The sequence below is a fragment of the Trachurus trachurus genome (genome assembly GCF_905171665.1).
Source record: "Trachurus trachurus genome assembly, chromosome: 11".
Taxonomy (NCBI): domain Eukaryota; kingdom Metazoa; phylum Chordata; class Actinopteri; order Carangiformes; family Carangidae; genus Trachurus; species Trachurus trachurus.
The window spans coordinates 25,267,166-25,339,254 of NC_139904.1; the positions used below are offsets into that span (position 1 = coordinate 25,267,166).

The 72,089-nt window shown below is 41.4% G+C and overlaps 3 protein-coding genes across 4 annotated transcripts; 2 read left to right on the top strand and 1 right to left on the bottom strand.

Annotated features, from left to right (window-relative positions):
• Positions 1-13,156: 13,156 nt before the first annotated feature.
• On the top strand, positions 13,157-32,495 carry rims3 (regulating synaptic membrane exocytosis 3; the record flags this gene model as incomplete). Its single annotated transcript, XM_083981854.1, has 6 exons — positions 13,157-13,421; positions 30,565-30,706; positions 30,793-30,905; positions 31,461-31,562; positions 31,681-31,820; positions 32,283-32,495. 6 exons carry the CDS (start codon positions 13,157-13,159, stop codon positions 32,493-32,495), a joined length of 975 nt encoding a protein of 324 aa, XP_083837980.1.
• A 7,714-nt stretch (positions 32,496-40,209) lies between these two features.
• On the bottom strand, positions 40,210-59,277 carry smap2 (small ArfGAP2). Of its 2 annotated transcripts, none has more exons than XM_083981685.1 (9): positions 58,863-59,277; positions 47,851-47,984; positions 46,323-46,487; positions 46,184-46,243; positions 45,963-46,020; positions 44,475-44,629; positions 44,144-44,324; positions 42,506-42,951; positions 40,210-41,885 (listed from the first exon to the last, which is right to left on the bottom strand). In XM_083981685.1, the coding sequence occupies exons 1-9, from the start codon at positions 58,966-58,968 to the stop codon at positions 41,760-41,762; spliced, it is 1,431 nt and encodes a 476-aa protein (XP_083837811.1). In that variant the 5' UTR covers positions 58,969-59,277; the 3' UTR covers positions 40,210-41,759. The 2 variants fall into 2 exon arrangements, with proteins under 2 accessions (XP_083837811.1, XP_083837812.1); XM_083981686.1 differs by having other exon boundaries at positions 42,506-42,948; positions 58,863-59,276.
• A 744-nt stretch (positions 59,278-60,021) lies between these two features.
• Positions 60,022-65,294, top strand: trappc3 (trafficking protein particle complex subunit 3). Its single transcript, XM_083982740.1, has 5 exons — positions 60,022-60,179; positions 61,223-61,320; positions 62,423-62,522; positions 64,123-64,305; positions 64,448-65,294. Exons 1-5 carry the CDS (start codon positions 60,138-60,140, stop codon positions 64,565-64,567), a joined length of 543 nt encoding a protein of 180 aa, XP_083838866.1. The 5' UTR covers positions 60,022-60,137; the 3' UTR covers positions 64,568-65,294.
• The last annotated feature ends 6,795 nt before the right edge of the window (positions 65,295-72,089 follow it).

Genomic DNA, 72,089 nt, shown 5'->3' on the forward strand with positions numbered 1-72,089 from the left:
CCAGAGCCTTGGCATCTTCAGGCTCTTGTCATTTCTCTGAATCTCACTGAGAGACTCTTAAAGCTGTTTGATATTTCTGACATGTGTAATTGTTAGTGTCAAGCAGTGTCTGAAATAGAGTTACTACATTAACTGGCACTTAAGGAGTGGGCTCTCTATGGCTCTTTTTAAAGGAGAAATAGAGTAATTATCCATGTGCTCAACTCTTGAAATCCCTGCCTGACTCACACTTGATCCTTTGAATAATCCATTGAGACAGTAAAACCTGCAATAGAGACTCAACACTGTGCCTCAAAAGGCCGTGTCTCTAATTCTCCATGTTACACATAACTCCAGTATTTAAATGTAGAAGTCATTTTCCACATCCACTGCGTATTATGAATATAGAAAAGACGGAGAATAAAAATTGTCATCCCATTTTACGTTCTCCAACAGCTCACACAGTTCAGTCACATCTCTTGCATTTGTGTCACAGTTTGGCTCCGTGTTCGTATGGGTGTGGCTGCCGAGCAGCTTTGTGTCGTGAGGCACCTGAGTTCAGAGGGCAAACAGGTCCTTGCTCTTTTGAAATATTCACCAGGTTGAAATATTTGTGCGTGTGTCTGCGAGTTCGATGCGTTTGAGTCTGAGTGGTAGAGAGAGATGCGTCAGATGGTATCAGATAAGCTGGCTACTCCAAAGGCCAGCCTGACTGCTGGTATGAACTGTATCATCTCCCATCAAAGAGCCTCAGTTCACATGCGTACACACACACACGCACGCAAATTGATAGCTGGAAAGGGCAACAGCAAAGTCCAAGTGCAGCACACACACAGAGAGACATACTCACATATGCACTGACACATCTGACGACACTTCAGATCTAAAGATGGTCCTGATCGCCTTTGAAATAAAAATGAAGCGAAAGCAACCAAGCCACAGAGCAGGCACTTATCACAGTGATGAGCAGCCTTCAGCGTGTGTGTGTGTGCGTCTGGCTGCATCTCTATGAATGTGTGTTGTTGTTGCACCTTACGTGGCTGTGTGCACTTGTGGACAAGCATCTGTTATGCACTATTCACTGCTCAACTGGTATGCATCATCACAGAGAGAGGCTGTGAGTGGTTGTAAGTGAAGAGCTGCTTTGTATTGCGCTGCACGTCCCACTTCAAACTGGACTTGCTAATGAGTCACTACAGTCTTTTGTAAGATTATTTTCCACACTCATGCTCAGACTGAATTGTATCCAGACGATAAGTTTTGACCTATATTTCTGAAGTTTGTATTTTTCATTACAAATCATTAGGTGATCATCCAGTTAGATGACAGTATATTTTGTCCAAGCCATATTAGTGTCTGCTACACCAGTCCTCAGAAAATCGATTCTACTCAACACCTGATATGTGTTTGAGAGTGGTGCAGCACAGAGCAAAGGTGACCTCCATTATATGCATGTGGGTCACCTAATACCTTCCAGGGAGACATGTCTGCTATGCTTCCTGATAAAAGAAACGTTGAATTATAAAAAAGAACGTGTCTCGAGTTCTTCAAAAGCTTTTCATTAGTTCACTGAAAATGTTTGATTTATCCACTATTTATGCAATCTACAAAATAACACTCCAACTTCAAAAAATTATTGTGCTGCTAACTATGCTTTTACTCTGATCTAGTACAGTTTTTGTAAAGCATATCATTGGTCATTGTTTGCTGCCTGACAGAATGGCCTTAAATTTGACCATGAAACAGGATGAAAATAAGTCATTCGTTCCAAGAAAATGACACATGATAAGATAAGACAAGATAATTTCCTAGAAGGGAAAATGGCTTTGAGCCCTCATGCTTTAAAATCCATTGTTGACACAAATTGTTATATACACAGTGCATACATATGTATCATATAGTTACACATACATGTTGACTGTCTTATGAAACAGCATTTAACAGTTAAATGGACATTATAAAAAGAAAACATGAAGTCACAAAACCATGAAATCAAATTTACAGAACATAAAACTATGCAAGTCCTGAGTGAGGGTTGAGTAATTTCAAAGAAGTTTAGGAGGGAAGAAAGCTTGAAAAGGTTTTGCATTTGCTGGCTTTGTAGTGTGTCTCCCTGAAGGGAGTGATTCATGTTCAAAGTGTAGAATGTGTGATGGGTCTTTTAGGATTTTGTGTGCATGGCTTATAACCATAACCTATAAAAGGACTTGATACACATTTGTATAATGTATCATCAAACATTCACATCATGGAGGTTAAAACCATCCATAAACGGCACAATCAACTTGCATCTACTGGCACTGAAATTCTGTAAAGGAGAAGACGCATGATAAAAATTGGAAGACCTGACACTATTGTTACATCAAAATATCAGTGGTAATTGTAGTCACTTAGTCTCGTTCATATTTATCACAGTAGACTGTTATAATTGCAACAACATATTCTGAGGAAATCGGGCTTAGTCATTACTTAATTTAGACAACATAATAGCATATTATGACTCGCATTATAATATAATATTATAATATGCATTGGCAAACCGTTCAGACTGATGAATGTCGTATTTTACCAGTAGACCACTTATCAGGCCGACAGATCTTCCAAACACTCCAGCAAGCAAACAGAAAAATGAGGTCACTTATGAAAGACTATGATAGAAGTCCTAAAAACATAAGTGGGCATGCGGATAAATATATAGCTCTTATCTTATCCTCCCACAGGATTTGACCATATTCCAATGCACACAACCCTTCTAGAGGTTTGGAAGTAAATAAGACAAAAAGGCGTGCTTTGTTTGACCCTGGCCAAGTCCTTACAGGCCTGACGTAGCCTCCATTTCCCTTAGCGCAACACTGTCCGTGCTGTCTAAGCTGGGACTATGTGATCCGGACATGGTAAGTAGGATGAGATCCCGAGCGCTACTCCGCCTCGGGCCGGCTACCAGCATCCCAGGTGGGATGGAGAGATGGGAGGGGGAGGCTGAGGGGTAGTGAGAGAGATGTCACTGACCACATTAGTCACCAGAGAAAGCAGGCCATGAGTCAGGAAAGCTTCCAGTCTCATCTATCACGCCCCTCTTAACCCACTTTCCCTCTAGCCAAGCCACTCCGCTTTTTTATTTTTCTATTTTCTGCTAGCTCTATAGACCCCTGCTGCTGACAGAGTAACTTCGCCAATCTTCTTTTGGTGATGATGAAAAGGAGAAGGGGCTGCAAAAAGACTGGTTCAGATCTGTACAGTCTGGTTAGATATGAGAGCGAGATGACGTTTAGGGTCACCCTTAAAATGGGAATGGGCTCAAACAACATTGCATTTGAAGAAAATAACTAAAATGATTAAACAGTTTAGTTTGTGTCACTGCAGGGACAAAAAGGAGACAACATAGTGACAGTGGCATTGTTTCATTTTCACACCAGATTTCCCATGGTGGGGTGTAGAAAAACCCTGTGAGCTGCAGAGACTGCTGAGGGGTGATAAGTGATGATAAGGGAGAGGTTTCACTTCTGGAAAAGGCAGCTGGCTCAAATCCTGGGCAAAGGTATTTGATTCACTGCTGAGAAGAAAAAATTGTGATGCTAGCTCAGCTGTGGGGGGATTAGCGTGGAATATAAGGGAAGCTGGGGATGAGTGAATGAACATTTGAAATGATACTCCAGTCCACAGGGTAGTGATTTGAGCTGTGACTACTCAATAAACTATTTTCATGTATTTGTTCCTGCTATTAACAGCTAAGCCCTCACAAAGGCAGTTGTATATTATAGACAGCAGGTCTATTTTGAACACAGTACGCATGCAGTTCGCATCAATTCACATGGATTAGATCGCCCCAAGTCAAACCCACAGAGTAACCAGTAAATTTCAAAATATTACTCCACTCCACTGTTTGACCATGATCACTTTGTCAACATTAGTTACACCCACCAACCAGCACAGGCCACAAGTCATCAGTCAGTCAGAGGTAACAGGACGTCATGGATGAAGAAAAAATAATTGGTGAGGTGGAAAACCACAACATTTTATGATACTGTAGCACACCTGTTCTTCAAGGACACCAACAGAAAGGAGAAAATCATGAAGTAATGTTAAAGTTAACAGCATATCAACCTCAGAAAGGTGAAGTAATCTGTTGTTTATGTGTTAATCGCACTCTTGTTAGCTTGTAGTTCTTCGCACCAGCGGGTGAAGGTGTGTGCCCTTAGGTTGGAGCTAAACCACAACACAGACTGAGTGGAGTGGAGCAGGGATTGAGCATGTGGACAATGGGGGTTACTCAACTCAACTTTATCCTATAGCAAATGTTGCCACATGCCTAGATCTCAACCACTAGTTTGGGAAGTACCACATTTTCATAGCTGCTACAAACGACTTACCCCATAAGAAAATAATAGAACATATTTATCCTGAAATGGTAATTGTTAGCATGATGACTAGCATTAGCATCTTAAAGGGACAACAAGGAGTTTCTATTTGGTTATAAAAAAGTCTCACGTTAATGTGGATGAATCTACGCCCACACTTGTTAATGGGCCCATATTCGATAAATATATCGTTTTGTCTCTATCGTTATTTTGTTATTATTAGTGGTGGCGGAAATGCTGGTCAAGCCGACCAGCTTTCTTTACTTTTGGTTTTGTGGCGAGTCATGAGAATAACGCAGCCGAATCGCTGTTTATGGTCGAAACTCCGACGGTATGTGATCGTCTTCGAACCTCTGACTTTAATTATTGATGAATGAAATGAAAACATGAGTCCGTCTTGCGCCGGTCAAACAATTTCACGGTGTGCGCGGAGGCTCATAAATGTAGTGTGAAAACGCTTCGCTTTTCCAAAACTCCTCGTTGTCCCTTTAACATTTTTATGTGTGTAAAAAAACAATCTTATATTTTGCTCAGATTCCAAATATTACAACAATAATAATATTATAACAGTCAGCACATGAATATTGGGGGAATATTTTTGTAAGAATCAAAGATGCATTTATTTTCATAGTGCACTTGCTAACATGTTTAAGTACCATAACATATTTCAATTGAGAAAAAGGTGGGCTTGGTTTCATTAAAAAACATACAAACAAAAAAAGTATTATTGGAACACTATTGTAATACCAACATTTAACAGAGATATCATGCCATAGTAGAAGCCATGTTCAGTGTTTTGCATTAAAAGACAGTAAACTGAACATAGTTGTTTGCAACGAATGAACATGAATGTGATGTAGGCAGAACAGAAAGAGCTGTTTTCCAACGGTCACACAAAACACAGTAGAAGTGTTTGAACACCTGAGAATTTACAGCATGCTACTGAGTCTTAAAACATACAGTATACCGGTACTCACAATAATATTGGGGACTGGATGAATAAGCTGTATAATTAGTTGCTTTTGTTGGGTTGTTTTGGTGACAAATGGCCTATAACAGGAATACAGATACTTCTCTGTCAGGCTGTTCAACAGCTGTTGTTATGATGAGTAGACATGATGCATATTTATTTACTGAAAAATCACTGGTCACTTGTGTGTGCATGCTTTTTAATTGAGCATTTCAGTGTCATGTCATATTGCATTTAGACAAGCTCAGACAGAATAATTTGAGCCTTTTAATTGTAGCTCTGAAAGAGAAAATCTAAACCTTTGTTTCCCCAACATGGCTCATTCAACGTGATGCATGCAGTTTGTGTGAAAACATGGTGTGACGGATCGGATTTATGTCTGCTGTCACAAGGTGATGTAGAGGGAGTGACTCAATGACTCACCTCATTAAAGATTTTATTGGATAAAAATGGGATTGGGCCAATGGGAGAGGCAAAGCGAAAGCTCCTTATAAACTCCGTTTTCTGTTCATTTCACGCCTGTTAGGGTTTGACTCAGATGTGTGTGTGTGTGTTTTGTCCACGCATAATATTGCTCTGCAAAGTGTGAAATAGGAAATTTGTGAATATTTAATGGTGCTGTGACCGTATCTGGTCAGTTTGTTTCTGATACGCTGAACTCTCCCTCTCAGCCAGTCTGATATCTAATCACAGTCTAATCTAATCTGTGTCAGAGCCGAGTGTTTTACACAAGATCTGGATGTAAATTCAAGTCCATCAGCCAAGACATCACTGTCAAGGCTCTCTGTCATTCAATACTCTGGCTCCTTCTCTTGTCACACTCTGGCACGTACATTCAGCACAGCATATGTGTGTTTGCACTGTGCTGTGTTTCTCTGTGTGTGATTTTGTGTGTGATCCATTTGGCTCTCAGTCATCCCACAGCCTGGCACTCTTACTGTGTGTGTGTGTGTGTGTGTGAGAGAGACGGCAAAAAAAACCATCCTTCTGTTTTCTCGCCTTAAGAGACCCCTTATGATCAGAGATGCATGAGCCACAGACACACACATACACACACACAACAGCAGGCCAACCACAATGGCAGCAGGCGTCGGGAAGACACATACAGTATCATAACCTGGGAAGTTTCCATGGTAGCACCAGCAGGAAGTGCATTACAGCTCCTGCTTGACCTTGCTCACTGCCGGTGTGTATAAAACCGACAAATAAAATGTGTCATTACATTGCAGCTTAATTTTTTTTTCAATCATACTTATTTTGCATGTACTGTATTCTGTCATTTAGATTTTGACATTTTCAATAACAGACTTGGCTTGTTCGGAAAAAAACAAGTCCTTAACTTATTTAAAATGTGCTGTCATGTCTGAGGCAGGATGACCTTTATCAATTATAAATGCACAACATTCAGGTAAGCACACATGTCAATTCAACAGATATCATTCAGTGAGACAAAAATGTTTATTATAAGTGTTGTGATAACAAACAACTAGTGGCAACCGAGAGAAAAAATCTAAACCTCCGTTTTTTGTTTTGTTTTTTAATCTATTTTCTCGTTTCGGTTAATTTAGCTGTGATTCAGCTCGTTTCACCCTTCACTGTCCCACATGGGACATTTGGCTTCCATCAGACAAAAACATTGGCAAACACACATCAAAACAGACTCATCCAAGAACAAACAGAATGTGATCAATTAAAGGCAATAGTAAACACTAGATATATCCAGTCAGTGGCCCTGAGAGATCCATGAACTGTATTTTGAACTATTGAGGCATCATCCTATCACCACAGTGGTTCCAGTCAAACCCGTTTCCTTTCACACCATATCATCCTCTCCCTCTCTCCGTCTCGCTCTCTTTCTCACTCGCAACGGCAAAAAATAACTTAAAAAAGAAAATAGTGATGAACCTGCTGGGATACACTTGTTATTCAATGCTTTTAACTTCAAAGGCCACGGTTGTGCATTGAACCACAAATCCCAACCAGGTTCCTCACTTTTTGGTGTCCCCTGGAAACACTTGTGTTATGTGAATTTGTAAAGCATGTGTTGTCAAATTGATGATGATGATGATACTGAATTAACAGCACATTTGTGTATTTGCATGTTTGCTCAAGTTGCAGTGTGTTGAGCACTCAGAGCCACTGCAGTAAAAATGTATTTAAAAAAAAAGTTACAACAAAGAATGAAAACAAGTTAGAACTGAGAGTAACCCTGATTTGACTGTTTATGGAAATTTGTTCAGATTTTTTTTTTTTTTTTTACTACAGTATGACTCACGTTGGCTTCATGTTGTTTGTTTCCTGACAAGACACTAACACTTACAGTATCTCTTTACCATCTACTTTGCAGCTAAATTGTAGGTTAATTAAGAGAGCAGCAGTGGCAGTGCGGCCTGCATACCAGAGAGCAAGCTTAAAGAGACCATTAATGGACCGCTCAGCCATATCTAATTACAAGGTTGTGGCATTTGTGTTTATGGGAGAAACTGAAAGAGGAGATCATGTTTTCACTCCGGTGCTATTCTGCATCAGGTTACAAATAAATTACACTGACTGCAGAGGATCGAGCTCTGCTGCCTGAAACACACTGAAGTTCATGCTTTTTGGTCCTGCTGTGTGCCAAGTGTTTTCTGCTAGAGAGTTTTGAATCAAAGCACACTCAAACCACTCAGGGTATTTGTCAGTGCCTTTTTAGCTTTCCCAGTTTTATCCGTGAAATATTAATATCAAACTATGTCCGTCTCTGCAGCCCCACTGAACGTTACATTTTTGCTCAACCTCAGATCTGGATTTTTCTTGCTCTGAAACACTCAAACAAATTAAGAGGCCAGATCTTACATGGCGGGGGTCGGCAGTGGGAATGGGATGCTGTCAAGGTGCAGAGGAGGAGCTGGTGGTCACCAGGCTGCGTAGGGGGTGGGGTTTCAGTGGGGGTAGTTTGCTGACGGGAGGAGAAATAAATGAGCTCTGAGATGAGAAGTTAGAGAGCACAGAGACATATGGCAGGGGAGCTGTCTGGCACAGAGATGAAGATAGATGAGCTGCAGGTCTTCCTTCAGGTCCAGTAAAGGACTGTGTCGGGACAGGTGCACGGTGGCATCCTCAACAATGACACTACAATTTTTAGAGATTGAAAGACTTGTAAATACAGTTATGAGTTTATAGATTGTTTAAATCCAAACACTATTCATGTCAAGTACATAGAAATGCAGTTACTGTAAGAAAAAGTAAGTGTGCTCTTTGGAATAATCTTCATGAGTTTGTCCTGGCTTGCACATGGTCTGATTTTTTATTTTTTATTTTCCTTGGATGCATTTCAACAGCGAATGTCAGGGCACAAGGGATTCACTTCAACACTTTAAAAAATAAATACATTTGTAAATATCAAAGTAAAAACAATGCCAAGATCATACAGAATCAAATCATATCAAAACAGTGCAAGTTAAATAAAATAACCATATGAAAGAAATAGAAAAAAAGAAGAAGAAAATGAAATAAAAGTAAAACAAACAGATCTTTTTTATTTTTCTTAGCAAAATTACCATTATAAAAATGCAATGTATTTAAACTGGGAGCAAAGCCAGCTAAAGGTGTTAAGATGTTGAGTCATCAGTCAAAAAAACCTGAAAATGATGATTCAGTTGTCACTGAGGGGGAAATTCGTTCTACCAAGGTATCTGTCCAGCTCATGATGCTCAGTAGAGTCTGGGTGATGCAGCAGGAAAACAACTCTACACATCAAAGTAAGCGTAACGCAGATTGACCTCAGAGAGCTGCTCACCCCAGACATCCTGAATACGTCTGAGCTGAAGCAGCTCTGTGAGAAGACTGGCCCAAAACTCCTCCTTTAACATTGTGCAGGTCTGATCAGCAGCTACTGCAAAAGCTCGTTTGAGATTATTTCTGCCAGAGGAGGCTTGACGAATTATTAAATCCAAGACTTCATTCACTTTTTCCACCAGCACTTTGAATATTTACTGGATATATTCAGTAAAGACACAAAAATGATCATGTTTGTGTGAAAACCAGCTTCTTCCAAAGAAGTCATAGAGTTTTTTCTTGCCAATGTGCATAAAACCTCAAATGTTTGTTACCCTTTAACCTTATGTATTGACAAGGCAGGATCATTCCCCATGTCAAATATAATATTACTTGATTTATAAGCTATGGAGTACACCACATGAGATGAGAAACTCTTGAAAAACTGAGAAATGTTCTCTTCAAAGGGAAATGCAAGAACTGCAGTAACCTAAAATTGTAATTTCAATCTTTTTCTTCACAGAGTCTTGTTCTTAAGAACAATTAGGCTACTTTATGATTAAAATATTATATCAAAACATGTAACATACTAAAACCAACGTCCTCATATAGCCTACCTTAACAGGAAAATGGATCATCTCTCAACTTCTCTGAACTTAACCAAAAATGTGTTTTTTTGTTTGGTGAAATACAGTATATTCTGAGTTGGACGAGATGATAACACTTTCATGTGTGCAATAATTTAAAAAATCTTTCTGGCAGCTCTACAAAAATTGGCCCATGTGTTTTTATAGTAGGCTCTAGCCTATGGAAACTGTACTGTGTAAAAAAAACAGCTCTGGGTTTTATAGGAGGGGTTATGTGTGGGACAATTTCTTAAGGTCCTCTCCCATCACAGTGAGGTTACTAGGCAACCAGCTGAGACTTCTGAAGGGGCTGGTAGGCGGATTTTGTTAGTTATGGACAGAGCCAGCTTAGTTATTCCCCCCTGCTCCCAGTCTTTATCCTATGTGACGCTCAGCTAACTGTCTCTGTTTAGTTTGGCTCTATGGCTTCATAGCACTTCATCTTGAACTGTTCCTTTAACTGGATGAATCTCTTTATGTCAAACTCGCAACTAAGCAAAAAAAAACTTCAGCTTGGCAGATATGAAACCAGAACACTTATCAATGTCACTTGACAGTGTAGCTCTCCTCCGGGTGAAACACATATATAGAGTAGACTGCACTTCATTTCCTCCACACCCACAGTTGAGTTCACACACAAACGCACACACACAGGATCTCATCATTAAGAGGAGAAGAGAAATGGATGCATGTCTCAGTTGTTGACACTATCAGTGTCATATTCTTTTCCTCCTCTTGCTTCCACTCCGTTATTTCTCACAGATCGGGCCCCAGCTTCCTGCAGTATTTTTCTCTGTGTCCATTCATTATGAAGCATCCCCTCCACCCACGTCTCTCCCCCCGTCCTCTTTCTTCCCTCACTCGTTCCTCTCTACGTCCTCATTGCTCACTTGTTCTCCTCTGTCTTCGTGCCTCTCTGTTCATCTCCCTTCTCTCACAGCCCTCTCTATCCCTCCCCTATCCTCATTTTCTCTTGCTCTGCTTGCTGTGCGTTCAAAGTACAGAGCCCCCCCCCAGAGACCCAGAGAGGACTGCACATAGGCTGGAATAGAAATCAGAGGGAGAGCAGGGAAGAGAGGAAAGGGGAACAAGAGAAGGGAAGAAAACCAGGGCATATACACTCACCTGAATTTTAAGGCCCTACCTCCCCCATCTCATTTTTCTTTTGCGCTCAGTCCCCTTTACCAGTCATAACAAATATCCCTACAGCAGCAAAGCATGCAATCATCCACTTCCTACTCCTTCCAATTATGAGAGTTTGGTTTCATTACAAAATTACAAAATAAAAAACATTTTGCTACATCAGTTTATAGCTCTTTAATAACAGCTATTGTGGTAAGACTAAATGCATTGCTTCAAGAAGTGCCGGTCAGCAGTTTTCAGTTTTGCAAGCATAAAGGCTTCATGATTGTGTAAGTGTGACAAAACAGGGCGATGATGCTGATTTACTGAGACATCAGAAGCATGGGGCATTTACATTAGAGTCTTAACTTCTAAACATGTGAATTCACTGTACTTGATGTTTTATTTATGCTTCCCAGCTACGGCAGTAAGTGTTTTAGTAGCATAAGGAATTTGTACATCATTCCCTGTGATCTCTGGTGGAGTGCATATGTAAAATGTATGTATTTCAGTGGGATGCTGCTGGCTGGTTGGTCATTTGGTTTGCACTTTGATCCAGACTATAATGTATTTTTGGTGGACTACTAAAACAATTTATAGTGATTCATGGTCCCCAGATGTTGAATCCTACAAATTTGGTCTTTCCCTGATCATTAGTCATCAGTTTGCCCCAAATTTTGGCTAATGACCAAATACTTGTGTAATGCCTCCATAGCCTTAGCCGTATCCATACTAATGTCAATTAGTAGTTACTTACATGGTTACTTGCTAAGGTCAGGATGCTGGCAAACATGATTGTGAGCGTGGCTAGCATTAGCATGTAGCTGAACCCCCACTATAAAATCTCTCAGGTTGGAGAAGCTTCGTCCAGTTGAAATTATCATGCATATGCTGTTTTCAGGGTGATGAAACTTGTTTACCACCTGAGCTGAACTTGGCGTCAAGAAAATATATGAAGTAGATTCTGAGACATCAAAATACTGCATTGCTGTACTTAATGCGTAAAAGAAAAAAAGCAAGTAGAAAAAACAACAAAAAAAAGGATAGCAGGGGCCGTAATGATAAACCAAGAGGGAAAGCAGGTGGAAAGGGAAGCTGTATGGAAGAGGAGCAGTGGATAAAGGGAATATTAAAAAGGAGCATGGAAGCATGATGTTGGACACAGTGCCTCTACATATTTCATGTGCCCTTGGGCTGTCGGTTTAGCCTCAGTATAATCATTCTGATGTTAAGAGTGAGAGAAGTAAAGGTGAGAAGGAAAGGAGTGAAGGGGAGAAGACCGAGTGAAAGAGAGAGATGCTGAATAATTATAGGCAATCTTTTTACTGAAGACATCCTCACATTATTGACAGTGGGAAAAGCTCTGTGTAAACACTTAGAATTAAAAATTGCCAAACTCTGTTTAGCAGCTTCAGTTTCAGGCTGCCGGTTTTGTTCATGCCGGCTCTCTGTCATGCTGTCATGGCTCACTGGGACTCCCTGAATAGAACAGTTGTTGTTGTTGTTTTTAGTTTTTAGCAACACCTGTGCGTTTCCCTCTATGATAATTCAAAATGCTCGCTACGAGAGGCCTATAGTGAGCGTGTCAACCTCTGCAAGCGAAGGCTGCTGCTCCAGCCATTAGTTGGGCATTACAAAGTTTATCAAAGTTCAGCAAGTGTACGCGCGCACTCGGGTATCCTCCGAGGATACGGCCAGCCAGTGGTGATTTGAGCTGCAGAGTTTATCATCTGTCGCTGTTTAAGGTCAGACACAAAATAAGATTCTGAAAAAAAAAGAACACACGAGACAAATACCAGCTGACAGGGTCACCCCTCAACAGCAGGCCAGCCCTGACATTTGTATGTGTTTGTGTATGTGTATGTGTTTGTGTGTGCGAATGGAGATATTTCTTAACTCGCTCGAACACTCTGCTGCCATCTGCACCGTCCTCGCCGGCTGACCTTTGGGTTCTTTGTTTTCTCACTTCGCGGAACCATTGGAGATCAGAGCGACTTTTCGGGGCTTTTCACTTTTTATTTGGCTTCCGTAGGGGAGAAAGTCATTTCTGCTGCCGCTGCAATAAGTGGAGAATTTAATTGAAAACTTAACTGTGAACGTTGAAATTTAAACTGTGTGTCCTTCAGCCCCGGAGAGCTCCTGCAGCTGTAAGACACGCTGTTATACTGAATTTCATCAGACACACTGCACATCAAGGCGTCCTTTTCATTTGAGCTGCTCTACTCCACTTCCGCCCTCACCTTATCGTCTTTTCTTGTCCTCTCTCGTCCTTTTTTCCTCAGCCCCCGGTCCAACTGTCCGGCCCTCCCCTCCCAGCCATTCGGCGCCTCCAGTCCAGCGGGACCATGATGCTCAGCAGCTCTGTGGAGGTACCCAGCCCGGGCGGGCTGAGCGGCCTCAGCGGGCTGAGTGCGGCTGCCCGGAACGTGGTGCGCTCCTCCAGCATCTCGGGGGCCATGTACAGCCTGGAGAAGAGTCCCGGCAGCGGGGGCCCGGACACTGGATCTTTGGCTGGCAACAAGAAACGGCGCTCCAGTCTGGGTGCCAAGATGGTGGCCATTGTGGGATTGTCGCAGTGGAGCAAGAGCACACAACAGCTCAACCAGCAAGGTCAGTTTGGCACAGTTGTGCTGGGTGTAAACTCTGAAACAGACTTTTCCCCACTCTTCTATATTTCTTGATTTCATTTCTGCCTTTTCATTACTTCTGTATGCAAATGTTCTTACATCCGATTCTCTTTATCCCAAGATATTTGTCCTTTTTCTCCCTTTTCCCCATTGTCACAAATTCAGCTAGGTCAATAAGACTTCAAACTCTCTTTGTTCCTTCTCCTTCTCTTTCTCCCCCTCTCTCGTTCTCCTCAGCTTCCACAGAGTCGCTCTCCCATGTCCTCGTTCTCTTTTTCTTCTGTCTTCTCTCTCCTTGGCCTCACTTTGCTTTTGTCTCCTTAAGCCTTGTTTCTGAAGTTTGTGGATATCAATCATCTCTTTGGAACTGGGTTTAGATTTCAAGCTGCAAATCATATTTTATTTCCAAATGTAGACTGAATCTTTAACGGGTCAGATATTTTCCAGTAGTCACCTTTATCCTCCCACCTTGGTTTAACATTAGAAAATGTTCCACATACCTTTTTTCTTTTTTTGAATTATTAAATGCTTTCCCATTGCAGTTGAATTGTTAGTCAGATTAATACTGATCTGACACAACAGTGATTGCTTTAGTCATTGCACAATAACATTAGCATAATCCAGTCCAAAGGGTTTTTGGTAGTGCACTGCCTCAGTTTTAATACCTATAATATCTTATTCAACAACCTCTCAGTGGCTTTACCTTTTGTGGCATTATCATTGTAATGAGTCCTTTTTAAAAGGTTGCAACACCGTTGTGAGCGTCATTGTGTGCTGAACTCTGAAGTGGGTTTTCTGCAGTAGCAGCTAGTGTGCTCATTGGCTGTATGGCAATGATAGTGGCATTATGTTCTAATAAGTCTCCTGTAGGGCATAATTACAGATACTGTGCAGCAGCAACAGAAGTCTTTCCCACTTCGCCCCTCAACGGCAAACACAAACCCACTCACTCCTAGCGGGAAATAGGAAAAACATGTCACACACTGAGGCTTGGTAAAGGCCAGGGGGCAGGGCCAGGAGGGGCAGGGGAAGCCGCTCATTTCAATGCAGTGAATATTTTCTCCATTCTTTTGTCTGCCGATAACAAACATGTTGTTCATCCCTCTACATCCGTCTGAGCACATTCTGTTTCTCCTTCCAGAACACTGAACTGTAACCTTTACAGAACAGTGTGTCCATGACTGCACGTGTATTTCTGCTTCCCTGCGCATGTTGTGTGTCTTAATTCTGTAAAAACGTTGAGCTGTATTGCTAAAGGTCTATTGCAAGGCTTTCTTCTTCATGTGTAGTGAGCTGGATACCATTTAAAATTTGTCAACACTGGTACCGTCAGTCTACCTTTCTGTACCGATACCAGAATTATACTTTTCTGTTTATTAAGTATTAGTCGTATGCAAACATTATTTTATTTGAAAACTGGTTATTATTATTATTGGTTTTAACTATGTACGTTTTATTTTTGTTTTGGTTATTTTAGGTGTTAATGTCTTGATTTAAAACTATTAAGATAATTAAGAACAAAAAGGACAGGTAACTACAGCATAAAATGACACTACCGAAGAGTCAAAGGTGACACAGTCAAGTGTAAGGGCCACTATCAAACAAACCATCACAATTCGTTTCGTTTCGTTTTGTTTATTTCGGTCAATACATGTCATTAAAAGAGAAGTAACAAACCAGAGAGAAAAAAGTAAATAAAAAAAATAACATCGATCAGAGTAAACAATAAGTAAACAGAAAAAGAAAATTCATCTTAAACCATCACAATTAAAGGGATAGTTCAACATTTTGGCAAATCGGCCCATTGCCATAATACCTATAGTCATAGCAGTAGGTTCGTTACCTTTATTTGTCGGTGCAAGCTATTTTTAGAACTGCCGAGCCGAGCGGCGAGCTGCTCAGAGCTACGCTACTGAGGCTAATGGGATTTCTTGGTTTCCCTCATTAAACTCATCAAATACACAATCCAACAACTCCAAAACGCTCTGGTGGACAAATTGTGACCTGCACATTCACCACGCTATGAGATAATAACGGAACGTTACAGGACAGAGTTGTTTTAGAGGTTTACCTCTAAAATGGCTCCGTCTCGTAACGTTCTGCTAAAAATAGCTTGCACCAATTAAACGTAACAAACCTACTGCTATGATGACTGTAGTGATTATGGCAATGGGCCAATTTGCCAAAATGTTGAACAATCCCTTTAACATGAAACTGTGACTGAAACTACATGCATAATGTTATGTTATGTCTATACTGAAGGACAGTTCAGGAAGTGTTAGGCCAGTTAGCTTAAGATGGATGTTAACAATGAGATTGCAATCTTAAAAAAATGTATGACAAAAAAAATCATCCAAACTATAAATGATTGGTTGAGTTTACACTGACTTACACGTAGGTAAGGTCATATTTTGATATTCGTTGTTGAATTAACAAATTAAAAGTATTTGGTGGTATCTCATCACAATCTACAGCACAAGGACTTTGTCTGAATAAAACTGTTCAGAAATATAAAAGTCATGATTTTAATAAGAAAAATGTTTCAACAAAGAATACCAAGGATTTCACAAAGCACTGGACTCCAACAATAGCCCAGCGAGGGAAAGAGTCCTTGTTCTAGGGAATTCAGCATGTTCATCTTCCGAATACATCCCATCCTCATCTTTTCTGGCCTCAAGACAACACACAAAGCAACTCTGTCCTCATCTCACCGAGATGAATCTTCAATATAATTTCAATCCCATTGGTTCTTTATCCGACTGTGACAGTATGAAGCAGATGTAACACGAGCAGACAGGCTTGTTCTAGTCTCTCACCCTCACATCTGTGAATTGAGGTCATCAAAGATAAGTGAGAGGGAACATTTGGGAGGACCATTGATGAAAACATCAGAAAAAAATCTAAATTGATAATGAAAGTGTGAGTTTACTCCAAACATGCTCCCATGCTCTAACATGGTCACCATATTGCTAATAGAGAGGTCGATACACACTACTTCACATGCACATAGTCACCTAAATTATCTAGTATCATTACCTGTTTTTGGCATCACACACATACACACACACACACACACACACACACACACACATATGCATATGCACACAAAGAGCTCAGCACGCTCAGGCACAGCTGACACTTGTCTGACACAGGCTGAGCTGTCGATATTTTCACCACAGGGGCTTTCATGTCTCTGTGTATGTGGTGATGAGGAGAGCACAATGGAGGAGAAAGTGTGGATGAGGAGGCTAGGAGGGGCTGAGGATGTGGAGAAGAGGAAGGGGAGACGAGGGGTGTGTCTAAATTTAGATGTTCAGCTGCCAGAGGAACACGTCGCGCCTGGAACAAAATCACAGTATCATGCACTGCTTCCTCTTCTTCCATCCGCACCGCATCTCTCCTTACGATAGCAGCACCGTCCTCAGCTCCACCTGCCCCATCATTTCCTCTTGCACAACAGGTAATGTGACACAGAACTAAGATACACTGCCCATCCAAATAAAAAAGTCACAACTAATATTTTGTTGAACCGCCTTTAGCTTTGAATATGGCACGCATACGCTGTGGCATCGTTTCAATAAGCTTCTGCAATGTCACATTTATTTCCATCCATAGTTGCATACATTTTTCAAAGATTCTCAATGTGGTTAAGGTCTGGACTCTGTGGTCACATTGGACCACATTTCTTCCTTGAAGATGATGGTTCCCCACTTTCCTTCCAGTTTTAAATAATGCGTTGGACAGTTCTTGACCCAATTTTAGCAGTCTCAGAAATCTCCTTAGATGTTTAATTTGTTTGATGCATGCCAATAATTGGACCCTTCTGAAACAGATTAACATCTTCTCCACGACCACAGGATGTGTCTTCTGACATAGTTGTTTAAGAAATGAGACTGTGTCAGTTAGGGTTAAATATGTTGTTGCCCGCTGAAACATAATCATCCATGCAGTAATTACCCAATGGGAGGCTCTTACCTATTAGTTTAGTTAAATCCAAGTGGTGACTTTTCTTTTGGATGGGCAGTGTATAACAGCTCGGCAGCAACCACGATCCTGCACTCATCAGCAAAACGTGACGGTGACCAATCCAACATTTACTATTCTACTCCATATAGTTAATGCATTCAGGTAATTATGATATACAGTAGTGAGACACTGCTGCTATTTCTTTAGAAATTAAAATGCGAGGGCAGTGGTAGTCGCACCTGACTGAAAATCTTTCTAGAAGTACATTTTACAGTGTTTTTTTAACAAAGTATGGACACAGCACATATTTAAAGGAGCTGTTTGTGGCCAGCATTGGCTTTAGCAGCTCTATGCTGACCAGTCCAGAAGAAACATGATGAGTTCAGCATCAATCCTCAGTCTCTTACTTGCCAACAATTGTCTCCAGCAGTGGACAGCAATGCTAATGTTAACGTCTCCAACGCTAACATACTAATCGGCTTACCCTGATTTTTTAAACTTTTTAAAAAATTTGAAATAAAAAAGAATGACTAATAAAATAAGGACTAGTGAAGAACTGTGGGTGAATGAATGAATGAATGTATGTTTTATTCATTTTTGAAAGAAAAAAAATCAATACATATTGATCAACATTCCAGCATTTGATCTGATCTTATTTTTCAAATGTCAAGTTTGTGTGATTTATGTAATTTCTCCACGTAAAACTCATCCAGTATCAAAATGATAATATCACCATATCATTGGGAATTGGCCTTAACAGCTTCACTAAGTTAAGCTCAGATAAGCTCAGAGAAAAAATAATGTTGTTTACTCAGTGACCCAGTGAGACCAAAGTGGGCTACACTAATCCTTTTTCTCTACCTCATAATTTACACCAGCTAGAGGTGAGAAGTGGATTGCATATAATTAGGTAGGTGAGTCAGGCTGACAGACTGACTGACAGACGGGTACACAACACACACAGACGAACAGACAAGTGACACGCAAACATTCCTCCCTGCTTGGTCAGGTTCGATTAGGCTCCTCTGCAGGCTCCTTCCTGGCGTTCATTAATGGCCCAATCTGGCCAGCTGTCAGTGCTCCATGTTCCCAGTGACAAATGCATTGATTGGCTGACGGAGTGGGCCAGCCCAGGTGCTGACCCCCTGCTCCACTTGGTTGGTCACCTAATAGCCAACAAGCCATTGGTTGAATTGGTCCTCAGAGAAGAGGGGACGTATGGAGGAAGGGATGTAGGATTTTAAATGGGAAGTAGGACAAAGAATTGGAAACAAATGAACAAAACCAATGCAAACTGATCATCTGATTGTCTTTTGATTGACTTTACAACGTTTTAAAGGCTTCAGTATTCCACCGTCTAGTAAATAAAATTACAAGTGGTTAGTTTTTTCTGATTAATAAAACACACATGAAAGGACAAAAGAAAATGAAGGGGGGATATAGATTGATTGGGACACAAAGATGTAAAAAAAAAAAAAAAAAAAGGAGAGATAAAGTGAAGGGAGACAGGAGAAGGATATGTCAGCGTGTCACCATTAAAGTGCTATTAGGAGGTAATGTGTTTATGGTGTTGTTATTGTGTCAGAGTTTCTGCAGGGTATGTTCCAGCCAGTGCTCCATTTTGTGAATTGGATCTAGTCAGTTTCTTTCTACGTAGTTCACAATCAGCTGAATGGGTCCTGGTAAGATCTTATGCAAGCAACGTAATGTTTTTTGTAGACGTGGCCGAGCAAGAATTGGTTGTGATTTTTATAATGACATCATTTCCAAACCAAAAACAACCAGTGATCAGTGTTTCCTGGAAAGTAGGTGTGTTAAAGTTCTTTTAAAGCCTTTCTCATTCAACGGTCTTAGTGGGCTTGCCTCTTTGGGAACTTTGATTACTGTTCAGTGATCTTGCCAACTGCAGTCGTCATCATTAGCAGTACAACGGCACAATCTGCTCACAACTTCAGTATGATCAATTCCACAGGGTTCATGTTTTCATACATAAATCAAATTATCACTCACTCCATCTTTTTTGTACCCTGTTGAGTAAATGCTAAACTTTGGAGCACATGGTCCAGGTGGTACGTCCTCATCTCACCGACACTGATGTTTCATGTGGTGGATTCTTGGTGCACCCCTGTCTTCCATCAGTCTTTCACCACAGGTGGTCGAACAAACACTTGAGACCCCTCCTACATGACAACAATCTACTGATGGCAGTTCTTGGTACTGTCTAAAACGGAAACATCATTATAAGGCGGTGGTGTTGGTGCCACACCCATCTAACTTGTGTCTCTCAGACAGACAAACTTGAAACAAACTATAACTGTCTATAATTGGTTTGAGGGCAGAACGTGAAGAGAATAGAGAGGATGTGTCAACTGAGTGATGGATTCTTTGTCTGAAATAGGACAAGGACATTTTGAAAGACGGTAACCTTGTCAACATTATCATGCAGCAGCTGAGACCCCAGACAGTTTTAAGTGTTAATGGGTGCCATTTAATTGTGCCTTCTGGTGTTTCCAAACAGAGGTTTGTAACTTTAAGAGGTCAGTGCTCTGCTCTTCACATTTATTTAACATGAACAATTCATTTTACAGCTCCAATCCACTTTTTCCAGCATTCCTCTGTGCCACAAAACACTCCAACATCTCTAGGCCAGATGAATAGTCACCTGACCAACCTCTGTGCTTACCTGCCAAAGATAACCGAGTGAATTTAGGCATTCATGGCTTTGCACAATAGAGATGTGTAACACCAATTAAGATGCAGACAGCAGAGAGGACAAGTTTATGTTTTAGGTGGTAGCTACGTGCTACGCAACAGTGATGTATAAGGTGTTGGTCCATATTTAGATCCCACTAGATCTTTGATTCAGGCTATTTACATGCACTCCTAGATATAATGCATGTTTTTCTTCCATAATGCATCTCGATTTTTCCATTCATAGCCCTGACTCCCACTGTCATTGTCTCATTATTCGTGGTTTTGTAACAGGCGCGTGTTGGGGATGGCATTTTGGTTCTGTCTGTGTGCTATTTATTACCTGCTATTATTAGTACCAGTGAGGAGAACACATGCGCACACACATACACACAAACACAAACGGTTTCCCAGGTTTAATGGGTGAGTCACTCTTCTGCTGAACACGGTCTTAGCTCCTGAGCAGGTTTATCCATGACTGTGAAAACAGAGCTAGTAGAGCAGCCCCCAGTACACTGTCAGTCTGCATGGAGGGACGTGGCATGTACAGAAACAAGCGCCACTGATGAGATGCAGTGCACCAGGAGACTTAGATTAAAGGAAACCAGGCATGGATGTGTGTCTGTTTTTTGTGTGTTCTTGGTGAGCGTCCCAGTCTAAGGATTCAGCTCCAAGCCACCTCCTCCAGCTTATATACACAGTATATCCGTGTGTGGCTGTGTGTGTGCGCGTGCATGTTTAGTGTGTTTGGCTATAGTGCACATTCACACTCAATCACCTCACTCTTTTCTGCTCCATTTAGCTCTCTCAGCCCACTCAACACCCATCCTCTTCTTTTCTCAACCTTGCTTTTCAGTTTCTTTAAATATTCTCTATTTAAATCTTTTTTTCTCTCTGCGTGTTTATTTCTGTGATGCTGGAGCTACTGTTGGAAGTACACCAGAGACACAGAAAAGAAACAGAGACAGAGCAGCAAGAATGTGTGTCTGACACAGGAAGAGAATGCGCTTCAGTTTGCTTAATAAATTGATTCCAACTTTGTTCTGAGACCAAGAGCAGCCACATTTCTGTGTTGCACATTTGTACACAAATTACTCGGAGCTGGCTGACAACAACTCTCACTCTAACCTAGGGAGGGAATCTTCGTGAAGGAGCTTTTGCCATTGTCAGTAATGTTAAACCAATTTTCCGCTCCTCTGTTTTATTTTGTCTTTCAATAAATGAACCCAGGTGTTTCTGTTTTCATTCTCCTTGCCTATATAAATCTATTAAAAAACTGTGACTCTGTGGCACCAACTACAGTAAGCTTTGTTTGTCTTTGTAGAGTTTTCATAATTGGCATTAATCTCCCTGTTCTCTCATCATTGTCAATGGAGGACAGTGGGTGTAGCCCATAGACTGTAAAAAGAATGGACGTAGCACCCGTGACGTCACCCATTGGTTTGGGGGAGTCTGTTTTGTGCTCCTACTATGGGCATTTGAACTGCGCCATCTTGGATTTTAGTGGGAGTCTACTTTCCATATTTGGAGAGGTGCGGCGGTTTGCCGGCCGAGAACCCGCCCACTGAACTCGAAGCAACCAATCAACGGTCGGTAACTTTCTGTGAACCTGTCACTACGTAACCACGCCCCCATTTATGTACGAATTTGAAGCCTAAACAACACTAAACACCCCCCCCCCCCCCCCAGCCTGGTACAATAAAATGTACCAGGCTGTAAATATGTTTTTTTAAGCCGTAAAGTCGGCTATTTAAACATGGGGGTCAATGGAGAGTTGCTCACTTCTGGTCCCAGCCCCCAGAGGCCGGAGGGGAACTGCAGCTTTTTGAACACGGAAGTGGTCTTCACTTGTAGAACCCACAACTCCCCCCTTGGTGTAGCCTAGTGTGGTGCTATTGTGTTTGTGCTTGTTTGGTTCATTGGCTCATGTTTTTGGTATAATCTTCATAGCTAGCAGTCCTTGTTGGCCTAAAGCAAACTAAATGCAATATAAACACGCTGCTATTTAATAGTTGTTTTTCTCTACCAGAGCCTGCCTTTTGGGGGAACAAGCATTAACATATGTGACTGTTGCATTTCTTTGGCCAACATTAAAGCACAGTTCCTGTAACCACTAATGCAAAGGAGCATTGCTGACACTGTATATCTGTGACTGTTGACAGGACAATGTTTAGCTAAAGCATTACTTCAATCAGTTTATCTGTAGTGTACATTAAAAGTCCTGAATACTTGCAATGGGGATGTTTTCCTCCCCAGTCCCCACACTGAGATAACTCTTCAGGACAGGCTGATGTGATGCAGAGCGGAGATAGCTACAGTATGAATAACATTACTTAGTGTCTGTTTCTATCCCAAAATAAGTTTTTTTAAATATTGCTGGGTTATCCGTTTTAGACAGTCTGCCACCAACCCAGGCACAGTTCTCTAAAATAATTCTACTTGATGATACACTGAATGTACTGTAGGATTTTGTGGGATATTAAAGTAATTGTTTTGGCAGGAGGAAGAAACCCAACACAAAAAAGGTCCACTGACTAGTATGTCCACTGTTTAAAACTGCCAGCCTATGCATGTGTTTAGACTGTCTTACAGTGGACCAGAGAATAGTCCTAGCATTTTAGTACTCGGGGTGTTTTTGGGGTGACTCACTCGTGCCCTACTTCTAGCTCCATTTCTGAGTCACAGCTAGGAAACACACTTAAGGAATTTTGGCAGAGACATTTTGGAAAGCTTACGGTGATCGGATCCTTCGAGGGAAAACTCACCCCTCAAGAGAAATTCTTACACATCAAGACAACTCAGAAAAAAGGCCTGTGAACAAAAAATGAGCAACAGTGGATAAAAAAAGCTAAGAATTGCTAGAATAGTAAGAGTGGGAGCTGTTGAATCTCTGCAGCATCTGAACTATGGTACATTTGAACTGTCCTGTCATAATAATAGCTATTCCACTGGATGACTACACATGATGGCTATTCATATCCACTGTGACTAATCAAAAAAAAAAAATCCTCCTTGTGTCCTCCGAGCTGCTATTTCAGGTGAGACTGCCGCTCTGTTTTCTCCCTCACCTCACCTCCCTGCTCCACCACCTCATCCTTCTTTTGAAGCGTATTGAGCCACTGGCTCTCCTGACACATACAAACTGAAACCCTACTCATGTCTCTAAAAGCTTTCTCTTCCCCCACCGGTGCTTTTAGAGGCGACCAAACACCAGCTAAGCTGACCGGCGATCACTTTCTCTCCCTCTCTGTTTCTTATCTCTCCGCTTGCCATACTGCCTCATCGCGCTCTTTGTGTCTCTCCCCGCTCACTGACATCTTAATTTTCTCTCTCCTTTATCTCTCCTCCCTTCATCTCCATTCCATTTGCTCTCACTTTCACTCAGGGCTTCTATCATGTTTTCTCAATCTCACCCCACAGTCTTCTCCATCCTCTGTGCTCTATTTTTAGCCAGACAGAATGGTGAACCATTCGACTGAAAATCTGTCTCTCTCTCTCTGCCTGTATACCTACTGCCGGTATGCATGTTTGTGTTTGTGTGTAGCTTCTACATATCAAACAACGCCTCTCCACCAGGTGTGAACGTATCTGAGTTTCAAAGCACTGCTCATAAAATCTGTTGCAACCTTTATATTCAAAGGAATTGCTCGACATTTTGGGAAATTCACTTGTTTTTCTGTCTTGCCGAGAGTTGGGCGAGAAGATCAATACCACTCTTGTGTCTCTATGATAAATATGATGCTCCAGCCAGACTGGAAGCAGGGAGAAACATGAAGCCTGGCTCTGTTCAAAGGCAACAAAATCCACCAGCCAGAACCAGTGATTTTCATTGTAAGCTTGTTTGTGCTGGTCGCACCACCATATAAGATAAGATATATATTGTTCATAAATCATTTGATTTCAATAAAATTGCTAGGAATGGTCATTTTTTTCTGTAGGGGCAGAGTCAACCTGAGAGGTTTTTTTGTTTAACTTTGACCAAATTTCATAGGAAGAGCTCTCTGCTTTAGCAACCTGGGTCGAGAATGAGCAAGAGCGCTTAATGGCATCCCAGCAATGCTTGAGCAGTAACACACAGTGTGTACCACCAAGCTTAAAAGAGTGTGAGGTGATTAACTGTGTTATGTATTTGTATCAATGTCTGTGTGTGATAGACCTATAAGTGGGGTGCCATTACCGCTCCTCTCGACGTGGAGTGCTGGACACACTTAAACAGAAAGTACACAGACCTGCATAGCAGCAACACAACACATGCACCTAATAGTCCCTTCATATACAAAGTTTCTAAATCAGTTTTAAGGCACAGGGAAGCTGCTGCATTAGTTTACTTCAGTTCTTGTTTACCTTTTACACCAGTTAATTTCTCGTCTTGTAAATCAGAGAGAGCACATATCAGTTGTTGAGATCATTTCTTTTCTCCTCATTGTTCGACAATTTGTCTGGGGAATTTTCTTGACCTCAGTGTAATTTTCTTCACACAAAGGAGAATTGTTGGAACAGTTAAATTAGATCAGCAGAATTTCGATTTAATTCGTGTTGAGAGATCTTGTTAAGGCGAGCCTTTATTTTGTAACGTACGTCTTGCTGGGTAAGTTAGTGGGAAATTATGTTTGGTACTTTATGCAATTGGATGTTTTTGTGAGCTACATAAACATTTTGTTAGTTTCATCTGTTCTTCTCATCTGTTTCTTCCCTATAAATCGTTTGGCTGCAGAGTTGAGTAATAAAGAGGAAATTACATCTGAATTAGATTACTCTTTTCCTCATTGTAATTAATTGTCATGAGACAGAAGCCTGTGTGGCATATTAACTCTCTGACAGACATCCTGCCATACATGAAGATTTTAGATTTCAACAAATCATTTCCCATGCAACGTGATGCTGTGAAAGGCTAATCGCCTCAAACTGACCACTCCCTGGCTTAGGCCTGAGCTGTTAATGTGATTCTCTCACACACGCATTCACACAACACAGGAGATTACTTCAGTTTGACTCCCATGCATGATCATTGAACACAGAAGAACACTTGGCGTACCAGGCAACACTTAGCTCTGCGCCACATTTATTTGCTTTTGTTCACTGTTATTGTTGAGTAAGTGTCTGCAAAGTTGACTGCTGGCAGAGTCTGGTTAAACGGTTGAATTATAATGAAAATGGTTTGAGGAAGAACACAAATACACACTCATCCAGACATAAACACAACTAAATCGACACACACTGTCATTTAGAAGCTTTGTTCATTAACCAGTCTATGGTTTATTGCAACAGTGGTTCCCCTCACACTGATTATGTCCTAAAAGTAACAGTTAGATGTTTTGAAAAATATGCACATTCATTTTCTCACTAACAGATAGACAATAATATAAAACTCTCATTCTATAAAGCTAGAACCAGTCTGGGTTAGCCTGTCGCATAAAGACTGGAAACAGGAGGAAACAGCTAGCCTGGCTCTTTTTAATGGCATGCATACCTGCACCTCTTAAGCATAAATGTTGCAGTTATTAAAGTGCTACTTAGTTTAGTTTAGTTAAGTTCATTATTACAGGACAGTGTACAATACCATTAATCAATTGTAGAACAACGAAGAGATGGTTGTACCAGATTTAGCCTCTAGGGCTAATTTCCATCTGTAGTCCCAACATAAAACTCACAATAAAATACAGATCACAGTAAAATACAGGAGGCATCTGTTCTGTTCTGTTCTGTTCTGATCTGTTCTGTTCATGTGAACCTTGGCAAGAAAACAAGTGATTTCCAAAGTCTTCAACTGTTACTTTAAGATAGATAGATAGATAGATAGATAGATAGATAGATAGATAGATAGATAGATAGATAGATAGATAGATAGATAGATAGATAGATAACCATTCATGTAGAAGACCATCACACATTAAGATGCCACCTGAGAGTATTTTCAACGTCCTCTTACCCTTTCTACCCTTCTAGCTGAAATATGACTTTGTACTGTGATGGTGTGGGTCTCCCATGGGTTGATGGACCCTCTAGCAAAGAACAATGAGCTGACTTTTCAAACATAGTTAATGTGTTTACAGGGGTATATTATGTTTTAACCAAGGATGTCCTGGGGGGTAAAACCAATAAACTTCATCTACATAAGTTTTTAATTAGAGGAATAGGGTTTTAAATTATTGCTGTTGTTTGAAATTTCAAGTGTCTGCCATAAACAGTCATGTTAAACAGCGAACAGTCAAGGTTGTAGGCTCTGCATGATAATCATAGTCTAGTATCTGTATACTATATATACACTGACTCAATCTTACGTAACTGGGTGATACATGATTACGGCTATGAATCACAGTTTTATATAAATTCCTGTCTTAAGCTTCTACCTTGAATCTTCCTTTCGTCCAAATTTAGCAGGGGTCCGACATACCACAACAGATCTTTCATGTCCAACACCCATGCTTGGTTACTGTTGCTATGCATGGTAGATCGTTGCCGTCACCGGTGCATCCAATAGGCATGTCGGCGCAGCCAGGGAGTCTAAAAACAGCATTGTGTATTACAGCATATAATGAGAAAGGCTTCATCAGTGTTCTCTCCAAATGTCAGAGCAGCTTTAATGATCTACTGAGCGCACACACACACACACACACACACACACACACACACACACACACACACACACACACACACACACACACACAGACGCACAGAAGCTATACTCTATGTGTGAGTGTGCGTGCAGTCACAGTGTGTGGCTCTTTTCTGCATTGTTGGCGTTTTCTGTAATCCCACCTTTCTTTATTTCCCTCTCTGCTATTAATTCTCTCTGCTCAAGCTATTAATTCTTTCCAACCCCACCACTTCACTCCCTCTTCCATCCTAATCTTCCACCCTGTAACTCGATCTTGCCTTATCATGATTATAAAACATGTGGCTTGCATAAGTAGCTCCATTGGTTTTTACACGCAATAAGAAAGTTTTTTGAGTGTGCGATTGCTTCCCCCGGCCGCGCATTTCTGTGAGATTCATGAGTGTTACTTCAGGGACGAAGTATTACTCATCACAGTGAAGCCAACAGGAGACACTTTAACAGGAAGCCCTCTCCTGTAGCACAGTGAAGCACAACAGCTTATATAATGTTGTTATTTTAGCTGCTAAAATGGCATATGTCAGGCTACCTCTAATTACGTCTTCCAGGATGTGTGTACGTTTGATGTTGCCGCTGTATGATAAAAGTTAATTCATCAGAGAGACAGAGGAGAAAATAAACTAAATATTTTAGATGGGATGGACCTGGAAAAGAGATGGGAGCTGTGAGATAAAGATGGACACGGGCCAAAAACTAGAGAACTACCACAGAGGATGAAATGAAAGTGACGGTGATTTGGAAAGGCAGTCAAATCAAACAGAAAAAAAAGAAAATCGGTGCTGAGGGGAGAGTGTGTGTATAGAAGAAGGGGGGGAGAAGAGATAAGAAAAAGATCGCGAGCGAACAAAGAGCTGGAGATGAAGAGCAGCAATAAAGAAGAAAGAGGAGTGTAGGGAGATCAGATTTAAAGACGGCGCTGGCTGATTAAGGAACGAGACCAGTGGAGAGGACAATATGAGCGAAGAAAGACCCAGTGAGAGGGGAAAGGCTTATGAGCGAACATGCCGGCCGGGGCTCTTGGTGCAATGCAGACGGCATTGCCATGGAAACGAATGGAGGGAAAGCGCAGACGAGGAGGAGGGGATTAGATAGGAAGGAAGAGATGACTGCTTTGCACTGTGGAGAGAGAGGTGGGAGGGGGCTGTTTTGACGAGAGGGGAGGGGCCGGCTGACAAATGAGCAACAAGTGTGGATATGAAGTTAAATGAATAGCTGCTTGATAGTTGAAGGATCGGTTTATCTGGAGACGTCCCGCTCAACTCCAAAGGTCGTTGTAACAGTTTCACCTTCAGCCCAGACACATTCCAACACCACCAGATGTAGATCACACACTGATATTTGAATAATGATTTCACACTGTCATATTGTTGAACCTCCGTCCCGCGGGGTCCCGTTACCGTCGGCTACTTTAGTCTGCTCGGCTTTCAGAGTAATGTTGCCACCATAAATTCTTCTTTTTTTCTTTTTTTTCTTTTTTTTTGTAAAGTGATGGTGGGGATGAGCCTGTCGCCATGGCGCCAGTTGTCTCAGGTGGCATTGTCTGGGTCCAGATCCGAGGGCGGGGGTTGTCATGGCAGCAAGAGTTTGTCTGGGTGTGACGCTGCACACAGAGACACACACACACGTCGTCTTCGCAGTACACACACAAACACACTCGTCTGTTGGAAATAGTCTTGACTACAGGATTAAAAATAGAAGGCAGCAGGAGGCGGCGCCCTCTCCTCGTCTCCAGCGCCCCTGGGACCCCATCATTCTCATCTTCCTCTTCACTCCCGTCTCCTCAACGCTGACATCTACTTGACATCTTCCTTTCTCCGAGACACTCGGCCCCCCCCACGTTAGATCTGCTCCTTACAGGCCCCGCCCCTCAAAGTCTCATCAAGTGGCTTTGTTTGCTCTCTTGTTTATCTCCATAGTGATATGGTGATGTGGGGTGTCTGCGGTTGTCATGGTGACGAGAGGGGCACGGCGAGGATGCTTAATGAGCTTGGAGTCGCTCAGGCTAATGAAGTGGGACGGCTGTACCTGGGTGTGCGCTCAACTAGCAACAATGAGAGAGACTGCTTGTTAAAAGTCTCCTCTGGTGACTTCACCGCACCGTTTCCACTATCTGGGCTCCCATACAGGAGTGATGTATGGGTTTCTACAGCAACCATGGCTGCAGTCATAATGAGCTGTGCAGATGCAGCACTAAAACAGGAAGTTCACCAGTTTCCTTGACTAGTGATTTACTCTCAAATTAACAAGTTCAACAAAAGGGAAAAACTGACTTTTTTTTTTTAAAGAATCAGGTTTAAAAATCTACGCCTGCTCAGAAAGCCCCAATCAAAGGGGAGACCCACAAATTAGGTCTTTTATAAAACAAGCCTTACTGACACAACCGGCGCACACACAGGCCTCTCTCATCCTCCCATCTGCCTGAGCCGTCACCCTATAGCCCAGACTGCTTCCATGCACACACTGTGCGAAAGTGTAAATGTTGCTCGAAGGTGTGAATGTACAAACAAACACCAGTGCTGTCTAATGTCAGCATGACATGTCTCTACAGATTATTCTTTTAGCTTGGCTTTGAGGTTTTCAAATGTTATTGTTTGCAGTCGTGGACATTAGAGAGAGAAAAAGTGTTTCTTTCCCTTCTATTAAATATTTCCTTCAATGTAAACCTCAGCAAGCATCCTCCTGTAGTGTACTCAGTCAGTGTAATGTAGTGTAAATGTGATTAATGACTCCTGTGTGCACTGATAATAGGCCTGGAACTAATGATTATTTTTCACTCATTTCGTTCATTAATATGTGGATTTTTTTCTTGATTAATCTGTTAATTATTTTGTCTATGAAATGAATTGTGAAAAAAATTCCTAGAGCCCAAGGCCTGCACTGACATGACATGACGCCTTTTTACACTCTGAGAACGGATAACCTTGCAAAAATGAGAGCACAGTAGCGCTAGGCGGGATAAGGGAGTCACTGGTAAAACTGCGTGAGCGCTCAACCTCAGATGTCACATCCTGAACCCAAATCACCTACGACTTTGAACTCGGCACGTCAAGCTACAGTGTGTCATTACAAGGGATGATGCTCTGAAAGCTTCTTCTGGGGTTAGCAGCTCTCCAGCTCACTCTGTTCTCCTTGTGTCAGCAGAGTTGTAAAGCCTAAATACCTCGCCCGCCTCCCTCCCCCCTCCCCCCTCGCAGCTCAGCCCTCCTGACTTTCTATCCACCCGTTCCCCGAACGCTCACAGCAATCCTCCAGCCGCCAGTTTGTGTGTGTTTCTACCTCATAAGTCAGGCTCTGAAGTCCCCCCTAAAAGCCCACTGGGCCCTGCTCGCAACAGCCACTGTAGTGTTTAAAATGCGATGTAGTAATAACCTGTGAAGTGGAGAGATTTTCCAATAGTGCGGGGACATCCCTGTGGATATTAGGTGAGATTGCCTTCTCGCCTGAGTGGGCTTGCTTCAAAACAAAGAGTGGAGAGATGGGTGTTCTCAACCTAAATCCCTCCTCATTTCTAGCTTCAAGTTTTTAAGTGAAGAAACACACACTCACACTGGATAGTTGTGCATCCCACCTGACAAAAATGGTTCAGAAACATCCACCCACTGTCACTCTCAGATTATTCTTATGAATCTAAATACAGTTTACCTGAGAACATATATATCATTATATAAATGTCTGCAGATGAAGGTGTGATGGGGTTCAGATCTGTGCCTACTTGTCCAGGCAGCAGGTGCTGGTTGTGTATTAATACCTGACTTCCTTATCAGACAGCTCAATGACCTCCTACGCCGTGGATTATCCTGCAGAAATGTAAGACACTTAAACCAAGAGCTGTGACCTCTGTGTTTTTTTCCAGACGGCGGGACAAAGAAACTTCGCAGCACCATCCGACGGAGCACCGAGACTGGCATCGCCGTGGAGATGAGGAACCGGGTGACACGGCAGGGCAGCAAGGACTCAACCGACGGCAGCACCAACTCAAACAGCTCTGATGGAACGTGGGTATCCACCGTCCGTCCATCCAATCATCCATCCACACATGGTACCCATCAATCTAACGTTAGTTCTGCTCTGACCCTCTCAGGTTCGTCTTCCCTACCACGCGCCTGGGGCCCGAGAGCCAGTTCAGTGACTTTCTGGACGGACTAGGCCCTGCTCAGATTGTAGGCCGGCAAACACTAGCTACACCCCCCATGGGTAAGCCAAGAGTGACGCACACAAACCGACTCTCTCTGTCAGTCAGCTTGATTCTGCTACTTAAAATGTGCTTCACATTCTCTTTGTTCTCCTGCATTTGATTGGGTTTGTCCTCATGTGGGAGCAAAAGATGAAACGGCATGTTGCTGCATGACCAGTCTTTCGTCATCACTGTAAATAAATCTGTAGTACACGGACAAAATAAGGCAAATAAATACAGCCACATACATGCTGCTTGATGCACAGCGGTGTCTAAAAATACGACACAATACCGGAGTTTTCACTCAGCACGAATGAAGTTATTCTTGCATGAGATATGAATCTTTCATGCAAAGGTCATTTCATGTGGAAAACAAGAGAGGAGAACAGCGGGAGCCACCATTCCTGCTTGGGGAAAACAGACCTGCAGCTCTGTGTCGCCCTCTGCTGTTAGATATTTGCAACTGCAGCTTTACTGAAGGCCACAAGTGCAAGTGCAAACAAAGTTTAGATCTGTTTTTATTGTGATTATTACAGGGTTTTCAGCGATGTGATGTGTGCGTGCTCTCTCTACAGGGGATGTTCATGTAGGCATGGTAGACAGAGGAGGGCAGCTGGAGGTTGAGGTCAACCAGGCCAGAGGGTTGATCCCCAAACCAGGCTCCAAGAACATACCAGGTACCAACGTCAGCCTTCATTTGTTTGTCACATTCCACTGACTTCGGCACCCGTGTAGGAGACTGACTGCTTGCTGCGCTTAATCGTGTGCGGGCATGTGTGTGTGTTGTATCTACAGCGACCTACGTGAAGGTGTATGTCCTGGAGAATGGAGTGTGTTTGTCCAAGAAGAAAACCAAAGTAGTGAAGAAGAATCTGGACCCCACCTACCAGCAGGCTCTGTTGTTTGATGAGAGTCCTCAGGGCAAAGTCCTACAGGTAAGTGAGGCACTGCCTTTTTCTACGAACCACGGAAACGAGGTGGCATCTGTGAAAAGTCACCGCGGTAACGCATTGAGGAGGAATGGAGCGTTACACTGATGCTGCATTCACGTGCCGTCGGGCAGACGGCTGTCTGTAACAAACCAGAGGTCATTTTAGTCACAGAAGTCGAGAGAAAGCCGGTAAAATGTGGGTCAGGTAAACAATACGACATCGCCATGACAACATATTGTCACATGTATTGTTTTGCCTCGTGCTGACGGACCACTTGTTTGCATAGAGGCTGTCGTCCGTCTGCTGTCTGCCCAATTTCACGTGAATGCAGCATGAAAAATATGATTGAGTTGCTTGCGATATACAACCGCAACTTTAGATGGGAGTAATTCCTACACAATGTACCTTTAAGAACATGTATCATAATAGATAACAGTATTTCTTGATGCCTCATCTTCTCTGTAGGTAATAGTGTGGGGGGATTACGGGCGTATGGACCACAAGTGCTTCATGGGAATGGCCCAGATCCTTCTGGAGGACTTGGACCTGTCTGCCACAGTCAGCGGCTGGTACAAGCTGTTCCCTACCTCCTCTCTGGCAGACCCCAGCATCGGACCCCTCACCAGACGCCTCTCCCAGTCCTCTCTGGAGAGCGCCACCAGCCCCTCATGCACCTAGACACCCCAGTAGACAGCCACATGCACGGACACAGGCAGGAGTCATGCAGACACGGACACACGTACTGTAAATACACAGCGACTGTATTTGAAGCGCAAGACAGGTAGGCATACACACACATATATATATATATATATACCCATGTGCATCTGTGCAGGACGACACATGTGACACATTCTATTTGGTCCCATCCACCTGACTTCACACACTGACGGGCCGCCATATCCATTACTGAACATTACACTCCACTCTCGGTTCATATTCTCACCCACTGATGAGTGTTTTTAGTCAAGTAAGCAGTGAGAAAATCCAACTTGATGTAGGCATAATTTATGAGAACATGTAGCATTTTTCACCCTCTCATTTCAACATCTCCTGCCATGACACAACAGTCCACCAGGTGCCATATTCTGCAATTCATAGTATCAGATCTCCGTGGCACGCCTCATCCCAGGGCCATCCCGATGCCAGTTTCTAAACTCTCTATGCCAAACTAAGAAAAAAAACTTTATTTTTTAAAACCAAAGCAATTGTTATTGTTGTTATTATTACTATAAGTAGTAGGTGAACTAGTATACAATATAAAGTATGGATATGTAGCAGAGTCTATGACTTAGATGTAATGCAAAAAAAGAAGATACATTGTACACATGTGAGCTGAGAACGGTAGGCCAAACACATACCTGGGCAACAGGCTTGGATGTTCACATAATGGCTATTATGTGAGGTAGCAACACTGCTATTCTATAATTTTCACAGGGCAGAGTTTATATATAGATATACATATGTATATATGTATATATATGTATATATATGCATATATATACATATATATCAATAGATAGTTAAATACTTATTTGTGTTAACGTATGTATCGGCTGCATTCTGCATGTTTGCTTGCAACCCTTGTAGAGACATTTTTAAAGTGCTTAAATCTTTTCATTTAGCTTGCCTTGACCAATGTAACAGGAGGATAGTGCCACTTTATTTTGCGACCCGTCCCGAGAAAAGAGCCCTGCAATGAAGTTGGGGTGGGGGGGTAGGGGGTCGGGCTTTGGTGACAGGGAAAGCGCTATCGTTGCCGTCTGCAGAAGAAGAGAACAAATTAGTCAGCCAGCTACACATTCGCTGAGGAACAAATTTCTGATCCTGCCTTCATCTTTAGAGTAAAGGACTGTTGTACCACTTGGCACTCAGCACAAAACCTCCGGTGTGGGGTTCTTGTGTTCCGCATCCAGGGGGTGCTGCTGTCTCTCCCGCTCTCTGTATACCAGCACCTAGACTTTGTTTGGACTTGCTGTTTGATTTCCCTGTTTTGATGTCATCTGTTTTATCGCACTCTTCCTAATAGATGAAGGAGGCAGGGAGTCTGTCTCTTCTCTTTACGTCTGGTCAGATCACAGCCAGACGTCCAACCACAGGCAAACACGCACACACCCGATGCCAACTATAACCTTTAACCCTCCTACTTTTCTCTTTGGTCACTCCTCTCTGTCACACTGACTATATAATTAAACCTTTTGTAAAAGTGTAAACATGTATTTTAATCAAGATGTGTTTTTTTTTTCCTTTTTGATATCTTGATTATTTACACCAGTTTTACTTTGCTAGCAGGGTGATTGTTAACCTGCCATATACGGTAGTTTAATTGTTTCAGGTGCAATATGTCAAATCTAACCCATCTTTTCTGTCAGAGTGTGTGCGCGTGTGTCTGTGTCTGTGTGTCTGTATATGTGTGTGTATAAGACAGCACTTTACTGTAAAATATGTGTTATCTTTGAATTCTGAACCGGCAGTTGTTGACCACCTGTTAATTTATTTCTTTATTTTATTTGGTCACACTGCTCTGAGCATCTCTGAATCTTTTAAATGAATGCCAGCATGCAAAATGTATCCTGAGCGTATGATGAATTGCAGTATAAGGGCCCATTATGACAGCTGAGACAAGTCAGGTCACCTATAGCATTTAAATGTAAATCTGAGCACTCATAGGGGTAATTTATTTGAAAAGAAAATACATGAGAGAAATCTACATTCATTCTGGGAAGGAAAAGTCTTAATATGTTTTTCCGAGGAGTCAAAAATGAAAAAAAAAAGATGCAGGTTTTGTAATCAACCAAGACTTTTTCTTTTACATTTGTGTTTAATGAATTAAAAAAATTATTCAGCTGACAAATGTCTTTCCCACAAAAGTAAGACTGACCTGTTGGCTGTTTTAGTTAGTTAGTTGTGCAGTGGTTGAGTCTCTATTGACAGCAGCACAGTAGCAGGATAAACTGAGCTACTTTACTGTTTACTTTAAGATGAAGATTTATACGTGTCACTTTTTTAAGAGTCTTTAGAATATGTCTGTGCAGAGACCAACACCTATCCATGTGTTCAGATAAAGACACTTAGCACAGTCATATTTTCAGTAGTGTTACAAGAGCTGACAGTCTCTATAGCCTATGTAAAAGCTTTATGAGCTCACATTTGGTTTCATCACCACCATGTTATATCATCTGCTAAGAACTGTCATTCTTCTTTTCATGTTTCTGAGAAAAAAAAAGGGGGAATACAAGGTATTTTGTCTTCTCAGCACCTCAGACCAACAGAATTAACATTTTAATGCTCTCTGAACTTTGCATAAAGGGATCTCTGGCATTCTTCAATTTTTGAGAGAAGGGTTTTGGTTGTTTTTGACCCTCCTCTTATGTATACAACCCCTTTTTTAAAAAAAAGAAAAATAACCATGAAGGTTTTGGTTCCAATTTCCTTTTACAGTTTGGAGCTACTCCTTGCTGGATCTTTACTTCTATGGTCATGTAAATTAAGTAATTTTATGTACCTTCATTATTTGTATCTATTTTTGTGGACAGCTGGCATGATGTAAAAAAAAGAAAAAAAAGACTTATACTCTTGGTATTTGCACACCTTCTCTTCAGTGCGCGCGTTTTGTGAAGACAAAAAAAAAAGGTTAGCTGACGAGAGAGAAAGAAGTGGAAAGAACATAAAGTTTTTTTAAAAATCTAAAAGAAACCTTAAGGAATTTCTTACCCTGTATAACTCCCCTGCTGAATGTTTAGTCCTTGGTAAACTCTATGAAAATACCATTGATATTTTCCCACATGATTTCAAGAATACTGGAGCTTGTGTGACTGTCTGTGTCCCTTTGCTGTAGTGAGACACCCAAAACTATAACAGTTCTGACAATAGGAAATTGAAAAAGAGACGATGCAAAGACGCAAATATCCTATAAGACGTGTATTCATGGAGAGCAGAGAGCATTTGCCAAATTTGTCCAAAATCCTTTGATCCCTGCAACCAAAAGAAAAGTTGAAATATTGCCTTTCTTCAAAGTGTAGTGTGGCTATGTGTCTGTTATTGTACTGTGTGATGCATAGCAAGTGGCAAGGCAGCAGTGAGTGAGTGAGTGAGTGAGTGAGTGAGTGAGTGAGTGAGTGAGTGAGTGAGTGAGTGAGTGAGTGAGTGAGTGAGTGAGTGAGTGAGTGAGTGAGTGAGTGAGTGAGTGAGTGAGTGAGTGAGTGAGTGAGTGAGTGAGTGAGTGAGTGAGTGAGTGAGTGAGTGGAGATATTTATTTAATGAGAAAAAAGTCACTTGGAAACTCAAGTTGACGGTGGACCACGGTGAGGAGAATTTAAGGATCAGGGTTTATGAGCATTAACACCTTTTTCTGTCGTCCTGGTGTTTTACCATAGATTAGATTAGAAAAAATGTACCTTAGTGTCACAGTATTAACATAGATTGTCTCACAACATGATCATTTTATTTAGACACATACTCTGATGTTTTAAGTCAGTTTAAGAATATTATTGTAAAGCTATGATGAAAGAGGGCTTTAAGAGAGTTTGAAGGCTCAGAGGGAGCAGAGTTACAGCAGGTTGAGTTGAGTTTTTATGGTCTTATTGAGCTGAAGGAAGTTGATGCTTTTTTGTAAAAATGTGAGTGAGCAGGTTGCGTAGTTGTTGGATTCATCAAAGTGTTGATCGTAGACACTTGAGAGCATTTTATTTCCAACAGCACGGAGCATGTAGAGTTTGGTAAACCGTGTCTCAGACAGGTTAAGATAGTATTAGCTTGACAGTGTTTCAACGCGGCTCAACGGAGATTTGAATGTAAAGTCTGGATGATGCTTGGAATGTAAACCCATACACTTGCTTGTTTCCCTGTGAAATCCACATTGAGCATTCTATAACCCAATTTTATTGCGTGTGAAACTTTTATAATGTAACTTTAATCAACCTAAATCGTTTCTTGAGTGCAATGTTGAAAATGTATTTTATTTTTGTAAGGAGAGAGAGAGGTATTATTCAGAGAAGGAGGAGAGAGAGTCAGAGAGGCGGTGTCGGCAAAACCTGCCTTTTCGGTTTCTCGCGAAAATGAGGGCTTGTTCAGTTTACAATGGCCTTATTTTGTGTAGGAGACATTGCTTCATTATTGTAGCACACAACTGAAAGTTTTGACAAATGTATTTTGCTTGAAATATTGTACTGAAGTTATATATGTGTATATGTATAGTTTTATGAATGTATTTCTTAATCCTTACACCAGAACTGAGTGTAATCTTTTTTGTCATCTTGTTTGCTATACAGTCTCTTTGAAGACTTTCCAGGGAACCACACCTGGATTGGTTCAGGTGGCCCCTACTTTTACTGTACTGTATGTCTTAGTCTCTATGTATTCATTTAAAAAGAACAGCTCTGTGGTTGAAACAAGCATGAATTCTGTCCGGCGAAATGCTTTTTTTCCCTCAATTGCCACAATGGGTTTCGAGCAAAAGGATTGCTACTCCCCTCTCCAATTAACTTGTAGATGAATCTATCAAACCGATGGAAGTGTTATGATTTATTTTGTACTTTGCACTAGAAAATGTTTGCCGCATGGTTACTTTTCTTGTATTTAATCTTTCTGATGGTATGATAATGATGATAGTAATAATGATAATAACAAGTGATGATGATGACGATGAAGTCAGCTAGACCCAGTACCACAAGTGATGGGAATTCAATGAGATGCAAACAAATTGTCAATTATGCTGTATCTTAAAGTAGCGTGGACTTAGCCTTCCATTTTCTGAAATACTTTTCCTCTGGCAATAACCATTGGCTGTAACCCCATTACTGCTGTCGCTCGCTTTAGGCTTCAGCCTCTTTCTCATTCCTATGTATGTTTCTTGGGGATATGGGGTCGGTACTAGCTGATCCACCACGATTACAATTATGATATAAATTCTAATCACACTTGCAAGCACTAGAAGCAATGTAGACTCAACAGAGCATGCGATCCATTGTGAATAACTTCGATTTCTTCGATAGTCCCCACGAGCAACTGCTATTAATTTTGTTTTTATTCTTATTCTCATTTTCTAATGAAGCATGCATTCCATGGGTCTGTTTGCCAATGTAGCAGGTGTCACCAAGAGCGAAACAGACATCACTGATGAGTTGATAGGCAAATTGGAGTGTTTGCTGCTGAGTAATCCAGTTTGTCTTCATCCACTTCGTCGATAAATGTTGGTAAATCACAGCACAAGTTCCCTGAGTAGCCATTCAATCCTTTTTAGATGTCTGTCAGACTATATGAAGGCCACTGTAGCTCCCCTCCCAACTGTCAAGACAACCTTTATCTTATCAAGCCCAGCAAAGCACAACATGAAAGCCCAAAATAAAGTAAATCCCTGAAGGACTTTGACAATATTTAGATGATATTTCCAAGCACACATAGCAGATCGATGCCTTGGAGTCAAATGTAGAGATGGATGGGAGCACCAAAATGTTTGGCCCAGTTAAATTGGATTGCTGGTGTTGGTAGATGAGCGGTTGTCTTGTCTTAACTGGCCTTAACCTTTCCACCGAGGAGTGTTCACAGAGTACTTTTTAAAGGGCAAAGCATAGCAGACCGTCTGATGAAAGGATGCAGTATGGCAAAGAAGAAAAAGGGAGCTGTAATTTTATACCTGTGCTTTGTAAATGTTTTCTATGTGCAGTATTTGATAATGTAAAACTGGTATTTTTGTGGTTTGTACGCTGCAGAATTGATTACTTAAGGTGCACGTAGTTTTGTAAGAAAATAGAACCAAACTGAGGAAAAAAAAAAAAAGAACAATTTCAGATTCAGAAGCCTGTATTTGCATGCCCTTTGACATCTGGACGCAAAGTCAATAAAGTTTATTTGAATCACAAACATTTCTCAAGTGAGTATTTGAACACCTTCACCTTTACTGGAGCCGATCCCTGCTGACACAGGGCAAGGGGAGGGGGCATATTAACTGGGTTACAAAATGTTCAATATGATACATCAATACTGAACATTTGTGAGATTTCTGAGGTTTTTGGTGTCACTGACAGATAAATAAAAACTCAGGGCTACTTTCAGTTTGTTTAGCTTATTCTTAAACTATGTCACTAATCTTTCTGACTTCATAACTAATTCATGATGTTGTCGACTACTTAGAAAGCACTCTACAGCCCGAGTCCTTGGGGGAAATATCATCTTTATGAGTGTGAAATAAACCAGTGCAGCAGAATGTGCTATAGTTGGGCTTAAAGTCTTCACCTCCTGTACATATGTAGTTGAAAAACTTCAAGTCATTACAACATGTAGAATATAATCAAAACAATATTTATTTTTGTATGTTTCCACAGGGACAAGTATCATGTGTTACATATCCTCAAATTGAACTGACTAATGTGTGAACATGAAATCAAAAATGCCATTTGAAGCATATGGAAAAAGAAATGCACTAATATACAGTACATGTTCATCAGCATCATGTTTGAGAAATAATATATTCTGATAAAGAATAAAATACACAATATCTTGATTGACAAGTACATAAAAAGATACATTCCTTTATTTGCTTTTATTTCACAGAAAATATACCAGACAAAAAAGGAAGTGATTACAAGCAACCTAAAGTTTAATCACAAATGAGAAAGCTCAGGTGAAGCCTTGGCGCCCACAGAGACAGATTTGGACTCTTTTCCCCAGAAATGTCTCATAGTTATCTGACGGAGCTGCTGTTCCAGCGCAGACGACACATCCTCTCGTGGTAATATTGGTCTCATCAGAGAAGGCGACTGTTGCTGTCAAAGTATTGCCTCAGCTGCCCTCAGACTAAATCAGTTTGAAAAAAAATGCCTGTGAGGAATAGATGACGAGTTGCTGAGATGTCAAAGCTCTACTGCTTGTTTTTGGCAGCAGTTGATAAGAACATTATTATGTCAGAGTGTGTTCATTTGTTTCTTCATTTACATTCTTACTCCCTTAAATTAAAAACGACAACTTAACACTAAAGTGAACTCCTGAAAAAACAAAACAAGACTGAGATTATTTACAGAATGGCTTCATGCAGATATAAGAATGAACATATTTAGAAAGAAATCAGGACTGAGCTTGTGTGGGAGAGTTGTGACAGATCACGGTCGTACAATTGCTTTTTGCTTCACAATGTAGTTTGGCCAAATTGTAAACGCCTTAATTACGTCACAGTTTGCCCCTGACTTGATGATAAGACTTTTCATAGCAAATTTAACAATTCACCAAAAAATTGGACGGGACGCTGTTGACCACAGGACATTCAAAAGACGTTGTACGTTGTAAGAGTACGTTGCTCGACAGAGTCAAAGAAAATCAGAAACAAAGAAACTCAAAACGAGTCCAGTACAGTCGTGAAAACACATTCAAGACGCACATTCATCGAGATTTTTTGTTGGGTCTTTTTCAGAGACTGGTGGACATGTAGTAGTAGAGAGACACATTCAGAGATACACATTCCAGAGACACATTCGGATATCATATTTAACATACAGTACATACAGAGCTAGATAAACATTCTCCTCATGCAGTTCAGTAGAAGCATCTGTAACATGACTCATTTGTACCTTTTAAAGATTTTTCTTGTCTCTGTCCCAATTTCTCTCTTAATTTCTCTCTTATATACAGACATTCAACATTATTTGAGGCCTCTATTGTACAAGGTAGACCCTTAACTTGAGGTGCGTGAGAGCTTACATGATTACATTTTGCATGCAAGTGACTTGTTTAAGTGTCCCACCACTGCTCAGGAAATAGCACAGTGAATTGTTGGAGCAGGTATGACCAAACATACTGCTAAAGGACTGCTGAAATGACTTTTCTACTGATCACTAGTTAAGTGGCCATACAGTTAAGTATACTGCAACACTGTACAACCATAATAAAGCTAGTGTTGATCTTTGGTCTCCTAAATTCCAGTTTAGGACTTTTGACGAGATTATATATTTTTTCTAAAAGAAGCTCTCTGTAGATTGAGTAGAAGACATCATCATTAAGGTCTGTTTAGGTAGGTTTCTGCAGCTCAGACAGTAAGGATATAGAAACAACGTGTTATCGCTTAAAGGGATTTCTTAACTTTTAATATTGTTGGATGTGTAGAATAACTTCAGTGCTTGAAAAAGGTATAGAATGTTTTCTGTGATTTTACTGATTTTCTTACTTTCAGAGCCAAATCCAATGGTTATGTTTAAATGAACAGACTGATTCCCTATACATACAATTTTAGGACTTTCTGACAACGTCTGACATTAAGCCCAATATTGTTCATCTTATGCAGCTATCAACTGCATACTCAATGAGAGCTGCTTCAGAGCTGAGATATTAAAATGGGTCAGCTCATAAAAAATAAATCCTGCTTTGCCCTGAAAAAGTAGATATAGATAAAAGTACATGTTTCTTAATCTACTTGTTCCAATTAACATAAGTATTCAAGCACATCAACCAGTGAAGCTAAGCTAGGCTAACTTCATAGTGCAGCATACTGTACCTTCAAACTACCTTTGTGACTTTGATCAGGTAAGAAAAAGAGTAAAGTTCACAAAGAAAAAAAACTGTTCCTTTAAGTCGAGCAGTTAGTTGACACCTACATAGAGCAGATGTGTGCGCACACGCACTCTCACATACAGGCTAGGTACAAAAAAAGATGTTCAGTCCTAACCAGTGGCCTCTGAACCCTGTTGTCTTGGCTTTTATACCTAAATGTTCTGAAGGCAAGCATGGAAATCTGCAAAAACATGGCCATGGATGAGACAAAAAGAGGAAGCATGGGCAGAGAGGAGAGAGAAAGAGAGGTAGTAGTGGTTTGCCAGACCATCCTTCTTCACACCTGTCTCCTCCTCCTCCTTTGCATTAGAAAATGTCTTACGGAGGGTCAAATCCACAGATTCCTACGACTTCCCCTCTCCTTTGTGGGTTATTGGCGTTACATTATTTCTCGGCTAGATGAGTTCATTTCCAGATGTGTGCTGTCATATGTGCCGAACTTGGAGTTGTGGAACTGCCCATGTGTTGACTGCTGTATCCCATCATGCCGTTGGTGTTGTAGACATTCATGCCGGCCACGTGCTGAGACATCTGAAAGCCACAAAACACAAATTTCTTGAAGCACTTTAATACTCATCTTTTCAAAAACATCTGGGTAGCGTGTGTAGGGATGTCACAATTACTTGTTTTCACAATTAATCGCTGTATTAAACGCCACAATTAATTGATCGCAAAGATTCCTAAATACTGTCACTTTCCAAAAAAAGATTATGTATGAACCGTGTCGGCAGATGTGCGCCAAAGTAAAGGTGAATGCACAGATACTGGTTCATTTACCTAACGTAGAATTGAATTGGTAGGAATTTAAATGCTAGTGTGTCATTTGTAATTAAAAAAAAAGATTAAAACAAATTAATTAAAATTTAAACATTTCGTATCAATGACAATTAATGACTTGAATATTTCAAACACTTCCCCTGGTGGATAAATAATTGGTCATATTTTAATAGATATTTAAAATATTTTAGAATTAGTAATGTATATTTTAACTATATTTGATTATACACATAAATAGTGTTGTGAAATTAATTAATGCATAATAATCGTGATAATCACAATACCGTGATTATTTCTCTGACAGTAATCGTACCAAAAAAATCTATTATCGTGACATCCCTAAGCGTGTGCAATGTGGCTACATAATAACACACCTGAGCGATGTTCCACTGAAGCTGCTGGGTTTGCTGCACCCCATAAACCTGCTGCTGCTGTCCCATCATCCCACTTTGCTGCTGCACCATCATGCCGCTCTGGGGCTGACCCATAATGCCATTCTGATGTTGTACCATCATTCCACTTTGCTGTGGTCCCATCATGCTCTGGGTCATCCCGGTCATATAGGGCGACGCCGCAGCACCACTCGGCTGAGCCATGACACCCTGAGCACCCATGACGCCGTTCTGCTGTCCCATCATGCTGTTCTGTTGTACTCCAATCATGCTGTTTTGTTGAACCGACATCATGCCGCTCTGTTGCTGTCCCATCATGGCCATCTGTGATGTCATCATGGCGCCTCCCATTCCACCTGCCTGGGCTAAGGAATGGTACGAACCGTACGGGTGTGTCGGGTAGCCCATTTGGTTCATGTACAAGCCTGCTGAAAACAATCCCAGACAGAAAGAAGACGTTTCTGCACCTGATCACCAACAGTCTGCTGCAGGGATGATGTCATTTTGTAGGTCAACCAGGGAGTTCGCACCGTCCTAGTTCCCTCAACAAAAACACACTGGCATGTTTCTGTTGACTTTGAGTTATTGCAGAGAAACAAAGAAATGTTTATGATACTTTGCATGTTTTCTTCAGCTGGATAATCTTCACAAATCAACACCACTTCAATGATTTCTGAAGTTTTATTTTTTCCTCTCAGAAAGTTAGTAAAAGTTTTAAAAAGCACCAGTGTAAACACAATGACAAATGGAGAGTAGACAAGTGTTTTGTGTTCAGCATGCTGAAATCCCATTCAAAAAAACTCTTAGGGCTGAGACAACCAGAGGAGCACTCTATTGATAATACTTAGTCTTTAAAATGTTAGGGTTTGTCTCTTGTTCCCCATTTATGTCCTGTTTTATTTTGAAGTTCCCGGTGTCTTGTCTTCCTGTGATTACCTCACCTGGGTTTGATTGCTCCACCTGTGTCTCATTTCTCCCTCCTGTTTTCTTTACCTAAGTGTTTTCCTCTGGTTCTTTTTCCAGTGATGCCTGTGTGTTCCTGCCGGTGTGTTTTTTGTGTCCCAGTAAGTCAATAAATCTTTTCTTAATTCTACCATACATGTTTTCTCTGTATGTGTTTTGGGTCCTCAAACCTTAACATAAACTTAAAACTGAATGGAATATTTTTTCTCACCACTTGGGAGCACTGTTTGATACCTTGTAAAATGTCTTGGCAAACACTGGCCTCTTTACAGGTCCAGGAGCAATAGGCTATTATCACTCATTTACAGCGGTGTGTCTGTAAGTTTAATATTCACTTTTCTTTTAGCCCTGGTTAGTCTCCATCAACTCCTTAGGGCCACGTTTGGCTCTGTACTTGCAAAATTCTTCTCTATGTCCACAAGCTAGTCAATGCTGGGTATATAAGATACAGTGGAATTGGCAGACAAAGGATCAAAAAGAGTCCATGTAGTTCAGGAAAGCTGCAGTTTGGTAGTAATTATCTAATACTCTCCTTTTAATTAAGAGAAACATCTTCCAATTTACACATAGGGATTTGATCCAGTATTGACACTATGTATTTGTGCAGCAGTAAATATGATGGAAACAACCTCTGACAGAAATGAATGTCGGTCTCACCGTGAGCAGCCATACTGCTGGCATGCACTGAGGGGGTGGAAGCATACAGGGAGAGAATGGAGTCCTTGGACAGCTTCTTGACAGTGCCCTCCTCTGCTTTTGGTGCCGGATCCAGGAACAGACTGAGGTTTTCAGGCACAGAGGCAGTCACTCTGCTCTGATGCATAGAGCTGGGTACAGGCTGGGTTTAGACATGTCATGGGGCGTGGATAGGAAGATACAAGAGGAAGGTCAGTGGTGACAGGATGCAGGCAAAGGTGACAAAAGAGACAAATGAGAACACAGGTTTAGGTCACAGTACATACAGTATATACAGTGTTTTATCTCCTACCATAGTTTTAGAGGAAGCAGAGGAGGGTGTGGGCAGGGAGCTGAAGAGATCCAGGGCAGAGTGTGCCAGAGGTGGATTAGACACCGCTGGGCTCTCGTTACTGGCTGGAGCACATCCTCCACCATTAGACACCACAACACTTGGAGCAGGGGCGTCTAATAGAGGATAAATGGAAATACTGTTATGATAATGATTGTGTCAAGTCATCATTTTCCACATCAATTTCTGTGATCAAATATTCATTTTAACTCAGCATGTGTTTTATGATACAGACAGGCAAGCAAATGTAGCGTGATTTACAGTAAGAGTGATGACAACATGAGGGTCCAGGCGGCTGCTCTTATATTTACTTTTATATTCTTTTTAAGTATATTTTTTGGGATTTTATTGCCTTTAATTGATAGTGCAGTCAAGAGAGAGACAGGAAATGGGGAGGCAGAGAGTGGGGGAATGACACGCAGGAAAGGGCCGTCCGACGCGGGACTCGAACCGGGGCCGCCTGCACCGAGGACTGAACCTCAACATGGGGCAGCAGCTCTACACAGTGAGCTAAACGTCGCCCCTATATTCTTTTGTTATGCTTATTAACCCTCAGATCCTGTTTTTCCTCATTTTATGGACCATCTGATTTTAAATTTGGCTGTGATCATGCTATAATGTTCACAGGTTGCAGAGAGGTGGCTTTTGCAAGGTACATCATGCTCCTAAAAGATCTCCTGTCTGCACCTTATAATTCTCTATTTATCGCGTTGGGACCTCATCTCCTGATAGGGACAGAAAATGTACCCATACACATCCATAAAGATCTCTTGACTTGACTTGACATTGAAAATTGCAAAAACCACACGTTTTCACCTGGGGGTTATTTTGTCCCAGAAAAATATTTTTTATATTTTCATGGTTTAATTCACATCAGGGGAAGTCAAAATATAGGTTTCTGGGCGATTTTTGAAATATCACTTCATATTGTATTATGATGTCATGTTTTTCCACAGAAAGTCACGTGACCATGCCTTTTTAGCCGACATGTCACAAAAAACTGTACAGTACATGGCCATATAAAATGAAAAAAATGCTCAAGCAAACTTTAAGCAAACAATTCAATGTCGGCCCTGTTCAAAGGCAGACATATGACTGTTCTCATAATAGTTGGAGGAAATACAATTATTTAAAACATTTTTATTTTATTGCAGTTTTTCAACATTTTTTATGACGGATATTAGCAGCCCCTCACTTAAACAGGCCATGACAGGGTTAAATTATAAAAAAAATATTGATGAAATTACACATCATTCATTACAAGACACCTAACCCTAAGCAACAAAAAAAAAATTTGTAATACCTATTTTTACTGTATCATGGTGTGTGTTTGAAAACAGGGTACAAAAATGTCCCTAACAGGAGGATGTTAGTCATTTTTAACAGGATCTGAGGGTTAAGGGAGTGTAGCAAGTTAATGTGTGTGAGCATGTGCATAAGGTAGAGTACCTAATCCAAGCAGGTCTGTGACACACTGGGAATCTTTCTTCGGGCTGATGTCTTTTTTCTGTTGCAACAGACAAAGTGGACACGATTTAGGAAACAACACCTTCGTCCACATATGAACCTGAGACTTTTGTCTCCATTTAGAACAACAAAGTCACTTCCAGTTTAATCCAAATCATCATCATTGTGATAGAAGTAAAAAGGTCATACAAAGTTGTGCTCACCAATTTCATCTTCTCAAACACAACTGGCTCCTTGGGTATATTGTCGCAGCTCTTTTCTTTCTGCACAGAGAAAATACGTGGCTATTCACCCTCTCATAATTTGTGTGTGTGAGTGGTTTGTGTGTGTGTGCTGACTCACTCTGAGCATCTGGATGTCAATGACTTTATCCATGTACTTCTTCTTGTCATACTTGTCCCTGATGAAGATCTCTGCAGACTGGTCCGTCTCCGGCCGCTGGAAGCACTCGGGTAAGAAGGCCTCGTAGAGACGCTTGGCCTTGGCATTTCCCATCTCCTGAACACACTGGGGACACCGACACACAACAAACCAAATTTAAATTGTTACGCAATCTAATAAAGGAAAAAATACAATATTCAAGGCGCTACTCCCATTATGGTTTCAGTGATATAAAAAGAAAAAGGACTGCTTATGAAACTGTGCAAATTCTTTTGGTGTATGTTGGGAATAGAGAGATAGAAAGATGCTGACTAGGATATTATCACACAGGGAGGCATAATGCCGGCTGCATATCAGACCCAGGCAAGATGAGCAGCATACTAATAAGAAAGCAGCTTCTTGATCTGCTGTCTGCGAACGAACAAATATTAAGATTCCATCCTGGTCCTCCTTCCCTGCTCAACCGTCATGTCTTTGAAAGATATAGTTGCAACAGATATCTGAAACTGAAATAGGAGCATTGATCCAACAACTTCTCATTTCTCATGTCAGGTCATTTGTTATAAATATTGTGGGTGCAAGATTAAAAAAAAGGAAAATGGAAAATGCTGTTACTTGTCTGTGGACACACTTAAGAAGGGATCATGTTGCTTGTGATAAACATTTTACTGTCTACATCTATTATGTGTGAACCCAGTCATCCCTTTGGTGTCTGTTTAGTAGAGAATCATACTGTATGTTAAATGGGCTGGCCCCTCCCTCAGCATCAGATCTTCCTCCAGAGGGGACTGTGAGGTACCGTTCACACGGAGCCGCATAGGCCAAAACTCCCTAACTGTTAAGGGCAGAACATGTTGGAATAGTCTCCCAACCCCGATTAGAGACAGTCCTACTTTAATGCATTCAAAAAACAGCTTAAAGAATGGTTACTGTCTCACCAAATCTGCACCCATGAATGAATGAAATACTGACTAGCACTTTAATACAGTACTACTGTAGTCCTTATTTCTTACCGTAACTTATTCTGTATTGTAATTTTATTGTGAATCTGCTGCTAATTTTCAGTTTTTTCTTATATTTATGCAGATAACAATGCCATGCAGCGCTGCATGGCATTGTTATCTGTTTTCTTATTTCTTATCTTTTACTGATATAAATACTGCTAGTACTCTGTCTGTCCTCTCTTATATATATGCAGGTCGCTATCTGTTTTCTTATTGTTGTCACTGCTGCTAATACTATGTTTTTTCATACTTACGCAGGTAGCTTCCTACTGTTATCTTTTTGTATGGTATGTCTGTCCATCTTTAAATGTGAGGACTACGGATGGAAACTAGCTTTGAGCTAAATCCGGCATATTTACATGACGTGATGTGTGCGTCACAAATTGTTCATTAATGTGCACTGTCCTTGTCAAATAAACAATAAATGAAATGGCATTAACGTCTACTAAATGCCCCAATCTAGATATCTGTATGTGACCTCTGACCTGGACCTGCTCCTGTGTCCACTGATCCAGGTTGACAGACTTGACCTTGGAGATGTGAACCCCCAGGTTTCGATGGATACCAGCGCAGCGGATACAGATAAAGATGCCCAAGTTCCACGATGCCCATCTCGGCCCTTAGTGAATGAAAAGAGACAGATAAAGGTGAGTTAATATTTAGAGTAGAAAGTCCTTAGGGGATGCCGATAAAACAACTTGGCAATTAGACTAGAATGAGAAAAAAAAGAGAGGAAAAGTGAATCTTAGAGTAATAGACTGGTAGACTGAGGGTGGGGTGAAGAGGCTGAGGAATGATGAGCAAAACTCTGATTAATTTCAGTCCAATTATAGAGAGACAAGCCTGAAACCTCAATTATGAGTCTGAATTCAACTGGGAACACATCTAATCCCATGAAAGTCATGCGGTGTCCTGACACATAATGGGATCCAATAGGAGAGTTAGCCTACATAACTGAGACTGAGAGGAGAGAGGGGGAGTAGGAATTCAAACAAACACACATACACATGCGCACACACACACTCTCAGAGCCTGGATACCTGCAGGGATGATTACTCATTTGGTCATGAGCCTGTGTGTGTGGGTGCAATGTTATCTGAGTGGGCCATTTTGTCTGTCTTCCTGCCATATGCCTTATCTTAATGGATACATCGGAGTGTTGTGTGCCCTATATTCACCCCTTTGCTGTATGGGTTTAAAGCTTAATATAGCATTGTGTGTTTGCATCAGTGTGTCTTCGCTCTGCCTGCAGAGTCGTCAGGCTCCTCGTCTGAACACTGAGTAGGGGAAATAAAAACAACACTGTCGGGCTATTTTTCTGCTCAAATTATGCAACCGTCCTCGTCAGAGAGTACAGTCAGCTTCAAAGAGAATACTGGTGCTTCTCTCCGCATCTCTCCCTTACATCCCTCTCCCTTTCCACCCCTCCTTCCTCTCCTTCTTTTTCCTCCATCCATTTCCTGCCGCCCCTCCTCCCCTCACTCCAGTTGGCTGCCTCTGTCTGCACCTCTCCACTCATCTCCATCACGAGTCCTTGTTTGCAACCTTGCTACAAGTTGATGCGCTGCAGCCTTTACACCACTAGGTGGAAGAGCAGCTTTTAATTTGGAAAGACTCTCTCCCCTGTCCGCTGAAGTCATTGTGCCGTGTTTAAGAAAGGCCATTCTATGCAAATGAAAGAGGAAGCTGAGTTTCAGACGAGAAAAACATGCAAAACCTTCCTCTATGCGCCTCCAGCGGAAACACTGCAGCGTCTGGGTGCAGAGTCAAAGAATAGCTGCGTGCATTGGTTGCATCCTGAACAATGAATGCTAAAAGTAACATTATTCTATTTGCATTATTAACAGGAAATCATTGGACTGGGAATGATTTATCACGTGTGTCCTGTTTGCTCAACTTGTGGGCTTCATTTTAGAATTGAAAAAGCGACAGACACAGCAAGGCAATAATGCAAAAATCAGCACAGAGAGCAAGGCAGCAACAGAGGGTCACCAGACAGACGGCGTATGTCCATCATCCTGACCGTCTGGCTGCAGCATTAGCTGTCATGCTGGCTAATAATAGTAGAATTACTCCTGCAAAGCCAGCTTAACTGCTGTAAACATTGGCACTGACACAGGGAAAGCGAGAGATTGTCAATTGTGTCGAACTCCCCATACACTGGAATCATTTTGTCCTGCTCATCTCTATTCTTATGCTCCCCCCAGTGTCCCGGCTGCCTTTTCTTATCTCTTTCATTCACCATCGCCGCTCCCCCTCTCCTCCCCTGTCCATTCCTATCTCTCTCACACAGCTCTAATTCTCTGTTTCTATTATATTCTCCACCCCTACTTTCTGGGGATTCACCCAAATTCTGCATGTTTTTGTGGATATTGTTCCAACTTTTTTTTTCTCTTTTTCGCCATGCTAACTGCATGGCTGCAGAGAGGGCAGTTTCAGACTGTCAGTTGGTCAGTTGATCAGAAAGCTGATGTTTTCACTTACCCAGTGAAGCACCATAACGTGTTAGTTGGAGTACCATGATGAATCTGCTGAATACAGTGATCTCTTGGTTTGTGATGTCACACATTGGTCCATTTTCCCACCTCCTTTGTTTTTATTATGCACTAATGCTTTGACCACTGCATCTTCATATTACTTTTTGCTGATGATACTTGTTGTTTCTATGAGATGAACATTTTTCAACATTTATTTCTGAAGCAAATTCTGAATTAGATCTACATTTCAAATCGATTCAAATTGAACAAACTCTCTTAAAATGTTTAAATGATCAGGAATTAAATTTCATGTTTAATACTAAAAACAAAAGAATAATTATTTTATTTTCGTTGGGAATAATTCTATCTCTGAAATCTCATCATCAAAATTTCTTGGTGTTCTTTTTGGTGACAAATTGAAGTGAAAAACGCATTTATATATATTTGATTGAATGCAAATATTGAGCTCTTTGTTAAGTTTTGTTTTGTTAAGTCCATTATTAAATTTACAGTAACTTGACTGCCCATGTTTGTGTATGGTGTGGCCTGCTACTTACCAACCTCTCTATGATTCTTTATGAACACAGGAGAACACCACTTTTTCTACAAATACTATCAATCTACAAATGCATGTGTCTGCGTCATTTGGTTTTTCAATAATTTAATGAATTTTTTCAGTCAAATTAAGTAATCCTCAAACATAATATCAGACTTATACATCATTTACAGCTTCCAAAAATGAGAAGATCTCACTCTCAATACTCAGTTTAATAAGGAAGGAGGACAGATTAGGAGCTTAGGCTTTTGAAGAGAATCACACCTGAATACTGCATCACTTTGGTTCCAATCAATTCAGTGCTTGAGTAAGGAGCCATATATAGTGCGTCTGTCCAGCAACAGCACACACCTCCAGGTACTTTGAACAGAGTTGGTAGGAAGAGAGTAGGAGGAATAGATATCCAAAAAAAAAAAGAAAGGACGCATTGTACAACCAGTATTTCTGTGTTACAGGATCTGACATTGCAGTGCACATTTCTCCACTGTCTTCCTCTGTGCTTTTTGTAATAAAAAAAACAAACAAACAACTGTCAACACCTTCTTTGAAGTATATTTAAATACTCCAGTTTTACTACTAAAGCTGTGCTGCAGTTTTTATAGCGCAAACCACTCAAAAGTTAAGTGCCTGCAAAGGCGATTGATGAATCACCCTAGGGAAAAGGTGGATGTGGTTGTAGTGGTGCATGCAGTTTGAGGCACATCAGGGGAGCAGAAGTCAGGGACAGGACGAGAGCCAAAAACAGACAAACAAGAGCAGATTTTTATAGTCATCATGGACTTTAGCTGTTTGCTGACCTGCTGGGATGCACAGAGGGTATGAAACTAGACGTGTAAACAGAGCTCTATTATGAACCCCTCTGCCACTCACACACACACACACACATTTGTGAGGACTTTTACTTACAACATGATCCTCTAAACACAACTGTAGTGCACTAATGGAGCAAAGTCTGCGAGCTAGTTCAGGCAGCCAACTCGAGCTGCGCTGCGTCACTCCCATGACATCATACACACCCTCTCAATCTGGCAGTCTATTTAAGATAGGTGATTTACCCATCGTCCTCTTTGCTCGTCTATGACACAGCAGCATCTCAGCGCCACCACCCCAGCATCCACCTGTAGGCTCCGGGTTAAGATAGTCGCTCATCACTCCCATATACTTTAATGAAATCCTATTCTCAGGGAGTGATGAAGTCGGAGCCTTGAAGCCAAACTCAAATGTATAATGAAGCTGCAATAAACATTTTTAATCGTGAGTTTCTCAAATAATCTGTAAAATTATCATACAAATGAACTTTGATCCATTTGAGGTTATTTACTCATCCTAAATATGGAAATACAACAATACACACCAGTGTGATGCACAAGAAGACATACGAGTATTATCCTAGATGGTCACATTTCGTCTGCCAAACCCATTAGTCTGTGAGAAAGTAGTCTGAGGTGGAGAGAGCGTAGCAATAAAATCTCCAGAGAGAGAGACCAGCAGACCAACAGGTTTTTGGCTAGAAAAACTGATTCAGTTCATAAAGGAAGACATAGACTGTGGGCCAATTCCTCTGCTTTGAGCTGCTCTGACTGTTCATTCTCTGTTTGTGGTTTAAAGGTCTGTGACAAAAGCAATTCCAACAGGTCTAACACCTTGTTGCTGTGTTGTTGTGCAAAATATTCATAATAGAGCTACTGTTGCACACTGGTGCTTCCCAGGTTTCAACACCAACATATTTTGGTATTTAGTTTTCCTTTTTTCTTTTCCAAGACATAAGTTGTTCATACCTTGTTAACAGTTTCATCTGTTAACAAGGTGTTCTTCCACCTTCTTCTTGAAGAACAGTTTTGGCGTGCGGAAGAACACGCCGAAACTGTTAACAAGGTACAGTATGAGAAACAACTTCTTGTCTTGGAAAAGAAAAAAGGAAAACTAAATACTACATTCAGACATAATGAACTTCCACAATATAACATATTTTGCTCCTGTGTTTCTGGAACTACAGTGCCTTCTTGCAGATTTAAAAAATAAAATAATAAAAAAGAAGAGGGTTACATGATGGTTTATCAACGAATGTCACCATCATATCTAGTTACCATTAGTTTTTTTGTGATATTATTAATGATGAAAGAGATTATGTGGGTTTGTATGATTGTACAAAGTGTCCTAGAATCACACATACAGGTTTTCTTTAGTTTGAATTCTCAAAATGTAAAACAAACAAGCCTAAAAAACAGAATCAATTCTTAATGTCCTTTTGATCATCTCCCAGTCCATGAGAAGCTTTTTCTGATACACACATTTGGTGACACACATGAATGCACCATGTCATACAAAAACTTTTGTTAATATACACCCACTGACTTGCACGTACACGTGCTCAAGCAGGTGCATATGGCTCATTAGCCTACATCCCACAAGGATAAACGGCTCTCTGCGTGCTCCCAGTTAATCCCACAGAGTCTCAGTCATCAGTGGATTCTACGCCCTCCTACACCACCACACCAACACACGCTCGTGTCACCACTGTTGTCCCATCTTCAAGCCACCCGGCATCTAAAGCAGCCCAGAAACCCTGAGGCCACTCAGTGACCCAGTCCCTGTCTGAGCTAAACAGATGGACCCCTATTGATAATTTACTAATACACACCCACCATCTGTGTTACAGTGTGCATGTCATGACTGATCCTGCAGGTGAGTCATTGAGGTTGGATGGATATTACATCAAAAGATGAATAACACACTCACTCCATCACCGTGGGCTTTAGATTCTTCTCGAGACTCACTTCAATGCTTCATTTTGTCTTGTTAGGGATACTGTTTGTACTCGCTGCAGTTAATATCATTACTACTCTTCTCTAAAGTTCGTGTTAGTGTGTTAATTTTTGTATTTGTGTGGCTGTAGAAACACTTAAAGGAGAATTCCTTAAATCGTTGTCCTGATGGTCACCCAGTGTTGGGGGGAGCAAAAAACGTGACTAAAATTGCAGGCAAACCGGAGTTACACCATGGCTACCCGGTGCTAGGGATAGCAACAACGCTAAACTATGGGGGCAATTTTTTCGACCACAACAAACACTCAAAAACAATCAAATATCTATGGTACATGACTGGAATCCTTACAAGACACCACTGAACTCATATAGTGTACAGTATAAACAGTATAAACTTTGTGTTTTTGCATGTAATCACTCGCCTCAGATAGCCTAACTCTGGAACGTCCTGGAAAGACATTACTATCTGATCACAGAGCGCCTGCTCTCCCCGCCACAGAAACAAACATGATTTCTTTACAAAAATAAACGGTCAGAGATATTTTGGACATTACCACTGCACTGCTCGACCGTTTATTTTTGTAAAGAAATCATCACAACAAGGAAAAAGTGTTTGTTTGTGGCGGGGAGAGCAGGCGCTCTGCGATTGGACTTGTTCACTCACAAGTCACCATTATTGCCCAGCAAGTGCAGTAGCCTATGCATTATACTGGTATTGGTGTCAAAATCTAAATTTCCAAGGATGATCTGCACACATAGTAGGAGAGACAGGATTTTTAAAGGCCTTATATTGCCCATGGGACCCCGAGCAGGTTTAACCAGCCATGACAGTTTATTAGAGGAGTATACACAGAGTAAAATACAGTGTACTCTACCACTGTGCCACCCAATCCCTGGTACTGTGGGACTCTGAGCTCTGCATCAGCCAGGAGACACAACCAGCCAATCAGCTCCTTGTTTAAAAGGAGATCCCTGCTGCCTTTTCATTGGATGAGATTAAGGGGTTGGAGGAGAGTGTGGTGGTGGTGACAGTGGTGAAAGAGGGATAAGGCATGACATCGCCAGATATCTCCACGGCAACCCGGGCCCAGTATGTACGTAAACATAAGTACAATGGAGACAATAAAGGAGGCAGGCTTTTATGCAAGCACAAACACACACACACTCACTCTCTCTCTCTCTCTCTCTCTCTCTCTCTCTCTCTCTCTCTCTCTCTCACACACACACACATGCAGACCCTTGAGACTAAAGCCAGAGGTGAAGTGTTGACTACATTATGCACCTGCCCCTCCCTCCCTCCCCCTCCTCTTTATTTCCTGGTAGTATTGAGGGTTTACTGTACAAGAGTCAGGATGTGAGGAAGTGATAGAAAATACAAATAACACAGAGTGCCATGTGGTACAGACGAAAAGAGACAGACGGGAAGTTAGGCAGCACAAATATAGTTTCATTGTTGCGGTTCCAGCAGAGTAAGCATAGAAAGGGATTGCCTTTTAGCAACATTAATGAGTTTTAAGTGGCTTTTTTTTTTTTTTTTTTTTTTTTTACCACTGGCTGTTGTAAGCTTACTCTTTGCTTCATGCATCTCGTCACTTCCTCTTTCAGTCACTCAGGGAGAGCAAGGTGATAAACGCACATGTAATCTCTGTCAGAGCAAACAAGATTAGACCAAACCTCCTCACGAGCCATATGGCCAAAGGCCCGACTTGAGAGAAGGGACGAAGAGCGGACAAAAGGCGGTTTAAGTGAGCTTGTGTGTGTGTGCATGTGCGTGGTTTTGCAGGAGTGTGTGTGCTCGTCATGGAATGCACAGAGTGGACTAACACTAGCCAGGTGGGAGGTAAAATATCTGCCTGCAAACAGCCTCCATCAGAGAGTCAGTTTGCTCATTAGTACAGTTACATGGAAGAAGAGGAGAGGTGAGAACGACGTGTGCCCTGTCGGGAAACACGCTTTAGGTTAATGAAGTTAAAGCAGATATCAGTGGAATGTTTTTGTTAATATAAGTCCTAAATAGTCCTATTTTCCGTCAGCAATCACTTACATGAAGTATTTCAGCCTAAACACGAGTCTCTCCGTCACTCTGCTCTGCTGTAACCCGAGGAGAAAATTTTCCTTGTGGGATACAAGTGTTATCCAATGAGGAGAGAGAACGGCATGAAGGGCTGTGTGTGCAGCCAAGGGATGCGCGTGAATGTGGTGACGTAGCACCAGGACCAATTGATGCCTGACAAGGGCGGGGGCTGCTAACTCATGGTGCGTTCAAAGAAACTCGTACTTTGTGTTTTTCCTTCCTGTGAAGTCATACCAGTTCGATCTGGTACGAGTTCACGGGTCGGAAGTTACGAGTGGCCGTTATAGGGAACTTTCACAGACAACAGGATGGTAAAAACACGAGCTACGGGTTACCTGGAACGCTACCAAGTCGTAGTTGTGACTTGAAGCTGTAACTTACGGTTTCAAAAGCCTGCCTTGAACGCAGCATTAGCCGAAACGGCCGTGAAGCTGATATCTGCTTTAATAAAAGTAATCTATCTATCTATTTTATAGCATGACACAAGAAAAATGTCACTTTCCTGAGCTTTAGCGTTAAAGCTTTAGCATCTTGGTGAGTCAGTGGTGGCTATTTTCTCCCATGACCCCTAATTTCCTCTGCAGTGCAATTAGACCAAGTCTGTTGCACAGTGAAGACGCAGCAATCACAAAAAAAAAGCACAGGCGAGCTTGATGACAGCATTTGTTTTGAGTGAGTCAGAAAAAGAGTGAGAGATGATGAGTAGGCCACAAGACACAACAGGTATCAAATTAGAGTGAACCCATTCAGCAATCAAAACTGTGTGAATGGTTTTAAAACCATTCACACAGGTTTAATGTTCTTTCCCTCCATGTCTCCTTGTCAGAGACAAGAAAGGCCAACTTCTTTTGAAGAATACTCTTATAGGGCATCGTGCAATACAACCTGGTACCTATGCACTTTTGCACTTTAGCACTCGTCACTTTAACCCAGCACTCATGCACTTTATCTCCCAGAACGAAACTCTTATGGTCCCCTTACCTGTGGGATGTGTTTCTCAATATGTTTTTCCTTGTTATACAGTAGTTGCCTTTTTGTGTTGTCTACTTTTGTCTTTTTTAATATATTATGTGTAATGTGTACTGCTGTTGAACTGTTTTTATGTTAATGGGACAAGGATGGAAATTTGCATCTTCCTATATTCCGGCACGTTATGTCCATTAATGTGCACTGTCCCATTCAAATAAACAAACAAAGTAAAGTAAAGAGTCCAAGTCTGTAGGTACGCTGAAAGAGACCAGTCACACTGCTTTTTTAAAACCTACTCCTGAGCAGTCACAAGTGTGTGTTTCCAGAAATCTTCCAGTTTATGTTTCATTAAAAGCCCATCCAACGGGCACATCCACACAAACAAAACCTGCTATTGTCAAACTAAGCATTCACAGAGTCCTGATGACGTCTCCAGCATGAATCCAGCTGAGACCTTGACGTCACGTCTCCTCAACGAAGAAGTGTACAACCTTGCCACTGTCTACTCTATATTGTGCAAGTCCTGATTGTGTTCAAGAAACGATTTAATGATACTTTTATGGTACATTTTCTTTTAGTTAGAAACAATCACAAACTAGGTTTAAAGATTAAACTTGACTGAACAGAATTTGTATAGCCTACATCAATACTTTCTTTTTTAACAGCCACTTGACCTGACCTGCTTATTGTCTCATTAAATATTTGTGATGCTGCATCAGCACGGATCATTTTTTCTTGCAATTGGCAGCTAAAGAAGCTGAAAGGGATACAGAAATGCAGACAGCGTTACAGAACAACAGAGACACAAAGGCAGACAGACAGTGAGCAATATAAAGAGAGATGGTGAAAGGACACCCAGATGTTGACATTCATACAAACGAACTGAGTGGGAGAACTGAGACTGAGGTCAAAAAAACGTCTGTCTGTCCGTGTGCGCCACCTCTCCTGTCTGCACCTGTTTGCACTAGAAATGTTTTCTGTTGTCATGACACAGCCTGGTACGTAAAACCCGGAGGAGAGTTATTGATTTCAAATCTTTTATCTACTTTAGTCACGAATCAGACAGCAGACATGTAATTAAAGGGGGATTTTCAAGCCATAAAGAGATACAACCGTGCTTTGTAGACTAGTATTTCCCTGACGCTGTGTTTTTTTTCTTCCAATTTGTCTGTCTGCTTGTCAATCTGTTTGTCAGAAACAAAGAAACAAACACAGCTCTAAGCCTTGAAGCAGCATCCACCACAGAACACAGCTTACTCCCTGTTATATATGGAAAGCTGCTCACTCCTATCATTCATAAAGTTTTTATGAGGAATCCCAAGCGTGTCCCCTGCATGACAGCATTCAGGGATTTACGTACATTCAGGGCCTGCACTTGAGAATTTATGACTGAGGTGGGAGCAGAGCTGCTGATGTGGAAGCACACACTGAGTGACATGCGGCTGCACTGTTGAGTCATTTCTTGGACCACGGATGGCGTCATAGGGCCAGACTCATCTATCTCAACACCAAGTTACATCAGAGCGAGCGTATATACCCTTGAAAGCTGAGCCTCTCCACAAAACAGGTCGACCAAATATGCATCAAGATGTGGGAAATACACAAGTTTCCTTCCAGCCCTCACATATCTTGCATAAAGGAGGGTTATTTTCTAACACCTGAGTTTTGTCTCTGGCTGGGAAGTGGTTTTGACGCGTGACAATGCGTTTACAGCTTTTTAGACTGAAAGATAATGTCAACTTGTAGACTGTTGATCCTGACCAAAAAAATGAAGACAAAACACTAGATAATCAGTTTGTTGAATCAGTCCCCAACTCAGTGTGTTTGTGAGCAAAATAGTAATGTTTACCCACCAGTATAGCAAAACAGGTTCAGCAAATAGATGATGACATACAGTAGTTCAAGGCCTGACTGATGCTACAAACAGACTAGAGGATCAGTAGGCATGTGTAAGCATGTTACAATTGGAAGTGTGGTTTTGATGATTCTTGTCCTCAGTGCGCAAATTAATTTTAGAAGCAGCTGCAAAAGCACAGATATACACCAACATCCAAGTAGCCTAATTGAAAGGGTTAAAAAAAAAAAACACACAAGGGGACGGTATGACGTCATTACAATCAACTCACAATAAGTCATTACTGGACCATTAGGCTACATTAGCCCCAATTAATGCCATTATGACGTCAAAGTATTGCAGTGGCTTTTTTTTGTAAAGAGTTGGGACTCTCTGTGTCCCAGCCTGCAGGAACAGTCTGTTCAGGGTGACTCAAAGTCAGCACAGGTGTCTCTGGGTGCTACTCTGTTTTCAAACAGGTATCCCAATAGTTAGGCTACTTATTGATTGTGATTAAGAAAACCCATCTTATTTGAGCTGCATTCCTACCTGGGGACAAGGGCTAAACTATTACTATGACTTGGAGGGTGCAGAGCGGCATGATGAAGCAGCGTGCCATGCTCCAGCCTTATGAGGATGTGGCGCCGTGTCTTGCACCATAGTACACTGTAATTGGCCGAGGGACGATGAATTGCATCGCCGCATTTCCCGGCGTAGTAACTGAAACAAGGGGGGTCGATTCACACACTGGCAATCTGCAGGCAGCAGGCTGTTCATACTCCACGTTCATGCACGGACACTAGGAGCAAAAAAATCACCCACCTTTAGATTCGCAGTCAGCGCAGAATTTATTCTCCTCCAGCGCCAGTAGAGAGTTGAGCACAGCCTGGTACCTGTCCACGTCTTTCACTGATTTGCCCGTCATCATTGCGCTGTAGTAGTCCACCTCCTCCACAGCCCCCACAGTCCGTGCCGGCTATTTGTTAAATAACCTCTTAATTCACTAAATGAAAGCAGTGAGTGTGTGTGTGTTTGTGTGTGGACAGAGGCGATGCGCTCAGTCGCTCTTCCCCCTCCTCCTCCTCGATGTGGAGCACGGCGTGTTTGTTTCACCACGATGGGATGACTGCCTTTCAGCCAACCAGCATGCGGGTTAGTTAAGGTGCAAATACCCTCTAGTCCAGACGTGAGGTGGAGAAAGAGACCATGTGATTGCTAAGATGCGATGAGATGGATAGTTTGAAGCGCATCTGTAACCTGGTACTGAGTCTCCCTGCTGGTCTCTCTCTCTCTCTCTCTCTCTCTCTCTCTCTCTCTCTCTCTCTCTCTCTCTCTCTCTCTCACACACACACACACACACACACACACACACACACACACACACACACACACACACACACACACACACACACACACACACACACGAATTCAAACATGTCAAAACATGTCAAACATACCAAAGTGTCTCGTAGGCCTACCTATTTCGAATAAAAAATATTTTAAATCAGTATTTTCTTGCTTTGTAAAGAAATGTAAGTAAACGTGTGGAGGGTTTATCTCACTGTCAATATGTTACCGATGCTGCCATCCTGTGGGCAATCGTGACAAGTCCATGACAAGTCTCAGCTTCTGTTCTCCTCCAAGACGCTAGAGGGCGATGACACATCCTGCTCACGAATAAAACAGCTGACGAGAGGTTGGGCGATCAGCTGACTGAGGAAATGCATTAAGCTAGCAATGACGTACTGAACCTATACCGGAAATGAGATGATGTTGCCTTCAAAATAAATTATTTTTGTATTTTAAAAAAGGAATACTTACGCAATAAAATAGATAAAAAAATTGCGATTTTAAAATCGATAATGTTTTTCCAATTTTTTTCTCAACCTCCGTGCTTTTTCTTTCTCGCAAATTTTCTTAAATAATGATTTTGCTCTTGAGTGAGACAGGAATCATAAAATCTAATTTTGCTAACTTGACAGTTGTGGAAGTGAATGACTAGACTGGTGATTACGGAAATAACTGCTCAGCCAGAATCAAATAAATAAAGGATTAATATCGAGTCACCACCTGTGTAATCCTGTAACACTGTCCACAATGTCCAGGCAATCCAACCGAACAACAGACAGCAAGAAGATGGTAGGCGACTCCCGCAGGATTACATCAACCCAATCCAGCCCAGCTGGACTAGCTAGCAACATGCTAACCGTAGCTACATTACGTTAGCTCATTTAGCAGCGGTCTGCGTTACAGCTAAAATAAATTCATTGTCAGCGGTGTATTTTTGTTCGACAAGCAATATATTAAAAGCATTTGAAACAGTCGAAGAAACGTTTCAAACAATTGTTGAACATTGTCGACTGTGACAGTTGTGAAGCTGTAGCACAGATGCTAACTAGCTTCCACTTGTAGTTGTATTGTGAATATCCTCTTGGTAACGTTACATTCACTTCAAGATATCAATAACAAGTTAAACGCATTGTAAATGATTATCCTTTCATTGTTGAACTGCATTTTATCAGGGTAAACACACGACTCAATTAAACTACTGAACCGAAAACACTCCATACAGTTAGCTAAGTTATATAGTCAGTTTATTAAACAGCCACTAAAAGAAACCTGTACACAGTTGTCATGACAAGAATCAGTTACTGGGGAAAATAGCACCGTAAAGTGATCATGCATATTGTTTTTATCATGTGTTAGAACATTTTTTAAAACCAATGTAATTAGATGTTATTTCAGCACCAGGAGTTGTCCATATCTTGTCATATCTCCTGGTGCAGGGAGTAGCCTATCACTGTCTGCTTGCATGTCTCTCTCTACACACTGAGGAAGTTGATTATTAAATGCAAGTTAGGGTCTTTAAAAAAAAAAAAAAATCAGTGTATTATAAACTTAAACCTGCGATTGTAAGTGATGATAACACAACTTTTACAAGTGGTGAACCTTGCAGTTATTTAAACCCTACATCATTAGGAGCAACCTGCCACTATTTTAACATGTTTTATTTATATTTCCATGGATGGTTTCTGCTTTGTTCACAATATCCTTGAAATTGGCTTGATGCAAGAAGAAACCAACTATATATAGCAGTCTTAAGGCTTCATCAAGATTAAATTAGGCCTACTCAATTTGGGGCAGCACAAATAAAATGTAAACTTTGTTATTTATGTTTGTAGAACTCTGAGCTGTTCACACTGACTTACGGGGCCCTGGTCACCCAGCTTTGCAAAGACTACGAGAATGATGAGGAAGTCAATAAACAACTGGACAAGATGTAAGTATCCCTGTCTACTTTCATGAGTTATCTTCACACCAAGGGTGTTCTTGCGCTTTCTGATATGCAACAAGTTTTTTCTATAGTGCTACTGTACATTAATGACGCATCTTCATTTAAAAAAAACACATAAACTAAACAACATCTTAACCAGTGTTGTGTGAACACAATAGTACATCCGTACAGCCATAATTTCAAACACTATAATTTGCCAAAATTATTTAATGTAAAACTACTTATAGTCCAGTCTTATGGCAGTCATTAATGCAACTCACTTTAACAGCTAAACTGCCAAGCTGTTATATTGTCTATAACAACATTGTTATTGTTCATTCTTATTGAGTATAATATACTCAAACCTCAAAATTGAGCTTGTTTAATCAAGGGAAGACGGGATTGTTCAACTTCTTGGGTGTCTCCCTTTAACTTGTAGCTTCCCACCACTCCAACACATTCTGCTGCCCTCTTCTCAAAATAAACTTTGACACAAATTGAAATGGAGAGATAATACAATGAGTTTTTCTTCCTTACACCTCTGCGTCAGAGGTTCCCTGTACTCTTTGTTATTTCAGTATTTTTGGGAGCCTTTGAAGAGGAGAGCGGTGATATTTGTTTTAAAGACAGAAAAAAAAAATCTCTGGAACACTGTACTGGACATAATGCTCCCACAAAATAAGATTAAGAACAAAGGATTGGTTTGTAACTCAAAAATGCAAAACATCCTGTCATGCTGACAGGACTTTGGACTGGATGTACTTTGCTTTTCTGGTTGTGCGGCAACCTTAAGCTCTGTGAGATGAGGCTTGTCTTACCTGGCCTTAGAAGGCAGTAAGTCTGCACTGCCCACTCTGCTGTTTGCCAGCTGAGTGGTCAGAGACAGACCGTGTTAGGATTGGGATGCATCAGTTGGCTTCAGTCTCTGCAGTTTGGATAAATTGACTTGACCTTCTGATCATAATTATCATCATTTTCCAATTGTATGAACCCCAAAAAGACTTTGAGCATTCATCACTGTCTCCTATCTCTAACCTATGAAGACAGAGGCAGAATGACTTTATCTCTCTTTCTCCTGCCTCTCCCTCCGCCTTTTTCTCTTTCTTAGGGGTTATAACATCGGAGTGCGTCTCATCGAGGACTTCCTGGCACGCTCCAGCATCGGCAGGTGTCAGGATTTCCGAGAAACAGCCGATGTCATTGCTAAGGTAATTGGAAGGTTCCAGGCCAATCAGAGCGTGACCGTGGATTTCTCCCAAGATTGAGGGGAGGGAGAGAGGACAGATTAGAGAGAGTGAACTTGATGAAACACCCTAAAAGATGATGAGGGAAAGCAGAGAAGCATTGTCGGCGGACGAAGAGGGGAAAATGATGCTTGTGACCTGGTGGATGAGAAGAGTCCCAGAGAGTGTTGCTCTGCATTTTCCTAAATTTGAGGCCAAGATCACATTCCTCTTTGCTTTGTTTTGATAGTTACCTTGATACTCGGAAGGTGAGGATTCACTTACACGTGGAATGCGGTGTAATCTCACCCCTCAGAGAGGATCTGATACCCCTTCTCTTCTTCACTGTCCACACTCATGTCCTTTTCAAACAACTACACCATATTTAAATGTGTCCATCTTGAAATGAGTCAGCAGTCCTGTCATTTCCTGATCATCCTACTGTTGTGATATGTTGTACTTCACTCTTCCTCGCCCGTATTTTATATTTTGGCCTGGAGCGACAGATGGACTCAAGAAGGTTGATTGTATGTTGAGCACTCCAGCTGTTTTCAAGGTGTTGCTGCTGCTTGCTAAGGAAGTCCTACCACAGATGTAACCCCACACTAGCTCAGGGAACTGGCTCGTGGTCATGAAATGAAGATGAGGACCACTATGGGACAGCGGCTTGGAAGCCACAATGTCAGCTTCGCCTCAGGTTATAATGTGACCTGTAGCCAAACTCTGAAATCACCTCAATCATTCCTCCGTTAAATGTATCCAGAAGAGGCCTGCTATGTGGTTAGGAGTAGACTTTCTGCAGCTTTGGATTCTGAATAGTTTTATTATTGCTCTGTTTTCGTTGTTTTTAAAAGATATGGAGATTAAATGACTTATTATTGTAATTGATTGGACTAGAGCAGTTGGAATTTTGCTTGCTCGATCGAATTTTAATTCGTCATTGGTGCAGAAGAACAGGAGCAGCAGGCAGCGTTTACCAGACAGCAGGTGTGTACTGTTAGCGTTCCAGTAATACAAATTTAAAGCAGAACCTTCCAGCAAAGAGAACTGAGAACAACCTTGACTGAAGAAACTGCAGGAAGGGGCCGAGCGATAGTCGGTAGATCTGGTTAGCGGATCAGCCAACCTGCTTTGGCAGGGATGTGCAGGCTCAGTTGACGTTAATTGAGAAGCCCAGATAATAAAACCTTTGAAAATTTAGACAGGACAGAGCAGAACACTGGGCCGATGTAACCTCTCCGACCTGTGTCTCCAGAGCTCAAAAATAACACTGGACTCAGAGGACAGATAATAATCTCTTTGTTCAATTTAGCATGTGTCTTGAGTAATCAAGTAATGTAATATGATAGACAAATCTGGCAGCGTTCATTTCGGCACTGCAGCAAGTTCCTTTTGGTGCAAAGACATTTTTATTGGAGCTATAAAGATGAAATACAAAGATTAAAAAAAATGAAAATTTGTAGTTTTATTTTCCACAAAATGAAACACTTCATAGAAACTAATTTACAGTGGGACATCATGGTTTTTCATTGAGTAAACCTGTACTGTGTTTTTAATCCACTTACTGTATGGTTGCTGTTGTTAGGTGGCATTTAAGATGTACCTGGGAATCACCCCCAGTGTGACCAACTGGAGCCCGGCAGGAGATGAGTTCTCCCTCATCTTAGAGAATAATCCGTTGGTAGACTTTGTGGAGCTGCCGGATAACCACAGCACACTGATCTACTCCAACCTGCTGTGTGGGGTCCTCAGAGGAGCCCTGGAGATGGTAAATTCAACACTTGTGAAATGTTACACACTGGTTTTATGGAGAAAACAAACATTCAACTTACAAAAATGTACTTAAGAGTCATGATAAAAACCGCTACAACCACATTTACAGTGCAGTATTTTGTGCATGTGTGTTTTAGGTCCAGATGGCAGTGGATGTGAGATTTGTCCAGGACACTCTGAGAGGGGACAACGTTACAGAAATTCGCATGAAGTTCATTAAGAGGATTGAAGAAAATCTCCCAGCAGGAGATGACTAATGCAAGTAAAGGAGAAGTTACATGTGGCAAGGAACACCTTCACTTACAGACTGAAAGAATGAGTAAACCACACTCTAAACATCAAGCCGAGTGGTACATCTCAGTAGCATGTTTCTTTTCCTTGAATATTGCCACTGAAGTGAAAGACTATTAACATCACAGCCTGGATCTGAAACATTATGTTGATATCATAAAAACACTCTCTACTTTAGAATCTTCATGTCCTGTTTTTTTTTTTCCATCTGTGTCGTCGGGAGAAGAATACTAGGAGTTAGCTAAGGGAGACTACTGAGATTCACCCTGAAGAAAAGGAACACCAACACATCCAACACAAGATCATTTCATGGCTCTGCAACCTTGAATATTTTACGGGTGACAAAAAAAAACAGACTTAAAGTGATCTGCTGTGCAGCTTGAGAGTTTCTTCTTAAGACAGCTTTCAACAAAAGAAGTAAAACAAAGGCCTGGACCATTTATCAGTCACCTTTTCTTCATTTGACCTTAAAATCTCTGTCCTGTTTCTCAAAAGAATAAGTTTTGATTTTGCCATGTGTCAGTAGTTGTCTTTTTTTTCTTTGCTGCAAGGCCAGAAAGCCCAACATTGTAACGTTTATGATGTTTTAATGTTTGTCTCGTTACTTTCTTTCTTTCTTTTTTCTTTTTTCTTTTTAAATGAAATCACATTCTATATTCCTGCCAATTGTCTGGCAATATAATTTATGGAGAATAAATGCAACAAATTTGATATGATGGTTTCCACTTGTGTTTATTAAAGGTTAAAGAGGTGAAACTTCATAACGTACCTGTAGGGGGATCTGGAACAGTTTTAATTACTCTCTCTCTCTCTGGCACACACACACACACACACACACACATATACATATATACACCGTGTCCTCTGCTCCACTCTGTTAGTTTTGCTTCAGTATACTGAAGGAGTGTTATTCCCTTTAAGTGCCACAGTCACTTTGCAAAGGCAAACAAAAACAGACCTAATTTCTCTCATGTTTGTTCAGGGTACATGGAAGTAATCTGCGTGTGTGCGTGCAGAGGAGGAATGGCTGCCTAACTTAGAGTCACCAGGGTTCTGGTTGTGCTTGTCACACCTGTGAATGGCTTTAGCCAGAGGTAACAAACTTCTCATTTAGCTCCACTGCACACCTCGTCAATAACTAAAAACACAGGCGTCTATTCACACATGCACGCACACACAAACAAATCAAAAGCTCCAGCTTTAAAAGAAAAAATATGTTTTGAATACTATGAGATCATTAGCCATGTTTTTCTTATTCTTTTCTCTTTTTTTGTTTCACTGTGTACCAACACTAACATTTGTATGGAAACTCATGAGTCTGCTGAAAGCACTTAGAGGATGAGCTTGTCAGACAGGGATTTCCTTTTGGGGAAATCTGTCAGTTATTAGCTGCTGGAACCGGCTCTAAACAATCTACTATATACGATGCAGTTTTATTATAGCTGCGATTACATGAACCCATTTCTGGTTTTACAGTTGTTGTGTTCAGACACTTGAGGATATTCTCCCAGCAGCCACCAGAGGTTGCTGTGTACGTTACGTTCCTAAGCTGCAGGCTGCATTGTTCTTGAGTGTGTGGCTCAAGTTCTGTACATTTAGCATTTTTCTGCCAAAGATGGATACTGTGGGAGAAATGCATTCCCTTTTTTGTGGGGAATGGAAGCCATAGCTGCCAGTAAACATAAATAAAAGGTTCATTTTCAGATTATGACCATGGAAAATGCAGACAATTCACAATGGCTGAGGAGAATGACCGATGCCAGTTTGTGGACCCTAGCTTTGATTTGGCTCCATATTAGAGAGACGATGACAACATGCAGTCTTTGTACTTTGTAATCCTTGGGAAGATGTATTAGGGTGGGATTTCTCAGTATTATTTACTGTCTTAAGCCTCTGCCCACTTCTGTCTGGGCTAGTGCTCACTTGAAAGGATAAAGAGTGGAAAGTGGAAGCACCATGAGGACCATCAACATGCAAGAAGCCCAGTGGGCCATTAGGCAAGCTCTCAACACATTACGTGCACATATCTATGCACCCTGTAGGCTTGTGATGTGGATATTGGACTGAAAAAAGGGGCAGGAATTTTTTTTTTTTGTGTGTGTGCAGAAGCTCAGTGTAAATGACTTGGCAGAATTAGAGCTGTGTACCAGGGGGGATGAATGGACAGCTGGGTTTGTGTATTTGTGAAAACCTGTATCACTCTGCCATATGTTCACAAGAATCTAACTTGACAAATGCACACACACGTATATGCACATATACTATACACGGAGGCCGGAGTGAAGACGAATTTATTACCACCACTGTACTCACAAATAGGTGTTAATACACACTAGGAGGACCTTGTCCAAACACACAGACAGGCCATTTTCTGTTCCCTGGACCCTTAAAGTTCTACCAGTATGTCCAGAGAGAGTTTTGTGTTGATTGTTTCCACAGTTTCATCCATTAGACAAGAAAGTATGATGACTACCAACTAAGTAAAGGTCTAAAGTTATGACTTCACTCCTCATAACCTGTGCATCTGTGATTCCTATTCTACTTGCAAGGTTGCAGATGTTGTCACAGACTGAAAACACAAGGAGACAGAAAAAAGGGTTGTTTGGGCACTTAAGACTCTCCCTGAGCCATGAGGAATTGCTTTGAAGATGCTATTTTTGTCTGTTGTTTTTTCCTCTTTCTTATTTCTCTCTCATAGTTGTGTAAACCCCAGACATGAACATGCACTCTGGGAGATAAACATTACTCCTATCTCACACACAGGTTGTCTGCTGTCTCCCACTGGCAAATACTCTCCATTTATTGTATATTTTATTTTATGTTAGTGTTATTAATATTATTTATTGCATCTGATTTCATTTTTTAGAAAACTTTATTAGGACAGTCCTGGAGAACAAGTAGCAAATGTTACGGGCCTGAGACAACGTGCGCCGATCTGCTTTAAGCCAGCTAAACGTTTCCATGTGGCCTTTATGGGAAACAAATGGTGAAAGGCACGCTGTGACAGTAAAGCCCAGTGCACAGCCCAGTATTGACCTGCACTTATTGAATACTACATCCCTTTCTTCTACCTCCACTTCATCCGTTTCCACCAACTGCCGTTCTTGGTTTTCTCGTTTTATTTTCTCCATCTTTTTTCATTGTTGCAGTCACTCCATGTTTTTCCATTTTCTTAGTAATGTCTTGCTGATGTGCTCAAGGTAAGCCAGCGGTCTCTAAATAAAAGAAAGGATATGCGATAGTCAACATTTTTTGGGAATGTCCTCTGTCTGGTGGGAAACGTGTTGTCTCTCTCAGGTGAGGTAAGGGCTGACTGGAGACGCAGTCACCCAGGATTTCCAGAGGTTTCCGGATTGTGTGTTTTGTGTCTGGTCAGTGGAAAGAGTGGAGATGACAGCAAGATGGACAGCGCTCTTCAAGAAGAGAATGAGAATGCAATGAGTCAGCAATGAGTCAGTGCTCGCGGTAGAAAACAAAAGCTCCAGACAGCCTGAGCAATTTTTCCAGGCGGTGAGGATGTGGGAAGAGGTTTGGTGATTTAATGAGCCTGTCTTGGTGTACACCTGAAAAGATGCTGTCATGAACACCAGACATGGTTGTATTATTCACGAGCTCTACACTTGTCAACTAAAACCCTGTGAAAGTGTTATGTTGGTGGTTCCTGTGGATGTATCTGTGGGATTTATGTGCATAAACACCTCAGTAAATGGACGTGGATGTGGTTTTGAGAGGTAATTATGAGTTGATTTGGTATTCAGTCACAGTGTGTACCAACTGAAATGTGCTGCAGCATCTGCAAGCCATTTGGAATATGAATCATCACCCACTTCCAGACAAACTGTTGAGCACTTCCTATAAATCTAATAACTCATGCTTTGTTCAGCTTTTGAGCATGGCCCCTACATCCAGAAAGTGAGAAGTTTTAAGATCTCCTGAAGTTATCTGCGGGTCATCAGGAGTGTTGGCTGGACGGGTGCGAGGAGAAACAAAACTGGTAAACACACCTCTCAAAGCTCAAAAATAAAAGCATGGATGTGATCCAACTAACTTGTACAATAAAATCCTGGATCACCAGTGTCACAAGGGATTTGTGTTAACAAAGAAAACATATTTTCAGCAGCAAGACATGTCAGGTTAAAGTCTTCTCCAAGCAGGGTATCTCAGTGACCTGGCTGGTTGCAGGAGGGTTTCAGTCAGAGCCCTGGACCACGCCGAGCCATTTAATGCCTTGTTTTTAGTTTTTCCTCCTTCCCTTTCTTCTAGGCTTTTTGGATGGGAGCTGCTAAGCTGCCTTCACTCTGCTTCCAATTTCCTCCTGCTCTTTTTTGTTCTTCCTCCTTTCTCCAGGATCTGATGAAGAGGAGTTTTTAGACGTTCCTGATGATACAGATTTTACCCGTTCCAGATCCTCTTTATCTTTGTGCCTCATTTTCCCACAATACACTCAACTTTTGTCTTGTTTTTCTCCCTCATTCCCTTTTTCCTGACCCCGCAGCCGCTCGAGCTGGAGTTTATGTAACAGCGGCAGAACTTTCCAGCTTGGAACGGCCTCACTTGAAGATGGAGTGAGGAGAATGAGAGGGAGAGAAAGAAAAAAAAGTGTCATGTATAATTTTACACTGGCTTGCCCTGAGGGCAAACGGCACCTAACCTTAGCCTTCATTATTCCTGGGCCTTTTCCTCCAAACGCACATATGTAAGCATATATTTATATCAGTCTCCCAGGCAGTAACAAATACGTTAATTCCAATTGAAAAGCAGGAATGTGAAAGTCCTGGTTTGCCCTGGACTAAAATCAAACCAGGCTTCCCTCCCAGAGCACAGGGCTGCCTAGAGGCTGCACACCAGCTGCACTGGACGGGATATCTCCGCTCACCACTGCCAAGCATGAACCGACCCTGTGTGTGTGTCACATTAAAATCTTGGAGTGACAAAACACACACCACACACTGATTGGAGAGAAGTAGACTTTTGATGATGCATGTCTCCCAAACAGGCCATCTATCTAACTTTTAAGGCATGATATCTGAGATAATATCACAGCATAAATCTAGACACCAGCTCCAAGGCTTTATGTCTTCAGCAAGTCATTTATTATCCGCCCACTACAAGCACCTCTCACACCAGTCAGTGTGATTGTAAAGGGTCTGGATGTCCTATTATGGAGGCTAGACATTTCAGGTCTGTGAGTATGACTTTCCATATAAAACACCTCAAGCTGTCACACTGGAAAATGAGACTGGAATTTGAAGGGTGGACTGGGATTTATGGCAAATCCCCAATGTGAGAGACGCATGAAGGGGCATTAATATATTTCCATCCAACTGTTGGACTCTTTCATTGTGCAATCTTTGAAGTGTGAAAAAAATGTAAAATGCAAAATATGTGTGTTTACAACAGAAAAATCAGCATTTAAAATTTTTTTTTATTTTTATTTTTTTATTTTTTTTAAGTTTTAGCTCCAACATAAACGTTATCTGGTTATTTTTTAAATACAGTCTATGGTTATTGTCCATCACTGTTGGCAAATATTAGTGATATTAGCATGTTAGTAGGTTGGGAGCCATGGGCACGCAGCCGGGCGACCCCGTACCTTCACTACGCAAGTTACGCAGCGTCCTGCAAATTGCGCAAGTGTCACGTGTCAAAACAGGTGTAAATGTTATCGACTGATTAGAGGAAGAGGCGGAACCAGGACGCGGATAGAGAAAGCGCACCATGAAAATGAACCGCGGGAGCAGAGTCAGGTAAATTTGACCTCTTCTCGCCAGGACTGACGTTGCATTTAGCCTAGGCTACTGTCTGTACGTCCTAACGCAGCTGGGTCGGTGTCACTTGAGCTGCTCTAAAACTTTGTGCCTGACATTAGTTTGAATGAAATATTAGTTTGGCTACGTTTAATTAACGCAGCTGGTTTGCTCTGTCTTGCACCTTTATCTTCATACATGCGATTATTGAGGATCAATTGGAGGGCAAGTCTGGTGCCAGCAGCTGTGGTAATTCCAGCTCCAATAGCTATCTTAACTATGCATTTACCAACCATGAAAAGCCATGGACTGGTTGACTATTAAATTGGCTATTGTATTAACAGTAACTGACAGTGACCAATGCTCTCTCACATGAGGACTGGACTTAGGCCTATTGCCAGTGCCAGCCCACCACCAAAGCTCTATTATATTTAATACTTATGACAAAAATATTATTTGCTTTAGTTACAATAGAAAATGTTCCATTTGATAAATATTATTTGTTTATACCTTATTATTTTTTCTGTGCTGTGTAGGTCTATTTATCCTTGAGCCAACAGATGTAGCAAGCAGCATTTAAAGGAGGGAGGACTGTGGCGGGAGCACCAGAGTATCAGATGTGACTGTATGGCAAAGGTAAATGGTTTACATGGCTCATTGGTCAGGTGTGAGGGCCTCTTAGCAGAGTTTTGCTTACGGCTCTTGGGAGGTCAGGACCAACTCTGCGTGTGTGGAAGTGCAAATTTAATCAGATCCAACCATTCAACTGTGATTTTGTGGCATAAGTCAAATAAGGGAGTAGGAGGTGAAATTACAGACATGTTTGCATCCAGGTCTGACTGTTTTGGATTTAATGTCAAGGGGTATTAAAAATGCCTGAAATCTGATTTGCTAGCTGCGGGAAACCTGTTATGCCAGACCAATAGCTTAGCTGCTGAGAGTGCTGGCACCTCTACATCCACACCACTAGTGTTGGGTAAGGAGTTGTCTTATAAACTGTCCATAAACTTGGCTACCAAAGGCATAATTTGCGCATCTTTGCTCCTTTAACCTGTTGCTATGAATTACCAGACTTTGTTCACTTTGTTGCTCAGAAAATTATTTTCATTAAGTATAGTGTTTCTTCACCCCAGTAATGCTGGAGTCTGGTGATAAGTTTGCCCAACTGTGAAGTCTACAAAGTCTTTCTGTTGTTGCCAGGTTCAAGACCTCTTGTTCACCTGCTGGGCACAGACACAAAGGCCTAAGCAGGGGTGATGAGAGATTTATGTAATGGGCCGTATTTATCGGACAGGCTAATATGCACAGAACGTGCCTCTTCACTGATCCATGATGGAAATCAAAGGTCAGACGCAGTAGATATAAAATAGCTTGTGATAGTTGTGGTGCTCACACGTCCAGAGTGAAGTGATTTTCTCTGTCTGCCATTTTATTGCATGAAAGTCAATAAAATAGCATAAAAGCCCTATGCTTCTTTGTTTAAGATGTTACAAAATGTATGGTTTTGGGAAACGGTAGGCAGCTATAACAAGATGTAACAACAGTATAATTTATGTTAACAGTGTGGGTTTTTGAACACCCCATTAGCACAAGAGAGAGCATGTTTTAATACAGGAAAAGAGTTAGTACTCCAGTTTCCTTGTCTCCGAGAGAGAACATGGGGGCACGTATACCTGCATGTATTTATTCATCATATATTTAGGATGCATAATGTGAGCCTATTCTCAAATGGCAATGTTCG

What these genes read in the sequence shown, in the direction of transcription:
- smap2 (XM_083981685.1), bottom strand. Translation starts at nt 58,968, where the DNA reads ATGATGACGGGCAAATCAGTGAAAGACGTGGACAGGTACCAGGCTGTG. An exon ending in CGCTGACTGCGAATCTAAAG is followed by an intron (nt 47,985 to 58,862) that starts GTGGGTGATTTT and finishes TCATTCACTAAG; the next exon opens with GGCCGAGATGGGCATCGTGG. An exon ending in GGACACAGGAGCAGGTCCAG is followed by an intron (nt 46,488 to 47,850) that starts GTCAGAGGTCAC and finishes CGGTGTCCCCAG; the next exon opens with TGTGTTCAGGAGATGGGAAA.
- trappc3 (XM_083982740.1), top strand. Translation starts at nt 60,138, where the DNA reads ATGTCCAGGCAATCCAACCGAACAACAGACAGCAAGAAGATG. An exon ending in CAACAGACAGCAAGAAGATG is followed by an intron (nt 60,180 to 61,222) that starts GTAGGCGACTCC and finishes TTATGTTTGTAG; the next exon opens with AACTCTGAGCTGTTCACACT. An exon ending in AATAAACAACTGGACAAGAT is followed by an intron (nt 61,321 to 62,422) that starts GTAAGTATCCCT and finishes TCTCTTTCTTAG; the next exon opens with GGGTTATAACATCGGAGTGC.